The following is a 72089-nucleotide window of genomic DNA, read 5'->3' as shown; positions in this document are numbered from 1 at the left end:
TGATACTTACCTTTAACATCTCCTTTGACAGAAGGTTACTCACCAGGTACCACAGCATACAAATCTCAGTTCAGTTCAATACATTAATAATAGCTTGCTATGTATGTGTTGTGCCCAGGCAGGGGGAACAGAAAGACAAAGAAAGGAAAGGAAAGGAAAGGAAAGGAAAGGAAAGGAAAGGAAAGGAAAGGAAAGGAAAGGAAAGGAAAGGAAAGGAAAGGAAAGGAAAGGAAAGGAAAGGAAAGGAAAGGAAAGGAAAGGAAAGGAAAGGAAAGGAAAGGAAAGGAAAGGAAAGGAAAGGAAAGGAAAGGAAAGGAAAGGAAAGGAAAGGAAAGGAAAGGAAAGGAAAGGAAAGGAAGGAGAGGAGAAGAGAGGAGAGGAGAGGAGAAGATAGGAGAAAGAAACAGTCCCCATCTTCAAAGAATTTACATTTTATTGAGGGAAAACAACTTGGACACAGATAAACAAATTCAGAATGTTCAAACTAAATACAGGTACAACTTGGGACCTTTGGGCCTCACATTCTGTGTTTACTTGAACCTCCTTCAAACTTGGGGATGATCCTAAAATATTACTTTTTTCTTGACTCCTGCCCTAGAGAGGGGTTACTCTGAGAAATTCCTGATTACAACTTACATCTAGGATTCTACAAATATGGATAATGGGGATTACTAGCTCTAGTACAAGCACTGAACAATTGTACTTATTGCCTACTAAATAGCCTTTATTTAAGCCCACAGAAAACACAAAGGACTCACCAAAGTCCATAAGCAAATGTAGAAAATAAGGCACTCACATTAGCCTATAAATGATCATTGCAATCTTCCTCTCTTTTACGTGGGTCCCACTTTCCCATTGGTTCTAAAGTCCTCTATACATAGCACAACCTCATACTTTGTACTTCCCTCTAAAGAGAATTTAATTTCGGGGCCCACTGGATCCCACCATTCCATTTTTGTCCCTCTCCCACTCTACAGATACTCTGGAGGCTTTGGATTCCCCAAGAAGGGAAACATACTTGGAATAGGTTTACACCCTCCTTCTTTTCCAAGGTGAATAACTCAGTGGCAGAATGGAAAGTCCAGGATCCCTACTTCCCTACATGTTGGCTTTTGGTTCCTTACCACTACTCTGCTCAGCATTGGGAGCCACATGTACAATCAGATTCTCTCTTGAAGAATTACAAAATTAAGGAAATTTTCTTTTTCTGGATAGAAAATCAGATCCTTGAACTCTTGCATATGAGGTTTACTAATGAGACAATTCCCAAGACAAGGGCTGCCCAAGAAATCTTACTTCTCTGGCTAGAAGGCAAGATTTGGGGATCCTGCCATTAACAGTTTCTTGGGAAGAGGAGGTGGGGAAGGCATCAGCCTTCCTCCTCCCTTCCCTGATCATTCCAAGCACTACATAGAAGTGGGCTTGTAAAAAAAAAAAAGCCCAACTCAGAAGTACACTGGTTGCTCCAAGGTCCTTCATAACAATCATGGTCCAGTGGGAAAAGTATTGATTCCATAGCTAGAGGGATGGCACTCAAATCTCATGTTGGATGATTACCATGTGACCATGAGCAAATGCTGGTTCTCATTTTCCTCATCCATTAAATGTAAAAGGTGGACCAGACATCTCTAAGTTCCTTTATGGCTCTAAGTATTATATCATCTTACTAGGTAGCTGGTGCCCAACTTCCTGCCCCCACCCTGAGCCGTCTTATTTTCAGACCAAGTCAAGACATCTCTATAGGCTTCCCCATGCCTGTAATGCTTTCAGTCCTCACCCTTGCCTGCTGTATATATGTTATTGTATTGTGATATTAGGTGAAAATATGCAAAAGCAGCTAGGTGGCACAATGGATAGAGCACTGAACCTGATGTCAGGAAGACCTGAGTTCGAATCCTCAGACTCTTACCAGCTGTGTGACTCTGAGTAAGTCTTTTAACCTCTTTTTGCCTCAATTTCCTCCCAGTGAAATGGGGATAATAATGGCACCTATCTCCAAGGATCATTGTGAAGATAAAATAAGATGATGTTTTTTAAAGCTCTTTGCAAAGATTAGATCCCTCTATAAAGGCTGGCTATTTTTACTAAAGGTGAGAATTGTGCCTTCAGAGTTTACTGGTGACTATTGCTGTAGGTCATGGCATCACTGACTTGGGACCTTAGAGATCATTCTGATCCAACTTCCCCCTTCCCCCTATTTAACAGTTGAGGAAACTGAGGCCCAAAGTAGTTAAATGATTTGCCTAAGATCATAGAAGTTGTAGAAACCCCATTTAAACTCACATTCTCTAACTTCAGATGCAGCCTTCTCAGAACTTAAAAAAAATCAGCTCTGTGATTTCACAGAAATAGGGAATTCCTACTGAGGATCCTCCCTGTACCCAGTCCCGTTGACAATAGCCAGCCAACTTGTAGTCTTATTGCTTGGGGTCCTGAGAAGTTAAGTTACTTTGTCTAGGGCTAAACAGCTAGGATGTGATGTAGGTTGGACTGGAATTTAGGTTTTCCTAGGGTGAAGGCTGGGCCCCTATCATCTAAACCAGGGAGTTCTTAACATTTTTTGGTGTCATGGATCCCTCTGACAGTCTGGGTATGCTTACAGACCCCTTCTCAGAATCATATTTTTAAATGAGAAGAATAAAATACATAGGACTCCAGAAGAGACTGATTATATTGAAATTGTTATCAAAATATTAAAAAGAAAAAACCCCTGCAGTAAACCATGTTGGATTTTTTTTTTTTTGGTGAGGCAATTGGTGTTAAGTGGCTTGCTCAGGGTCCCACAGCTAGCAATTGTCAAGTGTTTGGTCTGAGGCTGGATTTGAACTCAGGTCCATCCTGACTTCAGGGCCAGTGCTCTGTCCACTGCACCACCCAGCTGCTCCAACCATGTTGGATCTTAAGAAGCTTAAGATCAAATAAGGAAGGAATAAGCATTTATTCATCATTAACTATGCCAAGCACTGTGCAAAGTACTTTTTACAAATATTGTCTCATTTGGTTCTCACAACAAGCTGAGAGGTAAATGCTATTATAAGTTTCATTTTACAGTTGAAGAAACTGAGGCAAGATGAGGTTAAGTGACTTGCCTAGGGTCACACAGTAAGTATCTGAGCTCAGATCTGAACTGAGGTCTTCCTGACTCCAGGCCCAGAACTCTGTCCATTATACTACCAGTTGCCTCTGGGAAATCATATAAGATGGTCTCAACCTATTTCTTACATTTATCTCATCCTCTTTCTTTCCTTCCCCTGTCACTGCCAACCTTTAAAAAAAACAAACTGTTTCCAGAAAGGATTAAAGTAATAGCTTTTTGGGCAGCTTTTTGGGGATAAGCCTATTTTACAGGTGAATAAACTGAGGCAAACAGGGTGAAGTGACTTGCCCAGGGTCACACAGCTAGTAAGTGTTTGAGACCAGACTGGAACTCACAAAGAGGAGTTTTCCTGACTCCAGGACTGGCTCTCTCTACCCACTGAGCTACCTAGTTGCATATTTCTTCTCATTGCATCATCAAAAGATGGAGATAGCAGGTGAAGGGTTAAAAAGAAGCAGTTTCATATACTGGATTTGGAGTCTGGAAGACTTTAGACACTTACTAGCTGTGTGACCCTGGGCAAGTCACTAGCCAGTCTCAGATTTCTCAATAAGGAAGTTGGACTCAGTGGCCTCTGAGGTCACTCCCAGCTCTAAATCTATGGAAATCCCAACCAGAGCAGAGACTGTAGAAATTATTGTAATAAAAACTGAAAATATAACCAATAATCTCTTTCTTAAATCTAATAATACTAGCCAACCATCAGATACTTGAGGACATGACACAGGCAAAGGTCGAAGAAGGGATCTTGGCCACATTAGTGGTGTATGGTTTATTTTTATGTTCAGGTTGGTCCAGGTAAATATTTGATGCCTCCCTCAGAGTAGTTTGAAAATGCTGAAAGAACTAGTCTGTAGGAGGCGCCTTTCCAGTGCTGTACTCGCCATCAGAGATCTACGTAAATGAAGCCGTGAGCAGGCATTCTTAAGATTTAGGGTAGGGCAAAGGGTAAGAGACAAGATTTGGGGTTAAGTGCGTGTGTTTGTTTACTCAGGTGAAATACCAGGTGAGGGGGCTGCCCCAGGCAACCTCAGGCAAAACCAGAGGGTGTGGACCGCAGCTTGGAGTTCCTTCCAAAGCAGGTGATAATTTCCCTTAGAGGGAAGAAAATTTACCTTGGATTCAAAAGACATTTAATTCCCTACATTACCGCTGCCACCAAGCCTGGAGAGAGGCAAGGGCAGAATTTCTTAACCTCGGATTCAGGGACTTGGTTTTTCTTTCTTAAAAAATATCAATGCAATCAGTTTCCTTTACAAATCTTTTATTTTCTGCATTTAACAAATTATTCTGAGTAGGAGTCCGTAGGCTTCACCAGACTGTCCCAAAGGTTAAGAATCCTTGCTCCAGGGGGTGAGGATTTGGGAGTTTGGACAGAAAACGAAGTGGGAGGTCCCGCCTCCCTTTCGGAGTTTGTGGTGGGCAGCCGAGTGAGGGTAAGGAACCGGCAAAAGGACTGGATCTGCGTGGGCTCCCCAGCGTGGATCCTTGGCCAAACGGGGTTGAAGTTCACGTGCACTCGGAGATCTGGAAGAATCCGAACTCCGGCTCCCAGAGCCCTAGGTGAAACCGCTGTCACCCTCCCGTTAGGATCCTAGCCAGCTAGGGACCGACCATTGACCAGAAAGAAAGAGGGCTTTGGGGAGTGTTCTGTTAGAATCAGCCTTCGCATAGTTATAGCGCATTTTATATCGATTGCAGGGCACTAGATGAAGTATCTTCGATTGTCTCGTAATGATATTAGAGTAGAATTAATTATGTCGCGTCGCATTCTATCTTATTTACTTTCCCAATCCACCTTACAAAGAATTTTTTTTATGTGTTAGTATATATAAGGTAAATAAAAGTATAAAATTCATGTGCTTATCAATACGGTCGTCTTTTCTTTACAATTTTTTGGCTATACATATTTATACGTAGATTCGTGCTATGCCCAGAGGCAGAAACACACATGAAAGAACACTCATTTTAAAACCCTTGTTCGATTTCTAGTTTACAAAGTAAGCACCTGCAATTCTCAGATGCAAAAGGAAAAAAAAAATGACATGTCCCCGTCCAGAGAAAGGAGGGGAAACTAAGCTGGGATGGGAGGGAGAGAAGAGAGAGTGGGCGGGGGCGGGGCAGCCCAAAGCGGGTCTGGTGGCCGGCTGGGAGGAAGGCTCACTGGCCCGGGCTGCTGGTAGGAGGCAGATAGCGACAGGCCTAAGATGACTTACCTCCTTTTAAATCGTGTGAGGGGTGTATAGGAGGAAAGGGTAGGAACATGAGCCTATCTACCTCGTCCCTCCCTGTCCCCAAGGACACACAGTCTCGAGCCGCGATTCTCCAGGACCCGGCCGCCACCAGCCAGCCCGGCAGCCCTCGGCGTAACTACAGCGTTCTGAGCCTAGCACCCTCCGCTGGGTCCCTGGGCCAGCCGCAGCCAGACCCCAGACAGGGAGGAAGAAACGGCGAGATGCGGTGAAGAGCTAGGTCTGGGGATGGGGAACCACTAGGAAACGAATGGATCGAGAGGAGGAGGAGGAAGAAGCAAAGGATGGACAGTGGGAAACCCCCTACAAGCAGGCTTCCGCGGGGAGAAGTGAGTCAAAAAAAGACCATCGTCGGGATACTGGGCCAAACTGTTCATTTTAAGGAAAGGGCAAATACAATACCATAGATTGGTCTACCTGGGCACAGAAACTGGGGGTCCCTTGCAACTCTTCCTTTCTGGCGTCCTTCACCCGCCACGATCAAAAAACTCCATCCCAATCCAATAAAATAAAAGCTATCTTCCATTTCTGAAGCACCTGATGCCGCAGCAAAGTGGGCTGGAATATTTATAGAACAAGGCTTGGGCCGTGGACCCAGGCCGGACCCAAGGGGGGCGGGGTTCCCAGGGAGCATTCCAGAGAAGCCCTCCGAGGCCCCACCTCTCCAAGCCCCAGAGGCCCCGCCCTAGCCCGAGCCCCAGCCTCGGCCTGGTTTACCTGGGTCCCTTCGGACTTTCCTTCTCGGCCTCAGGTTGCCCACATGATGTAAGGGGATTGGCTGAAGGGCGGAGCCTCCCTGCGGAAATCTACGTCACGACGGCTCCTGCAGTGTGAATGAATCAAAACTGCCTCTAGGGACCAGCAGCTGAGCTGGGAAAGGGTGGGGGGAGATGGAGGGAGTGGAGAAGAAGGAGGAGGGGGGAGGGAGAGTGGAAGGGGGAAGAAGGAGGAGGGAGGAAAGAAGAAGGAGGGGGAGGGAAAAAAAGAGCCAGAGCTGCAGCAACAGCGTCGCCTTAACCCGGGATACACACTAACCCAGGAGAGCAGGATCAAAGGGATTTGAAACAGTCTAAAGGGTGGAAGGGGGGGCAGGGGGGGAGTGCCAGCCTACAAGTCCTCCTAGAGGGGTGAAGAGACCGGCTTTCGATTGTGACTTTGCTTATTTCGTTTGGGGTTTATCTTTTTTTTTTTAATTTTGAAATTTCTGAATCTAGTCAGAGAGAAAGAGTGAGAGAGGGGAGAGAGATTTCCATAGACAGCTATTTCCCATCTCTGCCCAAGATGATGCAGAGCTCCACCGTCACCACGGAAGGGTCTGTCAAAGGGCTCCCGGACATCCTCGGTGTACCGATGCAACGTAAGACAACCCCCCCCCTTTTCTCCCCTCATTGATTTAATAATAAAGAAAGCTGGCAGCCTCGGAGGCTGCTTGGTGCAGGGAGGGTAACGAGCAGCTACGGCTAGGAGAGGAGCTTGGGATGGAGGGATCCGGGTGGGAGCTAAGGGTTGGGGAAGGTTGAGACAGAATAGAGAGAGGGAGGAGTCTGGGGCTGATATTATGGAGGGGAAGTGGCAGATGGGGAAACTGGGGTGAGGGGTCCTTTCCTCGGGCTTTGGGAGCCAGAGGCCAAACAAGAAAGCTCTGTCCTTGGTCTGAGCTGGGGACAGGCGGTGGAATCCCCAGCCAGCTCGCTGCTTTTCAGAGGCCGGTGAAGAGGGTGCTGTTTGGGGAGATATGGGGAGGGAGAGCCAAACAAGGCCAAGGGTTGGGGGAGAAGAATGCCTCCGCCTTGTATCTCCCCCAAAGAGGCGAGATGCGGAGCTCCCAGTACCCAGTTTGTGCAACTTCACCCCGACTGGCGAGAAGTTGGAAGACTTCCTTCCTCCCTCCTCCCAGCGCAACTCCCAAGAGGTTCCCGCGGTCCTCTGGGGAGGCTGGGGGCTGACCCCGGGAAGGGTCCCAGGCCAGGGGCTCGGGAGGAGAGGGCGATCTCTCTTGGGCTTTTTTGCTGCGATGCCTACAGCCTGAGCCGCTAGAGACTCCTCAGCGTCAGGGAATCTGTCAGTCACATTCCTATCCACCAAGGAATGCGGGGGAGGGAGAGTTGAAGCAAGAAGTTGCGAGCTAGGGCTTCTGCCTGTGAGCATAAAAATATTAGCTCTAGTTAGATCTCGTAGGATCTAGGTCTGCAAGGGACCTTAGAGACAATCTAGTCCAACCTACTCATTTCACAGAGGAAGAAACTGAGGCCCAGAGAGGCGGAGTTCTTTGCCCAAGGTCACACAAGTATTAAGTGGCCGAGCCAAAATTCCAGTCTAGGTCTCCTGATTCTGTCCAGCTCTTTTCCTACTGGACCAAGCTTTGAGATCGCGCAGGGATGTATAGATTTGTTTGTTTTGAGGATTAACCCGATGCAATCTATGTTTCTTATGCGCTTATACTTGTCTGTGGAGTTCTGTTTTTATCTATGTACTCAAAAGTGCACACATAATGAGGTTCGCTGGGGCTGACGCTCCGACATCGAAAGTACCTGGACGGATAATTGGGGGTCGGTAACTGTACTCCTGGGCGAAGCTGACTTCCCTCTCCCACGTTTTGTTGATGCAGTAAAAACGTTCTCTAGGTGAGGTTCACACACAGGTCGCTTACATGTCTGTGCAGAGAGACAAATGGCTTCTCTCGCTACAGAACTGTGCTTATGCCCGCGAGATATATATCAATGTCGTCTACTCTCTCGCGGTTTATTTTAGCTAAAGACCAGCCCAACCGACCTGTCTTCTTTACCTGCCACTCAGGACTTGCACCTGCCACGTGTAACCTCTTCGGGTCTATATTTGGGTCTGGTTTGGGTTTCTGCACAGAGGAAAGTTAGCTCGTGGGCACACTGCCAATGAGGGAGTCTCCTTTCCCCCCTTCCCCAGGAGTTTTTGAAGAGTTGGGGTAGAGGATCTTGGTGTTGAAGGAAGGAAGGAAGGAAGGAAGAAAGAAAAGAAGGAAAGGAGGAAGGAAGGAAGGAAGAAAAGAAGGAAGGAAGGAAGGAAGGAAGGAAGGAAGGAAGGAAGGAAGGAAGGAAGGAAGGAAGGAAGGAAGAAAAGAAATGACTATTCCTTTACCCTATCAGTTATTGGTCTTCCTTCTAGTAGGCAAACACCTCTTCTGTCTCACCTTTAGGAGTTTACTTTTGGCTAGAAGCGTGTATGCTGAAATTGCCAGCTTTCTTTTTTTCACTCCCTACTCCGATCCTTCTGGTTCCTCCTCAGCCTCCCCCGACCCCTCCGCATTTCCTATCCCCTTCACTCTCCCCGCAAGTGTCTGGAGTTCTGACCCTCATTATTTCTCGGGGTAGGGTTGTGTTTGCGGAGGGGATTGTTTGTCCGTGCTGACTGTGTTTTGGTGCGTGTTGTGCTCTGGGGTATGTGTGTGTGTGTGTGTGTGTGTGTGTGTGTGTGTGTGCCGATGGCGGGGGGGGAGGGGGAGGGGGGGAGGGGGATAGTTGTCTTGTTGCGTCCACAAGTTGTGTGTGCGTGGATGTGTCTGGATTTCGTGTATTTTCAGATACTAAGTAGATTTCCTCTCTCAGTCCACTGTCCCGGAATCCCAGTTGTGGTGGGATTCTGGTCACCTAAAGCTCCCGGAACTCACTGTGAGATACTAACTTCGACTCCCGTGTTATTTGAAAGGTGGGAATTCAGGGTGCGTGAGTGGAGGCAGTAAGAAGTGAGAGAGAAAGGGACTTCTGTCTTCACACCTTCGAGGCTCAATTGCCCCAGGGGCTACTGGGTCAAAGAAGTGTGATCTGATATCAGTTTGTCTGTACCGCTTTTACTGTTTGTCCTTGGTATCAGGGAGGGAATCCTGGCTGTTACTTTCCTGTACTTTCAGGCCTCCTATAGGTAAAGCTATCGGGTTTTCATCTTGTCTTTCATCCCAGCTTTGTAGCCCTCAGCAGAAGGGGAGGGGCAGGGAAGGGGCAAGGGAGGCAAGGTCTTGCCGAAATGGATCATTTAGGACCTTAAACGTCAGGCTTTTTTCTTTGTATGGGGAGGAGGGGAGGAGTTGAAGAGAGTTGGGAGGAGGGACCCGGAACACACATCCACTACACCCACCCTACTGGGGTTCAATGCGGACTGCTTGACATTTCAGCCCTGGTATCTTACCTTGGGTGGCTTTCTTGTTAATCCTTAACCCTCTTTAGCTGTTGGTCTGCAATGGGTTTAATGTACATAGGGTGAAGTTTGGGAAACCCTATTCTGCAAAGGAGAAAAATCGCTGTGGGACAGCGGGGATCTCAAACCCTAGGACGTAAGAAAGGGAAGAAATTAATGAATTAAAAAAAAAAAAGAACTAGGATCTCCCTTGGCGGTGGATAAGGGGTATCCACGTAGGTCAGCTGGTGAAGTTGTCCTGAACTCCCCCTTTCCGCTGCCCCCCTATCCACACATTTGCTTTCCCCTCGGTGACATTGCTAACTCATTGCGTGGTGGGTAATGGAGGGAGGGAGAGCGGGAGAATTCTGTTCTATCGTGTCCCATGTAGCTTCAAAACAACTGCCCAGTATTTGAGAGTTTCGGAGGATTAGTGAAGAGGGTGTGGAGAAAGATGAGGGACGTTCAATTCCGCGACCCAACGGAGACAGTTCCGTTCTCCAGGTGCAAGCGTGATGCTATTCAGGGAACTACAGCGGCTTGAAGGGTGGGAACCAAACTGGTCCTGAACCTCCGGGGAAATTTCTTGGTGGAGAGGGTTGGTCAAATCAGGTTCTTTCGGCGGGAGTCGAAAGTTCGCTTATTTCTCCTTTCGGAAAAGTTTTCTGAGTTCAAGGAATAACAACTATATCTTTCTCCGTCTTTATTCCCACCTTTCCTATATGTTCACATCTCCCCTTTTTCTCCTGCCTGGACTGAAGAGACCCGACCAATTCTTCAGCGAAGAAAGAGCCTTCACAAAAGGCCAGTTTCCTTCTTCTTGCAAAGCTCGTAGTCTTCACAGCCCCCTTGCAGGTTTTGCATAGTGAAGTGGTTGCAGCTTCCTCATTTCCCCACTGCCTCTCTTCCAGTCCCTCTCGTACTCTTTGCTACCCTTTAGATCCCCCGCTACCCTGAGCCACTTGCCTAGGCTACAGTCTGTGCTCCCGCGGCCCAGGGCAGAGCGCAATGACGGAGAGCTGCCCTTTTACGACCGTACTCGGGTGGCTGGATCCCTCCAGTTCCTGGTCTTAGCACTATTTCTGGGAGCCTCTTTTCTGAGGAATGGGCTGGATGGCTAGACCTCTGGGTCGAAATCGCCGGCTGGTAGCTGCCAGTCATTTGGGAAAAGGTGGCGCCAAGGGCTGTTTTCGCTCTGTTCTCACTACCCTCTTACCTCCCCAAAACTCCTTTTTGAGCAATCCCGTAGGCAAGAACGCTTGAATTCATCTCAGGGGAAAGGCAGACGCTGTGACTCCCTTGGTCTCTGACCTGTCCTACCGTCCCCCCGCCCCGTCACACCCAGCCAAAGCTCCAAGGCTCAGGGGTTTTATAGAAGATGTGAAAAGTTTAGCTCTGGGAAAGCGGTCGTTGGAGTGAGCAAGACTTTCGGCAGGACGGGGAAGAATTCCCCTTTCTCATATAAATTCCACCTGCCTTCATGCCCATTTAATTCCAGGGCTAGGCTCCCCCGAGGTCCCAGTTCAACTACTTTTAACCTTTTAAATGGTGTTTTTGTATGAACTAATGTAAGCAGCAAGACACCTTTGGAGTTAACGTCTAACGTCCCTTTCAGCTCTAAATCTATGACCCTATGGTTTGGAGAACTCAGGATGTCAGTCTCGAAAACGAAACCCTAGGTCGAAAGGCGAGAGACTTGTTATTCTCTGCTTTACTTAAGGTTATTTGACGTACCCCTTTTGTAGGACTTAAGGTCTGCTTTTTAGAGAAAGGGACTACTCCGACCTTCCCTAGCACTGTTAGACCCAGAGTTACTCCGACTTCGAGTAGCAAAGATTGAGTGAGGTTTGACCCTCTCTTATCAGTGTGTTGGGGCATTGCAGGTTACTTTTCTTTGTGTCTACTTGTTACTCCTGTCCATCCTCCCCCTCAACCCTTATTCCCAATGAATTCTTTGTTGCTTACTAAGAGGAATGTTTGGCCATCCATCTTGGCTCTAAAATAAGTTGTTTTAGCTCCCACACCTGGTTCCTCTGGGGCTCTGACGGTCCTTCTTTTGGGGACTGAGATGATAGGGATGTGGAACTGGCAAACCAGTCATCCTTTTCTTTCCTCACACTTGGGAAGCAGACAAGCGGAGCTTTTTCCGTATTCTTACCTCACTGACCTCCCAGTACCTCACTAAATTCCTAACCTCTCTGGTACCCACCAATACATCCATATATGCCACACAAGTGTATTTGATTCCTGCTTAATTACTCCTCCCACTTAGCCCGAAAGGTCTAGGGAGAATGGAAGACTAGCGGAAAAGGGAGGGGGCATGATTTAGCGACTTTCCTCCATGCAGTAACCCTCTGAAGGGGGGAATTTTGGATCCCTTCTCCCCTCTTCCAGTTACAACTGGAAATAAAGAGACATAAGAAAGTACATCTTCTCAAGGGGGCCTCTTCTTCCTAAGGTTTTTCATTTCTGCAATTTGGTGTTTCTGTGTGTATTGGGAAGGGAAGGGGGAGAGGTTGGGGTTCCGAGTAGGGGTGATAGACTAGGACGGAATGGATGCTCCTTCTACCATATCTCACTTCACCTTTTTCTTGTTTGGATCCCCTCCCCTCTGCCCAATCTCCTGGGAGAACCAAAGCTGTTCCAAAAATTAACATCACGGGGAAAGCATAAATTTGATTTTATTTTTAATCGGATCTGGGTCACAGGAGGAGGGGGGAAAGGGTTCGTGGCCTCCTGAACCGGGAAATGATTCTCTGCCCCAGGTCTTTGTGACTTGGCCCCATCTAAGGCAACCCCTCTTCTATCCCTCAAGGGCATTGTCGCTATAAATCTTTGTCTCTTCTCCACCCTTCCCCCCCCTTCCCTGAACTGTTGATGAATGGACATCATTTACTATCTTCCTTGAATCATTTCTTATGTATTTAAAGGAAAACAGTCTCTAGGGTCTGTCTCTTCGCTTTTCCTTCTTCTGGAGGTTCGGAAGGTGGAGGATGAAAATAGATATTTGAATTTCTACCAGATTTCCTTACAGCGAAAATCAAACCAAACCCTAAACCCAAATCAAAGAAACCCAAGGGCAGCAGCCCTACTTCCCAACAAGTCAACAGTCACGTATGAAGTTCTTATTAAAGCAACACTTCCCCCTCCCCCCCCACCGAGGCCAACATAAAAATAGCTTGAACTACTATTACCTGTCTGACCTGGAAAATCTAGCTGTGTTCGCGCCATCCGGGGTCAGGACTTGGATCCTAACTTTTCCGAAGCCCAGGCTTGTGGTCTCTGGTGCGGAAGCTTTTCTAGAAACTTGAGCAACGCCGACTGGTTCTGGACCTCGGTTCGCCGTGGCACAGACAGAAGGGAGCTCAGGGTTGAGGAGGGGAACTGGGAGGGACCCTGGGCGCATATTGGAGGACCTGAGGCTCTGGCGTCTGAAAATCCTAGTATGCCTATTTGCGCACTGGTGAACCTTTAAGATCAGCGCGAGGAATGGAAATCTTATCCTAGCAGGTTACTGGATAGGGTTAGTTGCTTTGTGGTGTTTGCTGAGGACTCAGGGTTTAGGGAGACTTTCCCCAATAGGGATCTAAAGACACAGGTGCAGAGTTGGTCCCTAGCTTGGCTGCACTCTGAGCCCCAACATCAGCCCTGGGGGCTTTGGGGGTCTGCTCGGGAGAAACCTGGCGCTTCCCTACAACTCCTGGTTGAGGAGTAGTGCCCTATGGCCTCGGAGGCCAAGCTCCCAGCGACCTTCCGGTGACCCCAGGGACTATTGCCGATGTCTAGGCGGAGACTGGGGGAGGGGAGAAGGAGGCGGAGCAAGGCAGCCTTCCCGGCTATCTGGGTGACCGGACAGTGCGGGGTGAACAGGAGAGGTGCCAGTTTAGAGCGCTTGGTGCTCTCCTCAGTGGAGCACTTGGTCTCATTCTGAGTGGATCTACCCTTTGTGTTTCTTTTGATGACGGGAGAGAGTAGTGGAACGCAGCAAACGACCGTCTCCCTCTTCAGAAATCCTATATTTTGGTACCTTGTTTCCAAATTCCGCCGCGGAGCTGGGAACGGCAGCGGGGTTAGTGAGGTGCGTCAACAAAATCTCGGATTTTGTAGTTCCACAAAAGGAACCACCCTATCCTCTCACAGCCTAACCCCTCGAAAGTGCCGAAAAACGACTGCGCTTTGCAGAGACTACTTTAGTGCTGTGAAGTGGAAACGACCGGCAGGGGCACAGGTTGCAGATGGTGGCGAAACTGGGAAAGTGTCTATCCCGCGCCCGTGACATCCCTGTCCTTCAGAGCGCACCCCCCACACACTCCCAGGCAGTGAGGATCTTTTCCCTCTGGTCATTAATTACGCTAGCCTCTCCCCGCCCCCCACCAACCTCCCCCGACGCTCCCCAGATTTTAGGTCAAGCCTTACGCAAGGACAAAACGAAACCAGGACGGGGACATTAGTGGCTCCGGCATTCCCAGACTTAAGCATTTACAAGTGGGTTCTCTCCCTCCACCCCCGCCCACCTCTGTATCCGCCTGTCTCTTCCCCAGCAGACCTGAGAGGCAAGTCAGTTTGTTTCTCTAGAGCCAACTGCACTCTATACTATCATCATTGTATTGACTAACCGCTCCATTAAACAGTGGTTATGCGATTATCGTAGTTATTATTCAGACCTTACCGAGAGTGCTAATAATGTGGCAGGTTTAGGACAGAATTAGACAAGGTCCCTACCCAAGGTGCTGATCATGTAAATTAGACAGGCAAGACATAAATGTGGGCAAGGGAAGGAAACGACACAATGCGGGTCGTTTTGTGCACGGAAGATGACTGTAGTAACGATATTAAGCCTAATATGCGAACTTTATTCTGACGCAATGATCTATTGACTCTCTCCAGGACGGGAGAATTTTAAAGAGGCTGGGATAGCTGTCTAAAAGAGTCTAAATGGTGACACTCTTCAGGAAGGAGAGGAATTATTTAGCAGAGCTCAGCAGGATAGACCTAGAAGCAATGAGAAGTCTATAAAGAAAAGTACATTGGAGAGATGAAGGCTACCCTTCGTAGACTCAAAAATCAAGGAAGATGGGATGGAAACATCAGGAAATATAGGGCTAGAGCAATACACCAGTCCTAAAGGCATTTGATTACTTAAAGTCTGTCTACACTGCTGCAAAAACATCTGATCAATTCAGTTTGTCCCCCAAAGAATCCAGTCAACCCTGGGGTTAAAAAAAATCAGTCCAAGCAGTTGTTTTGACATCACGAAGACAAAGCAAAGATGACTGAGCGCATTTTTTTCTATTTTGAACCAACCTTATTTGAATCCATTGTTGTCAACCTTATTTGACCCACAGGGTGTAAAATATTAAAATACCTTTGCTGTTTTACCTATTTGTCTTAGACTCTAACACAGAGCAGCGCTCCAGCTCTATGCTAACCATTGTCTGATTATCATTTAGCACCCATGACAGCTAGCAAATGGTGAAAGCAGACCTAACCTAGGAAAACCACCGTCAGGAGAGTTCTCGCCTTACCTACTTTCTTGCAAGGAACAGATATAGGAAAAATGAGAATTCAGAGTTAAATAGTTTTTTCAAAAAAACAATTTTAAGAAAATTTCTGGAACAGTGCTTCTAGTGCAGAACAGACAACTGAGCCATTAGAATCTATCACCTTGTGGAAATTGTAGCATGCTTTCTAGGGGGTGGGCTGGAGCGGAGCCGAGGACAGGCTCTTATCTATCTCCTTCCACTGCTGAGATATTTGTCAGCATCCAGGCTGGCCGGTGACTAGTATTCAGTCTAGCTGAGAAGGATGACCTCGTTTTTGGACATTTTCTATGTTCAAGATTTGAAAGCTCTCCATTTCCCCCTCCCCCGCCCAGGTTCAAGGTGCTTTGAGGATACCAGCACCTGAGAGTGTTTTATGCTGGCTGAAGTGGATTAGGAGACTGTGATTTAGAGAATTCTACAATTTAGAGTCATTGTTCTCATTACAATAGAAGTCCCACTCTCTTCCTGCTTTCTTTGGGGGATAAATGCAACCAGAAATGTGCATACAGACTATACCGTTCACTGGCTAAAACTTCTGGATTTAGCAAATGGAGATATGGGCAGATTTCAGTTTATGTAGCATAAATGTCTTCAAGAAGGTCTGGTTCAGTGTATTAGAATTTGCACTTTGTCATTCCCAGTCTAGTGAAATCTCTGCTGGGAAGGAAAATTGGTTTGTCCACAAAATTTTTTTCATTGTAATGGGATTTCATTACAGGTGACCATGTATGTTAAGATGCTTTATGGTATACTTAGACTATATAATACACTCTTTGGAATGTGCTTTTAGAAGCCTTGAGAATGAGGCACAGGTGGTTAGTACTATCAGTATCCTCCTTGGAGACAGAAACTCCTTGGCGTTCATTGTTTCTAATACTGGGGACTAGTTAAAAAGAGACTCAAATGTAAAGTTGTGCTTCCACCTCAGCACATTTATGGATGTCCTGATCCAGATCTGGAATGCAAAACGATATTTTATGAAATGCTCTTTGGGGAGGGGGAGGGGATGGAGATGTATTGAGTGGTCAATAGTGAAATTGATTGCAGATTGCCTATTGCAATTGAAAAATGTTCCTTGAGCTAACTACACTAGAGATTGGGTTGATGAAATGATTCCACCTCTCTAGTTATTTTGGTATATCTTTGTTCAAATCTCTTTCTCTTGTTGCCTAGTCAGTATGGGTCCATAAAGCCCAATTCACTCTAATCATGATGCAAGGGAATTTTAAGGGAATTGGTTCTGAAGATAACATAATGGAGACAAAACTTGCAGCTATCTTAACTAAAAGTTTTATCTATGTGAGGTATGGATTGACAAACGTGAAATAGTACTTTAGAAATGGAGGGGGAAGAAAAATAGATTGGCACCCAAGGTTGGCACTAAGGAAGAACAGAGAAAATTTAAAATCCTCCTTTCACTGAAGAGGTGGAAGATTCTGGGTGGAATATTTCATGTTCAAATATCAGTTAGCTTGGTTGAACTATTTTTTTTCCTCCTTATTTTTAAATCTTTATTATAAGGGATGGTTTGAAGAGTGAGAAAAAGAAGAAAACAAACATAATGTAAAAACAAAAAAAAATTTAAAATAAAATATCAAATCAATTGGAGTAATCCATTATTATATATTCTTAGTAGAATTATATATTCTTAGTAGAGTAGAAATTGAGAATTGTTCCAAAGCATTTGAAGAGCTACATTATGGGTTCATTTAATGTGATTTTTCAGTAGGTTTTTTTAAACAGAGAACATTTAATGTTCTACTGAAGAATATTGATACAATATTAAAAAAATTGGACCTTTGGAGAGATGCTTACACAGTGAATTTTTGTGGCCAGGGAAACCCTTCTAAACCACAACCCAACTATCATATTAAAGAAAGTCCTTTGAGGTATGCCTCTGAATTTGATATTTTCAAAAGTGTTCTATTTGTATGTGTATGCTTTCCAAAGCAATTCAAACTGCTGCATGGTCACACAGAGATCAGCATTAGAAGGAGTTATGGTAGTAAGGAGGATATGTAGCAGAAAGAGAGTTCAGGGGATTGTGTTAGATGGTGGTTGACTGTGGTATGAGAACGTTTTACACTTGTTTTTTTTTTCTTGTAAGGCAGTCATTTTTTTTTCAAGAAAAAAAGCATAAAAATTTTGCAATACATTGTGTATATAAGTATTTTAAATGTGTATGTATTTATGCATACAATATTCTGTTCTTAAAAACAAATGTATACCAGTTTGGGGCTGGAATAATTTTTTCTTCACTATTCTTTCAGGAAATGATGTCTTGCCCTTTCTGAAACCAGACAATCAGCTTATTATGATGAGCATCTTGAGAGGCTGTGTTACTGCTTCTTCAAGATAAACCAACTTAAAATAGGAGGGATGGAGAGAAGGAAGGAGTGAGAGATGGGGAGGAAAGAAAACCAAATCCTAGATGTTGGAGAATAAATAATGAAATGTCTATGATAGGGAAATGGATGTATCAACTCCTTTTAAACATGGCTTCTTATGTGTGAAATGAAATGTGCCTTAAGAGTACAGAAACTATAGGGACTCATAGCCATTACTTATCCCAGATATGCAAAAAATCTTAATTAGAAGCAAGGAAGGAAGTCTGGTAGTATTAAGAAGCATTACATGTGTCTTATTGATGATGAGGGCCTGCAATTCTGAATTTGAAAACTGAATTTTTGAAATTCCTGTTCCTTAATGGAAATGAAAATATATGATTTGGGACAATGGAAGGGCCAAGTTTTGTTTTGGTTTTTCCCCAATTTTAAGTCACCTTATGGCCAGATGCATCCTGGTCACTTTTCATCTAGGATTATAATTCTTCAGTGTGAATGTTGCAAAATATGTTCATTCACAGTATGATACCCTACCCAGAAATATCCTCTGGGAATTCATAGATACATCTGAGAATTCATTCCCTTCTCTATCCCCATCCTAGCATGAATCTATGTATTTACCACCAAGAGTATTTTCCTAACCTGCCTTCTTGAAATCACAAATTTTATTTTCTCTATTCCTCAGTGAGCCAAGACACCGATTTATTTCTTTCTCTGTATGAACTAGCCACTGAAATTTAAGAAAAAAATTAAAATTTAAGATTTTCCTTATGTGCATTAAAAAAGAGTTAGAGGGGGAAATGAGAATTTTATTCCAATGTGAACACTTCCATGTACACTTCAAAAAGGCCTGTGAGGTTTCTCCTTTCATTTAGTACCACGGTAAGAACATCAGTCTAAGCATTGTCTAGGCATATACTACCTAGATTTAACATAAAGTTGCTTGGACAGAGGAGCACTTAATAAGCATCTACAGAATTGAAGTGAAGTGAATTAACTGGACAAACCCCTAGCTACCTGGAAGTGGCCAATGTGTATCGCCAGCACAGGTGGAGAACAATGCCTCTGAGATACTTCTACAAGAAAAGTGCTTCTCAAGTATATGTTCAGAGCTTATAGCCCAGGGACTATTACGTGGTAAGAAAGAACATAGAACAATTGGGAGGTATTTTTAAAGTCCTGCTTGTGCCACTAACTACCCTGGTGAGCCTTAGGCAAACCATTTCACTCTAATGCCTCAGTTTTTTTTTCATTTGTCAAATAGGAATACTATCTGCCCCAGAGGGTTGTCAAAAGGATCAAATGAGATCGAGGAAGGGAAAATCATGTTGAAAGAGTTAAAAGCTCTAAACAGAGAGAAGGTATTATGGAACATAATGATTATTGTTTCTGTTTGTTTTTTTTTAGCAGAAAACAAAAGATTCAATAAAGCTCCTAGGATTTGATGGAGGAAGAATTTTGAGGTATTCAGCTGCATTATGATGAGGGTTGTTCTGAGTTTGGCAGATAGAGGGGAACAGTCTGTCCCCTTGTTCAAGGATTAGGCACTTATGGCAAATTGTTAGTGTGATGTTAAGAGTAATTAGACACTGCTAAGATGAATTTTTCTTAAATGAGAGATTCACATGACAAGAGACTACTTTGCTCTCCCTAAGATATAGAATATTCTCCTTCAATTTAATTTCATTTAATTCATCCAATATTTGCTGAATGCCTAATATGGGCAAAGCACTGTTCTAACTATCAGAGATAGACAAAATTTAGATAAAACAAGGTCCCTGCCCTCATGGAGTTTAGAGTCTAGCAGGATTTATCACACTCACAAATAATTATAGCTCATAATAATACTGTATAAAGGCACAAGAGAAGATCAAAGTTCTATCTGAGATCCAGGCAGGAAAGGTCTCTTTCAGTGAGAGTTTCATTGAAGAGATAGCATTTGCTTTGGGTTTTAATTTTGGATGTTGCTTTAGGGGTTCTGTAGATGCTGAGAATAGTATAAGCAAAGGTACAGAGATGAGAGCATGTAGGATGCTTCTGGGGATGGTGAAAGGTCCAGGTTGGTCGCAGGATAAAATGTGCATGGGATCTTAGTGTTCGGTAAGATTAGGAAAGGAGGGTGGTACCAGATTGTATATGGCTTTCAATGCCAGGTGAAAGAATTTGAGCTGTATTTCATAGGCAACAGGAAGCTATTAAAGAATTTTGAGCAGAAGAGTGACAATATCAAGTCTACATAAAAGGAAGCAGTCTGGCAGTGGTCTGCAGGAAGGGTTAGAGAGGAGAGAGTGGGGAGATGGGGCCACCTGGTAGGAGGCTATTACAATAATGCAGGCTGGTGATACTAAGAGTTTCTCCAGGGTGCTGGGAGCAGGGATTGAGAAGAAGGATGTATCTGAGAGGTGCTGGAAATGTAGGAGGTGAGGGAGAGTCAAAGAGAACCCCAAATTTGCAAAGTGGGATATCATGTGAGTTGGAATTCAATTGGAAACAAGCATTTACTGAGTATCTTTTATGTGCCAAGCCATAGCGCTATTTTGGGTTCCTTTTTACAATCTAAAGTCACTTTAGGTGCTCAAAGTAATGTATACAACCTGGTTTGCTCATAAAATCAGGTACGTTTAGAGATGTGAAAGTCTGGAATAAACTGGACAATTCAGGGGAGAAGTAATAAAATATAGATAGGTAGATACAGGCAGATCGATAGATAGGTGGCACAGTAGATAGAGCACCGGGCCTGGAATCAGGAAGACCTGAGTTTAAATCCAGCCTCATTATATTTACTAGCTGTGTGACCCTGAACAAGTCACTTAACCCTGTTTTCCTCAGCTTCCTCTTCTGTAAAATGAGCTGGAGAAGGAAATGGAAAACACTCCAGTATCTTTGCCAAGAAAACCCCTGATGGGGATGTGAAGAGTCAGAAACAACTCAATGATAACAATAGCATATATGCATGTGTGTTATTATGTGTATATTACCACCTATTACTAATATACAAAATATAATATTATATGTAGGTACACACACACACACACACACACACACACACACACACAAAATATTGCTAATAATAAACCCTGAAAAAGTCCTCTGGACTTTCTCATGTTCTTTCCCCAATTTTCCTATTTCCTCCCTTGCTCCATCCCTGATTTCATCTCTCCAGGATTCCATTATATTTCCCTCTTAAATTGACTTTAATGGGCTGATTGGGACCCTACTTCATGCTGAGCACTGTACTAGGCACTTTGGAGGATACATCATAATTAGAAGGAGGGATCTTCTTGAATAACTCACAATGCCAGTCCAGACTAGAGAAGGCTGCTGGCCAGGTCCCTTTTGACATTATGTTCTGTGTAACATGGAACCTTATATTCTGTGCCTGGAGAGTTCAGTTCATAGAATCTTCAGAGGGTTTTCCTCACTGCCCAGCTTTTCTTTTCTTTCTTTCTTTCTTTCTTTCTTTCTTTCTTTCTTTCTTTCTTTCTTTCTTTCTTTCTTTCTTTCTTTCTTTCTTTCTTTCTTTCTTTCTTTCTTTCTTTCTTTCTTTCTTTCTTTCTTTCTTTCTTGACAATTGGGGTTAAGTGACTTGCCCAGGGTCACACAGCTAGTAAGTGTGAAGTGTTTGGTCTGAGGCCGGATTTGAACTCAGGTTCTCCTGACTTCAGGGCCGGTGCTCTATCCACTGCGCCACCTAGCTGCCCCCTGCCCAGCTTTTCAAAGTCACTATTAATTTAAATAAAATGACCAGTGCCCCACATCCCAATAACCAGACAGGTCATTCAAGTTCTTCACAGAGAGTCCCTCAGGACTGCCTATGTTATCCAACCAACTCCAATCCAATCCAACAGGCAATAATGAAGAGCCTACTATGTGCAACGTAGCATGTAGAGAGCCAGTTAGGAAGACTAAGACCAAACTCACACTTATACTGGCTCTGTGACCCTGGGCAAGGCACTTAATTTCTCACTATCCCCTGGCATCTGTCTAAGGTCCTAAATTGCAGATACAAAATGTATTGGTAAGAGGGAGTTTTCTCTCTGGGGATTCCTACTACCAATGAAATTGTAACTTCAATAAAAAGTAATAGGCAAAGCACCAGAAAAAGCTAAGTGGCACCATAGACAGAACTGGGCACCATAAATAGGAAGACCTAATTTCAAATCTAGCCTGTGTGACCCTGTACAAGTCACTTAATCATTGTCTGCCTTAGTTCTTCAACTGTAAAATGATGATAATAATAGCACCCACTTCCTAGGCTGGTTGTAAGGATTAAACAAGATAATATCTATAAAAAAGTGCTCAGCACATAGTAGGTGCTCAATAAGTATGCATCCTTTTCTTCCCACCATGCTAATAGTTACAGATATAAAAAAAAATGGAAAACAGCCCCTGCCCTTACTAAGGATGAGATAATATTCATTTAAAAAAGTATTTAGCATAATGCCTGGCACATAGTAGGTGCTTAATAAATGTATTACCTTCCCTTCTCACCATGCTAGGAGCTTTGGATATAAAGACAAAATAGAAAACACCTCCTGCCCTCAAGGAACATACATATATATTTACCTGGGTGGGTGGGGGGAATACAACATGGAAAAGGTTAGGAAAGGATAGGCTTCCCATAAGAGGTGATTCCCAACCTGAGCCTTGAAGGAAAATAAGGATTCTAACAGGCAGGTGAGAGTGCAGAGGAGATCCCAGGCCCTGGGGAACGCAAAGATTCTACTGTCATTGTAAGACACCAAAGGCCAAGTGGGCCAAGAGACGCAGGAAGGGTAGTGGGAAGCCATCACCCCTCAGTGTGTCTCAGGCCACTCTCTAGGACTATGCAGAGAGGAGGATGTTTCTAATCGGGCATTCCCTACATCATTGAAATATTAGGTCCAGTAGAAAAATTAAACAAAAAAATAACACGTGAGTTATTAGTAGTGGTTTGGCAATATTCTTGTCACATAGAAATTGTATAATATTTATGGTGATGGGCCTTCACTTGAGCCCTATGCAGATCAAGGCTGCACCCATTAAAAAATAAAAAATTCATTATAGGTCTACAATTAAGGCCCATGTTATCTGCATTGAGAATGTAACAGATTATATAATACAGTAAATGACCACATATCCATGGCTTTACATCCTGAAGTATATAGTGGCTTGAAGACTCATGTCAGTTGCCTAAATAGACACACAGAGAAGGGGCATATGAAAGAGGCAGGCTTGGGTAGTGGTTAGTACACTGGTCTTGGAGTCATTCAGAGCTCAGCTCCAGGGCGAGATGTATGCCACCCAACCAGCCATGTGACCCTGGCAAGCCACAAACTCTCTTAGTTTCAGTTTCTTCATCTGGAAAGTGAGGAGGTTAGTCCAATCCCTCCTAAGGTGGCTTCTAGCTCCAAAGCTGATGTGAAATATTTCCACCTGACCTTTAACCATGGGATGGAGGAGAATGAGCAGATGAGGTTTGTTTGGCTGAGCTTTCCCAAGGCAAGTTGAGTCTTTGCTCCTGCACCTAGAGAATTCTTTGCTTCAAACTCTAGCCCTGGGAGTTTTTAGAAGTCTGTATATGGACAGGAACATAACATTATGGGAGAGACATAAAACCAGATAGAGCTTTAGGTCTATCCAGGTGGATAAGGGGAATGGTCCCTCTCAGGCTGAGCTGCTGGAATCAATGGCTAGCCCTGGGGTGTTGTCCCATGGGCACTGTGACATCACCTCATGTGCTTTGCCAAAGGGAGGAGATCTAGCAGTGGGTCCTCCATCTTTTTGGTCTGCAGATCACTTCAGGGAGGGTAAAAGGTCCTTTGGAATACTTAAACCAGTGATATCCAACATGGGGCCACACGTGGTCTGCAACACTCCTGAGTGGCATGGGAACCAGATCAGAATATAATTGGGAGAGGGGCAGCTAGGTGGCATAGTGAATAGAGCACCAGCCCTGGAGTCAAGAGGACCTGAGTTCAAATCCAGCCTCAGATACTTGACACTTACTAGTTGTGTGACCCTGGGTAAGTCACTTAACCCTGATTGCCTCACCCCCCCCAAAAAAATTAAAAAAATATAAGTGGGAAATATTTAACAAAAGAAATAAAAATACAATAAAACATAGATAATATTGCCTTTTAAAACTAAGTCAATGTGCATCCAGCAAGGATCCTCATGAATGGTTTCACTGCCCCTGCATTTATTTGAATTTGATACTACTGACTTAAACTATCTGCCTGCTTCTTGCTGTGATGGAGATATGCATCATACAGGGAGTCCCCAAAAACCTTAGTGCAGAAAGCTTAAGAGTTTGGGGACATCTGATATGTAGGCTTTGAAGTGTTTTACGTTTTTGATTTGTCATGTCATTGGTATTGAGCACTTCCAGTGAGAGGACTCCCTCCACTGATGCAGGTTGGCACATGCTCAGCAGCTTATTGTCTTGGGGAGCTGCTTGAGAAACAGAGGAGTTAAGTGAACTACTAAGGATCCCACAGCTAGTCCATGTGTATATGTGGCAGTGGTGATGGCTCAAACCCAGGTCTTCTCCAAGGCCATCCAAGGCCAGCTCTCTGAGACACCAGACTGCCTCTCAGCAGCTTTCAGCCCCCTTTCCACAACAGCATTGTGATGTCAATAATGTAACAATCAGTATTGCCCCTCATCCACTGTCATTCAACAAGCATTTAAGGTATGCTGTGTGCTGGGTGTGGTGCTGGGGCCTAAAGATAAGCAGTCAAATCCCTGTTCTCAAGGGTTTACATTCTACATGAGGTTAGGAGTAGGGAGGTGGGGCAGTGGATAGAATGCCAGTCTAATTGTCCTGAGTTCCAGTCTGGCCTCAGGCATTTACTAGCTGTATAACTCTGGGCAAGTCACTTAAACTTGTTTGCCTCAGTTTCCTCATCTGCAAAATGAGCTGGAGAAGGAAATGGCAAACCACTCCAGTAGCTTTGCCAAGAAAACCTCATGTGGGGCAATGAAGAGTCAGACACAACTGAAAAATGACTGAACAACAAGGGATGGTTACAACATCTACATAGATGGATAGATATATACAGATATAGAAATGTAATACACACATATCTATAAATATCTATATCTATCTATCTACACACAAATATAATCATTTAAGGAGACAGGAGAGAGCACCAACATCTGAGGAGATCAGGAAAAGCTTCCCATAGGAAATTCACGACTTCCCCTTAAATAATGCTTTTTAAAAATTTTGCTTCAAATCTTTAGTGGGAAATCTTAAGCTCCTTCCAACTAGGGATTGTTTTAGCTGTTATCTTTGTATGCTCATAACCTAGCACAGTACCTAATGCATAGTAGGTGTTTAATAAAAGCTTGTTGATGGATAGATTGATTGATTAAAATGTACTTCAAAAAAGCCCTGACTCAAACACACATTTGATTTTAACTCGCATGTTGGACCATTCCAAGGACCACTTGCAGGGCTGAGGATGAGGTCTGAAGGTCCCATTTTGAAAGCCCTTGATTCCAACAGCCCAGCCTGGGAGGAACCATCCCCCTCCTCCATCTGGACAGAGCTGCAGCTCGTCTGCTTTTGTGTCTCTTCCTTAATGTTATGTTGCTTTCCATGTACAGGCCTCTCCAAACTCCCTGACGGGGACATTCTCTGCATACATTAGCACTAATGTATTCTCTCTTGAATACTCATCATATTAAGACTCCTGGTAGATACCTTCCTTGAAATAAATTTTATGTGCATACATCCTAGGTACTTACCCCCATGCATTTGTATATGCGAAGAGGAATCTCACTAAATCTCTCCGTTGGAGAAGAAGCAAAACAGCAATAATTATGTATGTATATATGCTAGATTCTAGTATTCCCTTGTCAGAAAGTTATGTTGGGAAAGTGGCCCTGGTCCCCTGGTGAACCAGGGTGAGTAATTAACTCTTTTAGGGCACCAAGGGGCCATTTAGTAAATTACCCTTCCTAGGGCACTCAGGGATGCCCCAAAAGAGTTAATTCATCTGTCTGCAGGAGGGCTGTGCTCATAGGGAGAATTTTAGTTACCCTCTCTCATCCAGAGGCTCAAGCTTATTATGGATATCAAGTCAGCATTTGTACTTAGACTGCTCCAGCAGAGTCTAATGTCTCTAGTGTAAGCCCCTGTCTGTGGGGGTGGGTAGGGTGGTGTTGGGGGGAGGAAGCTTGAAGAGCCATGGGAGTGTATACTCCTTACTGCATTGAAGTGCTCCCAGTAGGGAAGTTGAGAAAATGTATTTCCTTCCTATCTTTGTAGAGATGGGGGACTATAGATTTGGTCTATTGCATATACTGTTGGACATAGGCAATGTGTTGATCGGTTTTGCTGAGTTACTTTATTTCTTTCTTTTTTATTCTTTGTTATAATAGATAGTTTGCAAGCCAAGGGGAAATGGAGGGGATGCTTGGAAATGAGGGTCATGTGAATGCATAAGACACTAAAAAAATGACTTCACAGGAAAAAAATACATGCACATTTAGGAATATATATGCTCACACATATATGTGAGCATATATATATACATATGTGTATATGTATATATGTACACATATACATATACAGGCTCTGTGTGTGTGTGTGTGTGTGTGTGTGTAATTTTGCTCATGGAGGGACTTCATGCTCTGCTTGAGATTTCAGTAACAGATACTGCTGGCGGATCCAGAAAGTAAAATCTCTAAGATGTCATCCAATAATAGAAGGTTAAAGCTGGAAGGGGTCAGAGATCATTTAGACCAGCCATGTCATTCTGGTTTTGCCTTTGGCCCCTATTGGACCCCTTCAACTTTTCCCCTTCAAACCTTGTTCTCCACCTCCCCTCAAAACAGGGTTCCACAATAGGCATTTTCTCGTCATGACCTTGTCCTACCATGAGCCTCTTGTACACACTGCCCATTTCTGCTGCTCTACCCACCCCAAACACCTCTGCCCCCCCCACTCTTCTTCCTTTAGTAGGCCCTAAAGCTCAACTCACTAGCTCCTGTTACTGGCATCTTGCTTTGACCACTCATGCTGAGCTGGGCTCCTGGCCACTCCTTAGCTGATCCCTGAAATCAGCACACTGCCTATATTTGGGTTTTAATCAACACAAGGATTTAAAAGAACAAAGAGAGGATTTACAAAATGACAGGTATCTTCAAAGCTAACCTTGTTCCTCCCAGGCAAATATATGGGCAACAGAGGCCTTCTTCTTTCTTAGCTGCCCCTCATTTGGCTGACCAAACACCTTTTTCTATATCTTATCTCCATAGTTAACTAATCTCAGTCTGTCTGAACGGGATCCTGGATTGCTGAGTGTTACTCAGTGTTCCAGCTGAGGTAGATTTTCTTTGGCAAAATTACTAAGTCAGAAGGTCAGAGGGTTTAGAGGTGTGTTCTTCTAGAATCTTTTTCTAGACCATCTTCTAGAATGTTCTTCCTGACCATCTGTGGGAGTCCCAGTCTTATAGGAAGCACATTTCTCTGATTCTTCCTCTGAGTTTTAAGATATAAGGACATTGAACTCATCTCCTTTATCCTCTATCTTAGGGCTCTGGGCTCATTGAAGTTCTCCTTTCCTTTATCCACATTCCAAAGTTTATATTTCCAGAGACTAGGGCAAGTACTATATTCTCATTAAGCCTTTGCTTATCACTCTAGTCCATAGTATATTCAGAGTTATAACTAGGGCTAGGTGAGCAGGGCTTTGTACCAGGACATCAACATTTAGACAGTGCTGATAGCACCTGTAGTGATTTGGAAGTTCAGAAACAACTGAGCTTAGAACTTAGTTAGCAAGAATAATGAAATTAAACTAGAAAGCATGAGTTTTCTCTCCCAGTAGCCACAACCTGTGTGAACTGCTCTCCAGCCAAATTTTGACCTGCTGTTTCACACTGTGACCTCTCCAACAGTGTCCTTGAGGTATCCCAGTATCTTATGGCACTACCTTCCTATTTTATCTGAATTGAGGATGCATTTTAGCCTGCTTATTGTTCCTCACACTTAATACTTCATTTCCCGTCCCTATACCTTAGCATTGACTGTCCCTCAAGCCTAGATAATCCTCCAATTCTTTTTTTTTTTTTGGCGAGGCAATGGGATTAAGTGACTTCCCCAGGGTCACACAGCTAGTAAGTGTCAAGTATCTGAGGCCAGATTTGAACTCAGGTCTTCCTGAATCCAGGGCCGATGCTCTATCCACAATGCCATCTAGCTGCCCCCTGAGCATCCTCCAATTGTTACTGGTTTCCCTGGCTGCCTTCAAGATTCAAGTCAAGTGTCATCTTCACTTTGCCTTTGGCCCCTATTGGACCCCTTCAACTTTTCCCCTTCAAACCTTGTTCTCCACCTCCCCTCAAAACAGGGTTCCACAATTGGGCATTTTCTCATCATGACCTTGTCCTGCCATGAGCCTCTCATGGTCTCCCCAGTGGCTAGTGCCTTCTTTTCTATTCCATCTGCATGTGTCATGTATATAGTTATTGTGTACATGTGATCTCTCTCATTAGAATGTAAGGAGGCAGGGGCTGTCTTTGTTTCATCTCTGTGTCCCCAGCCCAAAGTACAGTGCCTGGTAGATAGTAAAGCATTACTAGATGGTTGTGGAGTGATTGACCTAGCTACAAAAATGACCAGTTATGGCTCTGAGTAGAATGTAAAGGTATAGCAGATGGTGAGTCTTGGCTTGGCCCTATGACCTTAATTCAGCCTCTGCTTCACAGAATCCTAGAGCTAGAAGGAACTTCTAGGCCATGGAGTTAAACCTCCACCAGAACAAGAACCACTCTGCAGTAGTGGTCTTCAGTCCCTTGGCTTAAAAGGCGTCATACTGACGCCAGTTCTCAGATGACAGGCCATCATCAAGACTTATCAGAGTGACAGAACCTGAAAGAGTTTGAGCTCCACTGGAGCATAATGTCCTCTGAGACTCCAGAACCATCATTGAGACAGGATGAGACATTGGACTAATACTGCAGGACTGTTCTGTTGATTATTATAATGGAGGCAATGTGGATGTATTTCATATGAGGGTTAAGGTGAACTTTATGGCTTTCACTGGTATTGTAGAGTTATGTGACACAGGCAGTCAAAATAAGTAAGGTTTTAAAATGAATTCATAGAAGGGAAGTCAAAGGCCCACAGAAACAATTAGCTCTATCAAGACCTAGTACCCAGTAGGTGCTTAATACACACTTGGTGAATTGAATGAGGTCCTGGCTGTGTAAGGGGAATATTATCATCTGGCAAATCTTGTGCCTTTGTTAGGTTGACTTTCAGGTCTGATGACTTTGGGAGCACAGAAATAAGAGAGTGGAAGTGGCAGCGATTTCTCTTCTTTTTTCCTCATTGAAAGCTGATTCTTTTTGTATGACTCCAGCCAAACTCAGTGGCTGGTTATTTTTGAATCAGAAAGACATCTAGACAGGCTTGTAGAAAGACAGGCCTTGGATAAGGGGTAGGGGCAGAGAGAACCATACTGTTGCTGTCTCTACCCAAGAGCTCCACAGATGCTATAACCTTCTCCCAGATCTCTATCCCATAGGAAATATCCCTTGTTTTCATTGTTCATGTGACTTCTGAGGCCATGGCCTTAATCTGGCGTCTGTCATTTTAGGACATGCAGGGGATAATTCTGGCTAATGATGGAAATCATAGGCAAGTAAGGTGGGGAGACACACACACACACACACACACACACACACATATATGTTGTCTTGGGACTTCCTGAACCCACTGTTAAATACTAACTAGGAATTGTGGAATACAGGGCAAATTCAGTTGAAATTGTGGGTGGATGAAGACAGTCTATCTTACAAGGAACAGTCGTGCAGGCAGAGAGACAGTTCACACCCCAGAGAGTCCAGCCTGGGACCACATGACACAACACATGATCCTTGGTTCCCAATCATGGGGAGAAGTCAAGGGTTGGAGGGGAGAGGTGAGGAAAGCCCTGGGGAAGGTGTGCAATGCCAATAGAACCTTGGCAGGGTGGCCTGGACCTGGACAAGGGACCTAATATGATTATTTCCCATCATGCAGAACCAGTGGAGGACCCTGAGATTCAGAGATAGTGTACCAGAGGAAGATTGACAGAGAAAAACCATGTGCCTACCCCAACCCCTACCCCACCCCTGTCAGTCACCCTCAGCACCCTTCCCAACTTCCCTGTCATAGTTATGGCTCCACTGCACCAGAATGGAAATAGACAAACAGCATGTAAATGATTTCCCTGTAACCCAATATGGGTCATTTCCATTTTTTCTCTCTAGAAGAGCAGAGTAGAATGGAATCCAAAGTCAAAGTGTTTCTGTTTGCCTGCTGAGTGATCAATGCAAATGGTGCCACGCACAAGGCTGACACTGCTCTTTCTTCTCTCTCTCCTCTCCTTCCATTCTCTCTGCCACCTCCTGCCTCCTCAGAGATCCCTCAGTGTGCCGGCTGCAATCAGCACATCTTGGATAAGTTCATCCTCAAAGTCTTAGACAGGCATTGGCACGGCTCCTGTCTTAAGTGTGCAGACTGCCAGATGCAGCTGGCCGACAGGTGCTTCTCCAGAGCGGGGAGTGTCTACTGCAAAGAAGACTTCTTCAAGTAAGTTAAAAAAATACAAAAAATCAACGTCTCTCTTTGCCCAGTGCTGAGGACTGCTCACCCAGTGGCTCTAGGGCAATTTGCCCAATTGTGATGCATTTGTGAGAGAAGCCCCTGGTGGTTGTGATGGCAAAATAACTAAAACCAGGGCACAGTCACTGAGTCTTACCATTCACCATCACCGTCAGCGTCACCATCACCATTGCCATCACGGGAATTGTTTTTCAGACAAATCGGCTTTGGGGGAATTGTCTTACCCTGCTCGTCTACTCTCAGGCTTTGGCCAGAATATTTGTTTCTCATTAAAGATGGCAGGATAGAAAAAGGATTGGCCCTCACATATACAGTCTTAGTTCATTTTTAAGCTATCAAGACCTAGTACCCAGTAGGTGTTTAGTGTATATTTGTTGACTCAAATAAGGTCCTGGCTGTGTCAGTAAGATATTGTCAGTTGGAAAATCTTTTAGCTTGGTTGGTTTGGCTTTTAGGTCAACCTAAGATCTTTTTGAGACACTCTGTATATCACTTTAAAGATTACAAAGTGCTCTTTGACCTTCCCAACAATCCTCTGAGTTGGGGGACTACTGATATTATTCCCCTTTTACAGATGAGGAAAGTGAGGTGTAAGCATGGTAGACTATGTTTAATCAGGGAAAGCTTCCTGAAGGAGACAAGGAGTAGTCTAATACATTCAGACATGAGAATGTCCCTGGGCAGAGTGTAGACATCTGAATGACTGATTGCATTTCTCAGGTTTCATTCAGATGTTTAGCAATGTACAGAAACATCTTCTAATCAAAACAAGCTCAGCCCAAGATAGAATGACTTGGACATGAAATGGAGGTGGTGGTGGGGGTTAAGTGGAGGTGGAGATACAATTTCTTTTTTAGAACTTCTTTTCTTCCAGAACCTCTCTTTTTAAATCCATGTATTTAGAAAAGCAAATTCTGCAAGTAATGAAGACGCTGGGGATTTGATCCTTCTTAGAGTCTCAGATTTTTTTTAGGCCACTTTGAGTTTTGAGAGGTTATTGAAGATTTCTGTGGTTTTTTTGCCTGGGGCTGCATCTACAGCAGCATCTGTCCAGATGAAAACCAGAGGGCAGAGGACGATGCAGGGCTATGCCTGCTGTCCATTTGGTCACCTAATCAGATACCGACTGCCTCATGTCCATCTCTGTTTCCTGTGAGGCAGTCTTGCCTCCCCAGACAGATCAGAGTGTTGCTTACAACCCAAGACTTCATCTTCTGCCTTTTTTGGAATCCCTCCTGGGCCCAGGCTCTGGAAATGTTTGTGGAGTTGGATTAGAAGACAAACTTCCTGCTTCTTCCTCTTCTGCTTTTTGTAGTTTTGCTGCTCCCTCTTCTTCCCATTTTTCTTTTCCCTCTTCTCACCTATGTCCCCTTTCCCTGTTTTTTTTCCCCTTTTCCTGGTGTTCACTTGGATGTTGTTAATTGACCCTCCTCACTTCATACTTTTGCCCACATCCTTTGCCCTTACCCCAAGCCAGCAGACCCCTGCTCCATGCTAGCTCTCATGGGCTTCTTGAAGGAGGCAAATCCCATTGGTTCTCTTTGTGAACTTTAGGCCAAGTCAACAGAAGCTTAGGGAAGACAAAGTCATGTGTGTGTGTGTGTGTGTGTGTGTGTCTGTGTGTATGAGAGAAAGGGAGAGGTAGAAACAGAGAGACAGACACACACACAGAGATGGAGAGATATAGAGACAAAGAGTGGGAGGAAGAAAGAGGAGGGAGAAGGAGAGAGAGGAAGAAGAGTGAGTTCAGAATGGAGAGAGACAGAGGGATGGAGGGAGGAGGGGAGAAAGAGAGAGAAGGAGAGAGAAAGAGAAAGAGAGAGAAAGAAGAAGGAAAGAGATGGAGAGAGACATGAAGGAGGGAGAGGAGGGAGGAAAGGAGAAAGAAAGGGAGGGAAAGAGAGAAAACGGAGGAGGAGGAGAGAGAAGGCATTGAGGGCAGAAAGAGATGGAGACAGATAGCGTGGTGGCATACTGAAGTTGCTTTTAAAAAAGAGGTCAAGGGGACTTGTTCCTGAGGAGGGGGCACCCCACTCCTCAATTTGTAACTTCTCTGTTGAATGGCTTCTAGAAGCTGGCGTGAGAGAAGACACATTTCCTTATTAATGACCATTTGGGTAGAGAGAATAAGCACAAAAAGAAAGAGCAGCCAGAACCTTACTGAAACCAGTCCTTGTTTAGAATCCCAGATACCATTCACTGTATACTCCACACCCCAGCCCAACTGGACCTCTTCTTGCCCCCAGGACACACCCTTTGCCTGCTTGCCTGTGACTGTCTTGAGTTGTTTATTCCTGGATGGTCATCTCCTCTTCTTTTTCTGTCAATTGCCTGTCTAGTCTTTAAAGTCCACCCCAAATATTGCCTTCTCCAGTAATACTATGGATTCCTTCCCCTTGATAGTTAGATGATTCCCGTTGAGGTTAGATAATGAGACTGTGGTCTAGGTGGCATATTTCAGATTTAGATAAGGAATAAAAAGGTATTAGAGGGAGAAACAGGAGATATTCTGTAAGAATAGAGCTAGTGAAAGGAGATAGAAGGATTTAAAGTTTAAAGAGGAGTCTGTGAGTGCCATTAGAAAGTCTACCATAATAAAGGGCATGTTGGTAAATGTTTAACAACCTGGCTCTTGGATTTAAAAAATGTACACATGACACACTTTTGTTTAATCTTCATTATTGACATTTTTTACATCATTGTCTTAAGTTTAGATAATCAACAAAACAATACATCAAGCCCTAATTTGTAGCATTGGCCGACTTGTGAGGTGTAAATGCTCACATTGAACATTTAACAATCAGCTTTGGGAGCCAGTATAAGCTGGCTCCAGCACACTTGCTCCTTGTGGACAATAACAGCATTTCACATTTATATAACACTTTGCAATTTGTGAAAAAACTTGCAACTCTAATATCAACGTGCATTTTTGCAACTCCTTTCCCTGGATCATCATATCTAATCAGTAGGTATAACATAGGTTCTTCCTCTGAAATGTGGTAGCATCCCTTCCTTAGTTTCCGTTTGATCTGTTAGCACCCTTGTTCAGTCCCATGTGGTCTTTTAAAAATGGCTTTATTCACCTATTTTTATATCATAGTCATTTATGGAATTCCCCTTCCTCTTTCCCTCACCTCCAATTGAACCTTCTCTTGTAACAAAGAAAAATAGTTAAAAAAAAAACCACCCGGTGCTGTGACTTGTATCTGTCAACATATGGCTCATTCTGCTCCAGAAGTCCACGTTTTTTCTGCCAAGAAGAGGGAGGTGCACTTCATTATCTGGTTTCCCAGACTATCATTGGATTTCCATTACTCAGAGCTTGACTTTCTTCTAGTGATCTTTTCATTTATATGGTTGCAATTTTGTATTTTGTTTTTTGGTTCTGCTTTTTTCCACTCAGAATCCATTCAAATCAATCTTCTCATATTTCTCCGAATTCCTCACAATTCATCACAATAATCTTGCATTACATTCATACATAATAGTTTGCCCACAACAGTTGGCCCCAGTTGATGGGGCCCTCCCTCATCTCCCAGTTCTTTGTTACCACAAATACTGCTGCTTTAAAAATACATTGATATATATTGGATGTTGGTTTCTTTCTTTGACCTCTTTGATGAATATGCCCAGTAGTGGGCCTTTGTTAACTTTGCCTGGGCTTATTGCAATAACCTTGTACTGAACAAGATACATCTGCATGCTTGTATCTAGATAAGAAAGCTCAGGCTTTCTCAAGAAGTGGGCTCGGTTGCTCAAGGTCACATTGCTTGCTATTGGCCAAGGTGTCTTGAGACTTCACTGCTTGGAGGTGCCAGTCAGGGGCTTGGCCCACTGTCATGCGCGCTTTGAAGCTGGTGTCTGGTCTGGGCTCACCATCAGTGTGCTGCCTACTTTTGGTGTTGGTGGATAAGGGAAAGGTGTGGGTGTGGCAGCAGCAGTCAGTGGAAGTGGGGGATGGGGAGGAAAGGAGGCAGTCACTAGGAGAGCCTATGGTCTTCATCATAATGTCAGTCAAGGGCATGAAATCTACATTAGTGCTTTAGAAAGGAATACTGAGAACCTAGTATTTGAATTTATCTGTGGAACTTGAATTCTTGATTCTCCAAGTAAACTTGTTTAATCTTTTTCACCGTAAAAATGTAAAGTGTTATTATTATTATGAATAATAATTAATAAAATGCTCAGTTAGAACTGGACAGAATCCTTCCTGCTTCCACCAAAGAAAACTGTAAAATTCTTCTCCAGAGATATAGAATAATTGCCTATTTTAACAATTTAATTCAATAAAATATGTATATATTAAGAAAGGGCAGAATGGCATAGTGGACAGAAAGCCTTAGAATCAGGACAACCCAATCTGATGCGTACTGGCTGTATGACTGTGGGCCAGTCACTTACCTTTCAGTGACCTTGGGTAACTCTTTAAGACTAGAGACTGCAGAACACTTACTGATCTGCATTGCCAGAAGGAGTTCCCTACACCATTGCGGTCAAACTCAGCTAGATCAAGATGCATTTATATCCTTGAGGGCTACATATTAACTTAGAAAACCATATATTGACATTATCTGTGTTGTACTGTGTCTTTATTTTGTTAAACATTTTAATCTGGTTTGGGTTATACTTGGGAGTTGGACTTGCAGTGGCAGGCAGCAAGGTTGACACTTCTGCCTCATACCAATGAAACCAGAGGTCTGGACCCGAAACAGAAATGCTTACTTTGTACTGGGCTCCACAGATGGAACCCTAGTCTTCAAAGATCCAGTTGGAGGGAAGCAGTGGGAATGGGAGGATAAAATACATCCAAGTACAAGTTCAGATGTGATTGTGCACTGAAGTTGAACGGAAAAGGATGAGGGATCTGAGGAGGAAAAAATGGATCCCTTCCAGCTGGGGAAGGTTGGATGTAAGAGGGGATTCCTGGATGGGGTTTGAAGGAAGAGAAGGATTTCAACAGGGAGGGAGCCCATTTCAGACCACGAAGATGGTATGCAGAGAGCGAGGAGAAGGCAGTCATCCATTTATTTGGAACAGACTGTCTGAAATGGAGAAATCTGATCAGTCTGGATAATTGGGTTGGAGCCAGATGGGCCTTGAATGCCAAAGCTAAGGAGTTTGTGTTTTATCCTGAAGGTGACAGGGAGTCACTGAAGGTTGGGTACTAGCTGAGTATCGCAAACCTATATCACTGCTTTCCTTCCTATCGCTCACTGCCTATATCTACGCCACTGCCAAGGCCTGCCTGTCCCGCCTTTGCGCCATTTCTCTAGCACATGCCCTCCTCTCCTTTGATGCTGTCACTACTCTAATGCAGGCCCTCACCACCTCACACCTGGGCTATTGCAATAGCCTGCTGCTGTGTCTGCCTGCCTCAAGTCTCTCCCCACTCCAATCTATCTTGCAATCAGCTTCCAAAGATATTTTCCTAAAGCTTAGGTCCAATCATTCCCCCCTGCACCCCCCCCATTTAATAAGCCTCAATGATTTCCTGTTGCCTTCAGCATCAAATACAAAATTCTCTGGTGTTCAAAGCTCTTCATAACCAAGTCCCCTCTCGCCTTTCCAGTCTTCTTATACCTTAATCCCTCTTCAATACAGTGACAAGGGGGCAGCTAGGTGGCGCAGTGGATAGAGCACTGGCCCTGAAGTCAGGAAGACCTGAGTTCAAATCCAACTTCAGACCAAACACTTGACACTTACTAGACCACTCACAGCTAGTAAGTGGGCAAGTTACTTAATCCCAATTGCCAAAAAAAAAAAAATACAGTGACAATGGTCTTCTAGTTGTTCCATGAACAAGATACTGATCTCCCATGCCTGGAATACTCTCCCTCTTCATCTCTGCCTACTGATCTCCCTAGCTTCCTTTAAAACCCAACTAAAACCCCACCTTCTACAGGAAGTCTTCCCTAACCCTTCTTAATTCCAGTGCCTTCCCACTTTTAATTATTTCCCATTTATCCTGAATGTAGCTCACTTTGTATATTATTTGTCTGAATGTTGTCTCCCTCACTAGATTGTAAGCTTCTTGAGGGCAGGGATTGTCTTTTGCCCCCTTTTGTATCCCCTGCCCTTAGCACAGTACCTGTACCTAGTAGGCATTTAATAAATGTTTATTGATTTTAGTCACAGCATGGTGGGAAAGATGGAAAGTTTTCCAGGGCAGGATTTCCTCAACATTGGAGAGGCAAGGTGCAGTAATTCTAACAATAGGCAGCAGAGGGTGCTGTTGGTATGTTCATGGGGCAGAAAGAGTCTTGCCAAGAGGGAGGGCATGCCTTGCTGTTGTAACATTTTCCTTTTGGGGGGCTGCGGAAGTCTCCTATCTATGGCAGGAGGGTGGTTCTCTCTGTTTCTCTCTCTCTCTCTTCTCTGCTTCTGTCTGCTTCTGTCTCTCTCTAGCCCCTTTTTTCCTTCCTTCTTTTCTTTCCTCCTTCCTTCCTTCCTTCCTTCCTTCCTTCCTTCCTTCCTTCCTTCCTTCCTTCCTTCCTTCCTTCCTTCCTTTTCTTTCTTTTTTTCTTTCTTTTTCTTTCTTTCTTCTGTACTTCCTTGGCTTCCATTTCTCACCAGGAGGTAAATAAAAGTCAGAGGACCAAAGGAATAAGCAGCTTATGTGACTAATGCAGCATAATGGGGATGTGATTTGTTCTAGTAACAGCCAGTGTTTAAGCATTCTGGAGCACACTCAAAGCTTAGGGAACCTTCCAAGGCACATCCCAATTTGAATTGTAAGCAGAGAGAATAACAAGATCTTGCAGTGAGTGCATTTGCTGAAGATGGCTCCCTTTGTGGGCTAGGCACCCCCCCCACCACCTCTGCCATAGCCTAGGTCTCTCTGTGCAGGCCTGGTAATTCCAGCAGGGAGCTAAGATGGGTGGGAGGGTGGCGGAGAGCAACCTGTTCCTATCCCAGACACAGGGGAATCCTTGGGCAGTCTCTCAGTCTCAGTGTCAGCCTCTGACAAATGTCCCTCTTTCTATTTCCCTTGAGGCCAGTGGGCTCTTAAAGCAACAGCTATTTGTCCAGGCCTTAACCACCTGTGTTTTAAGTGTCATTGCTAACACAATGGATGGCACTTGCTTGAAACCAATCTCCAGCCGGATGCCTCTGGCAACCAGCCACCATCTGTGGCTCCCCTGCTTATCCCGTGCCTCCAGGGAGGACGGATTCAGAAGCATAGCCATCCACACTGCCCATCTCTCCCTGGAGAGCTAGCAAGGCTGTGCCTTGTTTAAGGGTTTCTATGGGGTAGGTCATTTAGGAGCAGGCCATTGTTGCCTGCTGAGTGGGCCTTTAACCCTGGGTAGCTTTTAACGGAGGCACCTAAGGTCAGGCCCCTGTCCATCTGCTGCTGCTGCTGACTAGCCATGACCTTGTGCTCCAAGCTGTTTGCATTCTCAGAGCAGATTCCTATCTAGCGGCCACTGTGGCTTCTCTCACCCTCCAGAGTCATATCGGATCTGCTTCTCCTCCCTTAGCAACCCAGGTTGGTGGCTGAGAGTCAGGGCTTCTGGGCCAATCAATCCACAAACATTTATTAAGCACCTGTGGGCCAGGCACTGTGCCAGGGCCTAGATTGCTCCTCTATCATTACTATTGGCTATTAGCATAGGATTTAGAGCTGAAAGGAGCTTTCCCTCATTTTACAGAGGAGGAAACTGAGCCTCTGAGAAGTTAAGGGGTCTGCCCAAGGTCACAGGGAGGCAGGAAGGAGCCGAGCAGAATGCAAACTGAGGCCCTCTGGCTCCCAAAGGCAGGGTTCTTTCTGCTGCATCACTGATTCTCTGGCTCTCCCTCTCGTCGTCCCTGCAATCCCAGAGAGCAGGGGAAGAGGTACGAATGGCAGCCAATGCTGAGGCTGCCTTGGAATCCTCTGTGAAAGGATCATTGGGCAACTCCAACCCAGGATGTTTAAGGAGCCGGCTTTGGAAGCTGTGTTGTGCCAGTTGGGAACTAAGCCAGGCTTTTACCACTTTCCATCTCTCCTCTGCCAGTCGACATTAAGGCAGCCAACACAGCCATCAGCAAAGGGCAGGTAACCGATGTCCTTGGGAGCCCAGAAGATCCTTACCAAGGCTTCCAGATCTGGGCTTACTTGTCCCTGCAGAACCCAGGACATTGTGTTACTATTGCTCCAGAGTGCTCTGTATTCAAGCTAGGCTAGGGAACGGCCTCTCTGGCTCTGACTGTGATCAGTGGCTTGGCCAGTGTCGTCCTCTGAGAGAAGGAACATTTCTTCACTGGAGGACTTTGGCCAAATCGATTGCTTTAACACTGGAGGCCTCAGTTTCCTCATCTGTGAAATGGGGCACAGATCATCATCTTTTTCGAGAACAAAGGCAGCTTTTGGAGGGAAGGGATCAATGGAAGGGTAGTTTATACCCTCACTTAATCCCTTAGAGCAGGGTCTTAAAGGGAGTCCAGGAGTCTGCGGATAGATTTTAGAGGGCCTGCAAAAAAATTATATCTTTATTTTTACTAATCTTTCATTGGAATCTAGCATTTTTTGAATTGTGAATCTAGGCAACAAATCACTATTCTGAGAAGGGGCCTAAGGCTTTACCAGACTGCCAGTGAGGTCTGTGATAAAAATAACATTAAAAACCCTTGCCTTAGGGGATCTTTTTCTTTTTTTATTTTAATAAAGGCATTAATTAATAACACAGGATTTTATTCCTCTAGGACACAGGCTCTATTCATTCCACTAACACCCTTAATATGTTCCTCTGTTCTCCTGCTATAGAATTTTGACCTTTTCTGCTCACCTACAGGTATCTATAGCTATAATAATAATAACAGCTAACATTTATATAGCATCTACTATGTGCCGGGCACTATGCTAAGCCCTTTACAAGCATTGTTGTATTTGATCCTCACAACAACCCTGGGAGGTAGGTGCTATTATTATCCACATTTTTACAGATGAGGAAACTGAGATAGACAGAGGTACAGTGACTTGTCCAGGGTTATCTAGCTAGTAAATATTTGAAGCCAGATTTGAACTCAGGAAGATGAATTGTCTTCTTGACTCTAGGCCTAGTGCTCTAGTCGCTTCACCACCTAGCTTATCAAGATTGATAGTTGGACAGAAACTAAGATTCTTTTTTTTTAAAGTTTAACTGATGTGTTGTGATTTTACATTATAAATCTTTACAGATGACTCCCACTTTGTATGACGCCTCTTATAATACAGCAAAACACTTGAATAAAACTATTAAGACAGCGCCCTCATCTGAAAGTGAACATATTTCACATCTATTGCACTTCCCACTTCTCTATTTTTTAAAAAAAATTAAAGGAAGCCTATTTTCTCTCTTTCTTACCCCATTGGGAAAAAAAGAAAAGAAAAATTTCTTGTTACAAATATGCATAGTCAACCAAAACAAATTTCCTCAGTGGCTGAATACAAATATACATATAAATATATATTCTGAACACACACACATACACCTCATTCGGCATTCTAAGTCTATCAGCTGTCCGTCGTGGGCAGCACGTTTGATCATTGGTCTTTTAGAGTCATGAACAGTCATCTTATTGATCATGTTTCTAACAGCCTCCAAAGTTGTTTGTACAGTGTTGTTGTCACTGTATAAATCGTTCTCTTGGTTCTGTTCATTTCATTCTTCGTCAGATTCATTTTTAAGGTAATGCTTCCTATTCGCTTTCCCAAAGTAACCTGAGCAACGTTTGCTTAGTTAATTCTGTGACGGTGCTGACTGCTTACATTGCCTTGGCCCCTGGGGTGCTTACAGTGCCGGCTGATGAGCCTTTGGCCGAGGGCGCCCATAGTTTCATCAAGCTGGACAGCACTTTGGCAGCCAGAGTGTAAGAGGAAAGGAAGCCATACCGCAAGTCTGGCAAGATGAGAAGAGCAGGGAGGGAATAGGTCTCTACGCTGAAGGATCTTTTCCTTAAGAATCTATGAGGATCCTGCAACAGGCTGACCCTTTGGGCTTGCAGTGGGCACTGGCTGCATCTGCCTACAAGGCTACATAGTGTCCATTCCAAGGAGAAGGAAACACTTGCCTTGGGCGACCCAGTACATTAGTGATACAGAATACAGGAATCCCTGGTGGCCAGGCTTTTTACATGCATGCCTTCTGTAACCAGTACTTTTTCTGGTATGAAGAGTCTGTCTTTTCTTTTCTTTCTTTCTTTCTTTCTTTCTTTCTTTCTTTCTTTCTTTCTTTCTGGTAAGTGTTATGTGTCTGAGGCTGGATTTGAACTCAGGTCTTCCTCAATCCAGGGCCAGTGCTCTATCCACTGCGCCACAGTAGCTGCCCCAAGTCTGTCTTTTCTGATAACCACTTGATCAATCTGTGAACAGGTACTTTAGGGCACTTAGAGTATGTGCCTAGTACAATGAGCCCTCTCTCCTTACTTTTACAGCCTCAGAGCTAGAAGGGGCCTCAGAGACTAGTCTAGTCTAACCTCATTTTATAGATGAAGAAATTGATGTCAGAGAGGTTAAGTGATTTGTCTAAGGTTATACCAGCGGTAAACAGAAAAGCCAGAATTTGAACTCAGGTCATTTGGCTCCAGAGCCGGCATTCTTTTCTGCTTTCCCCAGCTGCCTTTTAAGGGGGAATGAAAAAGGAGGAATAGATATGGAGGAAGAGAAGAAAAAGAGGGGGAGCCTGAGAAGATCATGACTGAGTTGGCATGAACGGGGAGGAGCTCCCGAGTGAGTTACAAGTGCCTCTTAGAAGTGGGAAATGACTTGGTGAAACCCAATTCAGTCTAGTTTTTCCAAGTCAGCATTATAAAACCATATTAGGTGATTAAGAGGAACACACATATACCTCTAGTAACAGCCCCAGCCCTGAATGTTAGAGTTGGTAAGAATACTGACATCTGCCTCAGGGCACAGAGCTAATTTTTTCAGGTTAGCAACCATTTATGAGGCTCTACTATGTGCCAGGCACTGTGGGATACAAAAGGTAGGAACAGTCCCTGCCCCCAAGGAGCTCATAAGGAGATACCATGAAAATAACTATGTACAAATAAGCCACTTAGTGGCAAAGTAAGGGAGCCTAGGTCTACTGGTTCTTAGTTTCATACAATTTCAAGAGCTTCTTGCAAAATTGCTCTAGGTTGGTCTAGTGCTTGTTACAAGTACAGCTGGCACCCTCAGCCTTCCATTTAACTCAATGGTCAGGACCTCAACTGCATGGTGATGTTTTGGGGAAGGATAATTGGCCACACTGTTCCCAGGCAGCTCCCAGGCCTGTCACTGAGAGACAGAAAGAGACAGACAGACAGACAGAGACAGGGAGAGACAGAGAGAGACAGATTATTTATTAAGCATTTACTATGTGCCACACTGTGCTGGTCACGGGAAGTACAAACATAAGCAATAAAGGTAGTTCCTACCCTTGAAGCGCTTACATTCTAATGGGGGAAGACAATACATAAAAGGGAGGGGCTGATACCTCGGCAGAGGTCATCTGGAAAAGTCCTGAGTTGGGACTGGAGCCTTGGGAGAAGTGATCAGGGATGACCTGGGCTTCTTCATGAAACTGAATTCCAGGCAAGAACTCACAGATCAGAGGAGAGACAATAGGGGAGGAGGCATCTGCAGGGTGAGACGGCTATTGGCTTCACGTAGGAAAGTCTAGAGAAATCTGCTGATTGGAGTCTTTGGGAAGGTACCAGAGCTATTTTGTTCTCTGTTCTCATTTCCGGGGAGAGAGAGAGGCTGGGGGAAGGAGGTGGTAGGCTCACCTGGTGGTGAGTTGTATAGTAAAGAACAGTTTTTAATTACCACAAACACTGGCAAATGATGGATAGGTACACTTTAGTCATTCATCGTAGGCTTATAGATCTAGAGGTGGAAGAAACCTGATAGGTCATCTACTGCAACCGTCTCATCTCACAAATGCAGGAACTGAGTCCCAAAGAAGTTAAGGGACTTGCCCAAGGTGGTACAGTGGATAGAGCTATGGGTCTAGAAGTCAAGAAAACCTCAGTTCAAATCCAGTCTCATACACTTCCTAATTGTGACTCTGGGCAAGTCATTTAACTCCTTTCTGCAAAGCTTCCTCATATTTACAATGGGGATAGTAATGGCACCTACCTCTCAAGATTGTTGTGAGGATCACATGAAATATTTGTAAAGTGCTTAGCACAGTGCCTGGCTTAGAGTTTTTGTGGTTGTTCGCTTGTTTCAATTGTAACCCTAACCCTAACTCTAGCCCCATTTGGGGTTTTCTTGGCAGAGATACTGGAGTAGTTTGCCATTTCCTTCTCCAGGTCACTTTACAGATGAGGAAACTGAGGCAAACAGGGTTCAGTGACTTGCTCAGGGTCACACAGCTTGTAAGTATCTGAGGCCAGATTTGAACCCGTGAAGATGAGTCTTTCTGATTCCTAGCCCAGTGTTCTATCCACTGTGCCACCTGGCTGCCCCCGTAACTTCTTGGTAGTTCATATTCTTATCTTCACATTAAGAAAAAAATTGAAAGGCAATTTCACCCCTCCAGCAGAGAGGGTCTAAATCAGTGGTCTGCAACCTTTCGAAGTATGGGGGCTTTCCCATTTTTTTTCAAAATAAATTTTATTGATATATTTTGGTTTTGGATTACAGCCACGTCTAGGTTTGGCATATTATCCCCTACTCTCCCTCCACGTCGCCATTGAATATCCCTTTATAACAGCAACAACACTAACAAAAACACTAGTCCAGACCTCATCCGGCAACGTACACGATGTCCTGCTTCTTCGGTCCCTCGCCTCTCACTATCTGTTCTCAGCAATCAGGAATACTTGTTATAGTGCCTCAAAGTCTGACTTCCTCTAGTGCTCTTTTTATTTCTGTCATTGTGTACATTTCCAGACCCATCTATTCAGTAACATCTTCAAATGAATTCATCTCTTACTCCTCACAATAGCATCTACACAATGGAATGAGTGTTGGCTCTGGAGTCAGAGGCCCTGGACTCAAATGGCATCTCATAAACTACCTAGTGACCTGGAGGCAGCTAGGTGATGCAGTGGATACGGTATTAGACTTGGAGTCAGGAAGACCTGAAGTTAGAAATCTTGCCTCAGACAGGTGCTGGTTGTACGAGCCTTAACCTCTCTGGCTTCCTTCACTTTCCTCAAAATGAGAGGGTCAGGTGTGATGGCTTCTAACATCCTTTCCAGTTCTAAATCTGTGATCCTACCACCTATGTGATTTAGCTTCCCTGTACCTCAGTTTCCCCATCTGTAAAACGAGAGAGTTTGACTACTGGTATCTTCTAAGTCACCTAGTAGTCAAACTCTCTCATCTTGAAAAGTGGTAACACATGTATTATGAGGGTTATTATCAATTCAGTCTAGAGATGCTATGTTTGTTTATGTTTACTTACCTATTTGCATATGGACTAGAAATCCTTTGGAAAAACTCCCACCGGTATTCCTAGACTCCCAGGATGGGAACTACTGATTTAAATAGTTGTAGAGTCTACAAGGCTGTGTGAGTGTATGTCTATGCCCCACACTGCTGCCCCGATTAGAAAATGAAGACAAGAATAAGAAACTCCGCTTATAATAATGCAGGACTTGTAATGTTCAACACGCATGTAGAATGCAAATACATTTTCATTTACTAAAGCCTATAAACAAGGCAGAAGCTACTACTTGTGTAACTACACATGGGAATAAAGTTAAATATAAGAAAGTTCAATACAATTAGTGCATTTGTAAATCATTCTCTCTTTAAGTACCAGCGAGTATTGATGTTACTGCTGATCTCCACATTGGCTGAAGTCTTTTGGGACCAGTGGTACTGGATGAAGATTTTACTGTTGTTTATGTAATGCTAATTGCATTGGCATTTCTCCCTTTGGTCATATGTGATTCAGAAGTGGTTAATGGGGCATCTGGGTGGTGCAGTGGTTAGAGCGCTGGGTCTGGAGTCAGGAAGACAAATTCAAATATGGTCTCAGACACACTACCTCTGTGACCCTGGACAAGTCACTTAACCTTGTTTGTCTCAGTTTCTTCATTTGTAAAATGACTTGGAGAAAGAAATGGCAAACCACTCCAGTATCTTTGCCAAGAAAACCCCAAATGGGGTCACAAAGAATTGTACACAACGGAAATGACTGAACAACTACAACAGAACCTGGGACAAAACAGGTTGGAACAAGGTGTGACTAGCAGGGAAGCCCTCCCATTTGAGAGCTGTCAACGAGCTAATGAAACAGACAAATGGGGTTTCACTGGTAAGAAGTACACAGTTTTCTTCGTGATTTAAAGAGAACAAAGCAATGAAGGCCCTCACTTGTTTCTGTTAATGGCAGGAAATTTAAGTATTATCTTTGACTCTTCTTCTTCCCCCACATCCCACATCCAGTGAAAAGTACATTCTACTCACCTAACATCTCTTGCATTCATCCTCTCTTCCATTCCATTCCATAGTGCTTCGAGAAGTTAGGTGACACTGTTCCCGGAGTCAGAAAGATCTATGTTCTAATTCAGCCTTACACACTTCTTAGCTGTGTGACCCTGGGCCAGTCACTTAACCTCTGTCTGCCTCAGTTTCCTTGACTGACAAATGGGAATAATAATAGCACCTACTCATGGTTGTTGTGAGGGTCAAGTGAGATCTTTGTAAAGCATTTAGCCCAATACCTGGCACACAGTAGGCACTTAATAAATATTTATTTTTTTCCTTCCATTCCAACGGTCACCATCTCCATTTGGGCCACTGGCTGCCCCTTCCATTTCTGTTTGTTTGCTCGTTTAATTGTAATTGTCTCCTAACTGGTTTTCCACCTCCAAGCTATTTCTTCTCTAATTTATTGCACATATGCCTACAAGATTAATCTTTACCCAGACCTAATTCTGACCATGTCATGCTATTGCTCAAAAATTTTCAGGGGCTCCTTATCCCCTCCTAAATAAAGCATAGCCTTCTTGATCTGGCATTCAAGGCCCTCCATGATTGAATCATAACCTGTATCTTCAGGCTTATCTCATATTCCGCCCCTTCAGGCACACCACGCTCTGGTCAAACTGAAATATTACTGGTTCTCTTACTCTGCTGCAATTTACTGCCTCTGCAACTTTGTTTATGCCCTTCCCCCACTCTTCCATTTCCACTTGTCAAAATCCTGCTTCTGGTTCAAGGACCAGGTCAGATGCCACCTCCTCCATGAAACATTTCCTGAGTCTTGCCCCACCCCCACCCTTTGAAGCCCAAAGTGTTCATTCTTCTACATTCACAGAGTACTTTGGGCCTCTCTTGGGCATTTGTTCCATTCTGACTGGTAGTCCAGTTCTCTGTGTGTGTGTGTGTGTGTGTGTGCACGTGCGTTGTCTCCCTTGCTAGATTAAGGGAAGGAATCATGCCATTTATTCTGGTATTTTCTATAGCACCTATTGCAGTGGTAGCTGCCTAATAAATCTTTGTTAAAGGAAATCAGGGAGGAAGAGAAGAAAAAGGAAGAGATAAAAGGAAAGGAAAAGAGGAAGGAAGAAAGGGAAAGAAGGAAGGATTGAATGAGAAAGGGGAAGGGAGGGGAAGGAAGGGAGGGAGGGTTGGTTTCCATCCACATGCAGGGGGAAAAAATCACCTAGCTACTGTTCCTCAGCCAGTTTTGGAATCAGCAGCTCATTATCAATAGAAAATCACGTACACAGTCAGATCACTGGGGGTCAAGTCATAGCAACTTGTGTTTATATCATGCTTTACTGCTGCAGCCCATTTTTACTCATTTGGTCCTCACAACACCATGTAGTGTGGTATTATTGTCCCCATTTTATAGATGAAGAAATTGAGGCTCAGAGAAGTTGTGACTTGCTCAAGATGATACTGCTAGTAAATTATCAGAGCTGGGACTTGAACCCAAGTTTCCTGCATCCAATTCCAGTGAGGGTAAAGATGGAAGAGAACAAGAGTGGGAAGAAGGGAAATGGAAGGGGAGGTCAGAGAGCACCAAAGACAAAATTGGGTTTTTTCATAGGGCTAGGAAAAATGGTGCTCATATGTAAGGTGAAGTTCCTGGACAGGATGGTCTCTAAAGTCCCTGCTTGTTCTGAATCCTATGACAGTGGTGGAATTGGCCTGCCACATAATTTTTTGACATGGTACAAACGTTTGCCTTCAGCCTGTGTCCTGCACCAGGAAATGCTTTCTCTTGATGGGAGAAGGCCGACTTTTGTCAGAGAATGGTTTACACTGCTCTGATGTTACTGTGCACAAACTTAACTCATTAAACCACTTTTGAGCCAGAGATGATATATGGAGGAAGTATTGGTACATACAGTAACAGTAAATATCAGCAACTTATCTGTCAAGTGTGGTGATAGATAAAAGAAATACATGGAGGGAAGTGTCAGCTGAGAAAAAATATATAGCTTGCAGTAAATCACCACCAAGCAATTAAAACATAAAATCAAGTTAAGCAGTATTTTGTTTCCAAAGGATGGGAGAGCAGTGGCAAGACAGAGGTGATGCTGGCATACAGGAAATCTTGAAGGCTTGAGCCCTAGTCAAAACTGTATTCCCATTGGCCCAGGAGGGTTCTAGGCCATTGATGGTCTTCCATCAATGGTGAGATTCCTCCCTCAAAATCTTGGGATTAGGCCCATAGTTCAAGAAGAGAGTGAGTTTCTTTCTCTCAGCTGATAAGGGACCCTTTCTACTAAATCCAGATTCCCTCCTGAAGATCTTCTCCGGCCAGTCTTCCCTTTCCAACTCCCAGTGATCCCAAACTATTTAACTCTGTTTATTAAAGCAAAGAAATAAAACCAGACATGAGAAAGGGTTGGAAAGAATGCACAGCCTTGCTCCTCTACAGACTATATTTACCCATTCAGGCAACATTTATTAAAAGCTTACTATGTACAAGGCACTGGGCTTTTCTACTCACGGTGGGTTTATAAAGAACTATATAGTCCCTGTCTTGATGAAGCCAATAGTCTTTTAGAGGACCTAAGATGTATTACACACACACACACACACACACATACACACACACACACACACACACACACACACACACACACACTATAACGTATGATCTGACAAAAGAAGTACAAAGTACCATGCCAATTCAGAGGTAGAAGAGATCATTTCTTGTTGGGGAAATCTGGATCAGGGGAGGTTAAAGGGAAGAGGTGGCATTTGAGCTGGATCTTGAACATGGGTAAGAATTGAATAAGTGAAGTCAGTGGGGTAAGGTAATTTCACACAAAAGGAAGAACATGAGCAAAAAACATGGACATGGGAAATTGTGGGGCACACCCAGGGAGCAAGGAATAGTCCAGTTTTCGTTAGTTCAGGAGTGGGAGAGACCTTTCAGGAGAGTATTGCAAGAGTTTGTGGCTAGAATGTAGTGTATATGAAAGAGAATTGTGGCAAATAAGACTGGAGGAGGGGGTCTGGAGGTAGATCTCAGAGGTCCTTCAGTGAGAGAAGATAGCCCCATGCAATCAAGTAAGAAGCAAGCTGCCAGCAAACATTTATTAAGTTCCTACTCTATGCTAGGCTGTGGGGATACAAAGGCAATAATTCAACAGTCCTTGCCCTCAAGGAGTTTACATTCTCTTCAGGGAGATGATATATACATGTGTACATAGGCAGAATAGAAACCAAATAAATGCCAGGTAGCTTTGTGTCCTAGTGCCTGGAGGAATAGGAAAGGCTTCATCCGTAGACAGTGGTGCTTGTAAGGGGAAGGGGTAAGGAGAGTGTGCATCCAGGAATGGGGGACAGGTAAAGCAAAGGCCTAAAGACAGGAGATGGTATGTCATGTGAGAGGAACAAGAAGGCCAGTTTGGCTAGACTAGAGAGTGCATGAAGAAGTGTATTTCATATGTAATGAAGCCAAAAAGGTAGTTTGGGGGCAGCTTGTGAAGAGCTTTAAACGCCAAAGAAGTTTATTATTTGACCTTGGAGACAATAGAGAGTCATTGGAGGTTACTGAGTAGGGGAGTGACATGCTCAGATCTGCTTTTAAGAAAAATCCCTTTGGCAGCTTGTGTAGAGGATAGAATAGAGAAGGGGAGAGACTTAAGACAGGGATCTCAGGAGACTATTGCAAGACTTGAGATGAGAGAAGATGAGGGACTGAACTAAGGTGGTAGCTGTATGAGTGGTAAGGAGGGGCTAGATATGAGAGGGATTGTGGAGGTCATAACAGTAAGATTTAGCAACCAACTGGATATATGGCATGAAGGAGAGTGAAGAGTCAACAAATAGGACAGAGGCTGTGAAGTTGGGAAACTGGAAAGGTTGTTTTGCTTGTGGGTGGGGGGAAATGAGTGAGTTATGTTTTGTACATGGCGACTTTCAGATGCCTCTGGTCAGTCAGCTAATAAACATTTAAATACCTAGGACCTGCCAGGCACTGTCCAAAGTGCTGGAGATACAAAGAAAGGCAAAAAAACACTGTCTGCTTTCAAGTAGCTTATGGTCTGATAGGGGAAACAACATGAAAACTACGCACAAAAAATACATGTGAAGGATAAATTGGAAATGATCAGTAAAGGGAAAGACTTCCTATAGAAAGAGAGGACCTGCCAGGCACTGTCCAAAGTGCTGGAGATACAAAGAAAGGCAAAAAACACTGTCTGCTTTCAAGTAGCTTATGGTCTGATAGGGGAAACAACATGTAAACCATGCACAGAAAATATATGTGAAGGATAAATTGGAAATGATCAGTAAAGGGAAAGACTTCCTATAGAAAGAGAGGACCTGCCAGGCACTGTCCAAAGTGCTGGAGATACAAAGAAAGGCAAAAAACACTGTCTGCTTTCAAGTAGCTTATGGTCTGATAGGGGAAACAACATGAAAACTACGCACAAAAAATATATGTGAAGGATAAATTGGAAATGATCAGTAAAGGGAAAGACTTCCTATAGAAAGAGAGAGTTTAGGTGGGAATTAAAGGAAGCTAAGGAAGCCAGGATACAGATGTGGGGAGAAAGAACATTCCATGTAAAGGGGACATTCAGTGAAAATGCCCAGAATTGGAAGATGATGCATTTTGTTGGAGAAGCAGCAAGAAGGCCAGTGTTACTGGATTTCTTATTAGTGGGCAGAGGGTATATGATACAAGAAGACTGGAAAGGTGGGGAACAACAGGTGATGAAGGGCTTTGAATACCAAACAGAGGATTTTACATTTGATCCTGAGGGTGATAGCAGCCACTGTAGTTTACCAAGTAGTAGGAGTGGGAATGGGGTGGTGACATGGTCAGATTTGTGCTGCTGAAGATGGATTTGCCTGTTGAGTGGAAGACAGACCAGAAGGGAGACTTCCAATTTGAGACGTCCAACAAGGAGTTGGTAATGTGGAACCTGAACTTAGGGGAAAGACTGGATATATAGATCTGGGAATTTTCTGCAGAGATGATAATTAAAGTGATGGGAGCTGGTGAGGTAATTGAGGGAATATATAGAGAGAAGAAAAGAGGGCCTGGGGGCCTTGGGGTACACACCTAACTAGGGACTGTGATTGATGAACCAGCAAAAGAGACTGAGAAGTGGTCAGACAGGTAGGAGGAGACCAGGAGAGAACACTGGAATCTATCCTATTTGCTGTCCTTTCCAGCAGTTGTCCAGGCCCTTCACACATTCCAGGAGCCATGGCTGCTTTGAAATGCCTTGTGAATGGAATGTGGTGAGATAGGGTGAGAATCCAGAGTTATTGTATAGTATTTTGTTTATAAATTTACAAAAATTTACAAATATTACATATTTGTGTGTGTACATGCACGTGTGCATGTATGTGTGTGTGTGTGTGTGTGTGCATGCTGTGTCCCATATCTTGATAGATTGTAAGTTCAATGAGGACACCAACTGTCTTAATTATTTTTGTATTTTCCATTTTTTAAAATAAATGGATGGATGAACAGATGAAAGAATGAATAAGATGTTATTTCAAGAAATTTGTGTGGGACTATCATGTAATCAGCTCTTGGAGTTCCACGGGGAGGCCACAGAACCCTATGATGGCCTCTTCATAGAACCCAAGATAAACTGCACAGACCTGGAGGGCCATATATACCCCAAAGATGAAAAACACCATATGGAGGGCATCAGTTCTCCAGGACCTAAACTTCCAATTCTGTGCTAATGAGTGTCAAGGAACACATAAGTCAGAGCTCATCCCAGGACCTTATTTCAGCCAGTCATTCTGACTTCCAAACAGAGCCCATTTTTTTTTGTAAAGCTGTCTTTCATTTATTTTTTATTGACCCCTTTTGTTTTTATATCATAGTTATTTCCCAATATACTCTACTACAGCCCCCAGGAAATCTTCCCTTGTGAAAAAAAAGGAAAAAAACAGTTAAGAAGAGAAAGAATAGTTATATAAGACCAACTGAAGCATTGCCCCACAGCATTTTTACTAAGATGGGGATCTTAATGTCTAACCTGTAGGTTATAGGGTTATTGGAAGGAACAAATGAGATAACACATGCAAAGTGCTTAGTAAGACTCTAAAGAGCTTCGTAAAATTGAGCTCTTTCCCCTCACTGGTGAAATGCACATGTGTGCATAAGGTACTGCAGATGTACCTTAATGGGGAGAAATGTTCCTGTAACCAAGGGCATTGGGGGATTTTTGGTTTTTTTCACTTTGATTGGTTCCTCTAAGTGCAGTACTTTGGGACTTGGTTAGGGAACAGCGCCAGTGCTGATAAAGCAATGGCTTCTGTCGAGTTTAGGTCAATCAATCAATTGATCAACACACATTTATTAAATGCCTGCTCTGTGCTAGGCAGTGTGCTAGGCACTGGGGATGCAAATGTAAAAATAAAAATAGTCCCTGCCCTTAATAAGTTTACATTCTGGGGGGGATGGAGAGGGGGTTTGGGGGAGACAACATGTACATATATGCTACAAAATAAATATAAAGTAGTCAGTGTTGTCCTAATCCATAGGCTCATAGTGCCTGTGACTATGGGCACTTCTTTAATAAAGCTTATCACTGAGCAAGTCATTTCATCCCCTCTGGGCCTCAGTTTACCTGATCAAGTTGTTGTGAGGACCCTGATCTTCAATGCCAACCTCTTACCATTACTGGAAAAAACAACTCTTCTGATGAGTGTGTCATTAGCTTTATCTTCTCAGTGTTCTATAATCCTTAAAGCACTATACACATGTCAGTTAGTATTATTAATTATTATTATTAATAGTATGATCACATAAAGGCCAGCACTGCATCAATCCCCTAGCTTCAACTCAAGGGAGGGATATACTCCAAAACTGGGCAGCTGAGTTCTGTGTGCAGATGCCCTCGGGATGAGCTTTTGACAGCAGCTGGGCCTCAGCTTAGGGCTGGGTGCCCTGTGTTACCCGGAAGAAAGGTAATATGGAAAGACTTTCACTTATCAACCAAAGGTCCACATCTCACAATCAGGAAAATTGCTTCAATTGCTAAAAAACACTGGTGGGGAAGTCCATTTATTTTTCATTTTTCTTGTGCACTTGCCACCCCTATGCATGAATCACTGTCGGGATGTGGATTAAATTTATGCCCCCCCCCCCCATTATCTTTCATGTCTCCTGTGCTTACGGGGCAGTTGGGCTTCCTGCGACTGGAATTCAGTGTCTCTCTTTTTTTTTTCATGAGTAAGGGAGATAATTCAACGGCTCCTGCCCTTTTGTGGCCATCAGCAAAGGCAGCAAAAGGGGGCAATTCCTCTGCTCAAGAGAATATCTTCCTTCTTCCTCTCTGTTCTTCCTTTCCTTTGTTTTCGCCTTTACTATGCAGTAGTGACTTGAAACAGATTATTTTCATGTAGACCCAAGCTAGTACCTGAGCTTCAACAGCTCAAATTTAAAAACACAGGATTAGTCTCTTGGATATTTGTGCGGGGTGTGTGTGGGTGTATGTGTGTGGGTGTACACTATGTGTGTATGTGTTTCTGTGTCGGGGTGGAGATGTGTTTGTGTGTGAATGGTGTGTATGCATGTGTTTCTGGGTGGGGGTGGGAATGTGTGTGTGTGTGTGTGTGTATGTATGTGTTTCTGTGTGGGGGTGGGTATGTGTTTGTGTGTGTGTGTGTGTGTGTGTGTGTGTGTGTACGTTAGGTGAAAGAATTGTTTGGTTTCTAGTGAATTTTTCACTTTGTATTTTTTAAAAAAAACCACTTAAATGTGCATGTGTAAAAACAGGCCCACCTTATACCTTTCTGTTCTGATCTTTCTTTCTCTCCTGCACACACAGTCAATCTTAGAGCCTTCTCCCAATAGGCCCCCCTATTTTCCCTTTTTCATCAGAGGTTAGACGTACTTGATCTAATACCTGTCTCCATAGGACAGCCACTTTCCAGAATTACCTACTTAGCAGAAACATAATGACTAGCAGCTAGCTTTCATCTGTACTAGAGTTCTAGTTTCTTCTTACAGATCCATGCACACTGCCCTTCTCCTAGAGATATACACAATTCCACAGCCATATTTTTAACATCTTTATTTTTATTGATCTACTTTGATTTGACATCACCTTAATTTCCCAATAGATCCCTTCCCTGTCTGGAAACAAAGAATAAAAAAGAAAGCAAACAAAGAAAGGTGAGTCTTCACGAAGCATCCCATGGACTGAGCTTGGCAGGCTGTTCAGTGTTCCACACTCATATTGCCCCACCTCCACTGTTGCAAGCCAGGGAGGTGCTTCATTGGAGTTTCATTTCTTTCGTTTTGTCCTTTCCATTGACATAGTTGAAGTCATTGCATAAATTGCTTTCTTAGTCCTCCTTCCTTCTCTTGGTATCCATTCTTATAAGACTTCCTAGGCTTGTCTGTCCGCTTTGAATTCATTGTTTCTTACTGTTCAGTAATATTTTATTACATTCAGGTATCACAATTTCTTTATCCATTCCCCACAATGGACATCTATCTGTTTCTAATTCTTCATTACTACAAAAAGTGCTGCTATCAATAAATTTGGTGTAATACCTGACCTTTCTTTCTACCCTTGACCTCCTTGGGGTAGGAGCCTAGCAGTGAGATTTCTGGGTCAAAGGATAGAGACCTTTCAGTCACTTTCTTAATGTAATTACAAATTGCTTTCCAGAATGGCTAGACCAATTCACAGCTCTACCAACAGCATATGTGTGCCCATCTTTTCACAATCCCTCCAAATTGCCACATGGAAGGTAAAAGCTCAGAGCTGTTTTGATCTGCATTTTCTCATGTAACACTGACTCTCTGGACCTCCCTTTGTCAAAGGCCAGGTATGTTAGATTCTATCTCTCCCTTGGGTTCTCTGCTGCCCTTAGGGGATGGGGAGCAGAGACTTGGCTTTCTGTAAATGGCTCCAGCCCCTAACAAAAGTGTCAGGACATGGTCTCTTGTGCCCTGGCTTCATTTAGTCACTAACAATTGGATGAGCTTCTGTAAAGACAATAACAAATATACGAACATATCCAACATGTGGGAGACACAATCTTCCTCCTCCCCTCTTTTATGCCCTCAATTTCTGGGAAAGGGAGGAGGGGAGACCAAGTTCCTAGTTTAGCTCAGTTTTTATAGAGCACATAGTCTCAGTTTCAAATTCAAAGCCACCATGCGCTTGGGTTTGAGCATCAGTCACTTTGGTTTCTCTCGGTAAAGCTTCTCTGCTGGACGAGTGTACTGAACCAGCCAGCCTGGAATCCTGCTTCCAAGGTAGCTATGGCTCAGATCCTGTTGGAGATTGCCACACCAGTGTTCAAATCTGAGAAACAGAACAGAACTGAAACCAACACCCCTTGCCTATTTCTCTGAGCCTGGAAAAAGACACGGGGAGGAGGGGAAGGAAGGCTTCATCCCATCGATTCAGTTCAGCGTGCCTGCTGTGAGTAGATGGTGACCTTCACTTTTTGGATGGAGCAGGAAGGCGGGTCAGACAGAGAGAGCCATCGTCTAGGCTTGGAGAGTTTTAAAGATATGGACTGTTCCACTTAGGCAGCCAATCAAAGGAGGTTAGCCTCACCCATGTGGTAGGGAACTCAGAGTGCCTCCAACTTAGGAGGCACCTCTTCTCTCCCACACCTTCCCTCAGAGTCTCCCAAACACTGATCGTGTGAGATGGGAGACTCTGGCATGGGACCCGCCCAGAGTGGCATGCCCTCATCAGAGAAGGTGCTGTGTTCTATGAACAAAGGAGAATTGAAGTAGCTTAAAAGAAACTCGAGATGCACAGATGTTCACATAGACTGTTTATACCCAACCTGTGGTAGAGACTCCCGAGCTCACATGGGTCTGATAAGCCAGAGTCGAATGCATTGCAACTTGACTCTAACATTGTGGTGTCATTTTGGTCTTCTTTGAGAACGAAGGATAACAACCAACAGACTTAGGCCATCTGGGGGCTCCCCCAGACGGCTCCTGAGGGGTTCCTCCACATTAGGTGATGTGGGCTCCAAAGGCAAGCCCTGTTATACCTATTATCAGGGTAGAGTGTGCCTTAAGGTTAACAGTTCTTGAGAACATTCCTATCTCCTGACCTCTTATCTACTGGGTCTTGGTCTTCTGTATTTCCAGACATCTTATAAAGAAAAGCACTGAGGTAGCACAGTGGACCTGGAGTCAGGGAGACCTCAGATGTTTACCATTCTCAGATACTGTGTGACCCTGGACACAGCCTCTTAACCTGTTTGTCTCAGTGTCCTCATCTGTTAAATGGTGATAACAATAGCATCTACTTCCCAGGTTTGTTGTGAGGATAAAGTGAGGTGATATTTGTAAAGAGCTATGTAAATGCTAGTTATTAGAAAGGCCCATTTAAATACACACCCTCTTAGGAGGAAAAAAACAACAACTCCAAAACCAGGAGAAATTCTAGTAGCCTGGAAGCTTGAGATCCCCAAATTAAAAGTGACCTCAGTAATGTCTATTTCCTAGATACTTCTACTGTACTTTGTCTGAACTTTCTTTTGCTGACGCAGAAGAGTAACAGACAGAAGAACGGATCATTCTATCTTCTCTTTCAGTACTAGCCATGCACTTCCCCCCACCTACCCCCTTCTTTGAGTGTCTGCTGGTAAGTAGGTTGTCTGACCCTGGATGCCAGATAAGTAACTTCCACATTCCACACCCCACACCCTGGCCATCATCTCTCCAGGTACTAACGTGATACAACATGCCACCAGCCCCCTTTCAGCCCCTTCAACAGGTATCATTATAGCATAAGAGTCCTATCATTCTGAGTTAATCTGGGATTCATCATGATAGCTGTGACCATAATTAATTTATTTGGTATTAATGTGGATGAAATATGTACTGTCCTTTCAGGGGAAATCATACTGCCTATAAGCATTAGTTAAAAGGACCATTAAAATCAAACCTTCCTCAGATCCATTAGGCGAAGTCTTTCATCTTGAAGAAGATAAAGTTCTGTCGTGTGAAATGTCATGAATAATTAGGTTGATTGCTGTTTTCAACTCTGCCCCTGCCTCCCCTACCCCTCCCATTTCCTCCTATCTCCTTCTGGAAGCTGGGAAGGCTCACCTGATGCTGTTCAGTAATGTCCCCTGGTGCTGACTAGGGCTATACTTGGCCAATTAGCCACTTCTGCATGGCCCAAGTCACTTGCCTGGCTCTGCTTTCTATCTAGTCAAAATGGGTTGATCCCTGCTTTCTCCCTGAGGCTCTGCAGTGAGTGGCCTTCTCTTCCTTTCATTCTGAGCCTGAATAGTTTGGAACAATGCCCCTGGTCTGACATTCCACCACCACCCAGGCAGGAGCAAGACCAGCTCTGGTGCCCACAGCTCTGCTTTGTAGATGACAAGGTCTTGAAAACATTTCTTGGGGGTGTGGAGTAGGGAGCCCAATTTTACACAGACCCACCTAAGTGACTTGAAAGTACCCTAGGACCAAAGACATAGATCAGGAGGGGACCTTAGATGTACTTTAGACTAGGGACTTCTCTCTTTTTGTGTGTGGTAGACCCCTTTGGCAGTCTGATGAAACCTATGGAAGTCCTCTTCAGAAGAATGCTTTTAAATACATAAAATAAAATACATAGATTACAAAGGAAACCAATTACATCGAAATAAAGTTATCAAGATTAAAAAAAAAACTAACAAGGCCATGGAATCTAGGTTAAGAACCCCTGAACTAATCTAAGTCTCATTTTGTAGATGAGGAAACGGAAGACAGAAAGATTGTGGCTTCCTAAGGTCACGTAGTAAATAGCAGAGTAGAGATTATTTTTTATTCAAGGGACTTGGAAGTCACTGAGAAATGTTCTCAAGTGCCTATGTCAACATGGCACAGTCTGGTGGTATTAAGTGGGCGCTTTCCTACTTTGCTTGTTTGGCTGTTCTGGCTTGGACCAGAGGACCAGATCTGTGAGTGCTTGGCTACAGGCTGGCTCTGGATCAGTGGCACTGCTTCCCCTTGAGGCCAAATGAGATAATATTTGTACAAAGGTTGTGAACAGTGCTGGCACATAGTAGACACTGTGTAAATGCTTATTCCTTTTCCTTCCCCTTCCCTCCTTAGTGAAGACCCTTCTGAGGGTGCTGGTATGGGAGGCACAGACTCATCCATCCCTTGTAATGCTATTCTCTCTCTGGTTCTCCCACAGGCGCTTTGGGACAAAATGCACGGCTTGCCAACAGGGCATCCCCCCCACCCAGGTGGTACGGAAGGCCCAAGACTTCGTTTACCACCTCCATTGCTTTGCCTGCATCATCTGCAACCGTCAGCTGGCCACAGGGGATGAGTTCTACCTCATGGAGGATGGGCGGCTGGTGTGTAAAGAGGACTATGAGACAGCCAAGCAGAATGGTATGGTTCTCTGATCTCCTGGCTAGATAGTAGGCCCATAGACAAGGACTGATGCTTACTCACTTGCTCAGGACTTGAGCACTCCATCTGACACTATGTTAACCATTTCTCCCTCTCCCCAAAAATAACGACGACAATGCAGCAATAATAGGACGTGAGAGTAAGAGGACTCTTGGCTTTCCTGTTAAAATCCTGGCCAGGCTGATCTAGTGCCAGATGGCTGGAAGCCCCGCCTCCGTCCCGTCCACAGCAGATCAACACCCCAGGACTCCTCCTATCTTAGCCCCTGCATCAGGCTGAATCCCATGAACACATCAGACTGAGGGCTCTGGCCACCATCGTGGTTTCTTGGCTTTCATCATTGCCCCAGGCTCTAAGCCATTGCCCTGTTTCCCTAGCCAGGAGCAACCCTAGTTTTGGGTCCTAGGCAACCTCATCTCCAGCCCTTCCTTTCACCTCGCATTATTAACCCAACTTTAAGAGACACCGGATTATAAGGATGAAAGGGACTGTAGCTCACCTTAGGTATGCAGCTACTTCTAGGGGAGGTGCTTGGCTGCCACAGTTAGTCCAGGAAAGGCAGGAGGATTCTGGAATCACTGCAGAAGGGGAGTTGGTAGCAGCGGGGGAACATTCTACCTAGCCCTATCCCCAACATGGATTTAGGATTTGGCTAAGCTTATGCCCTTAACTTGTATGAAAAGCTCTAGGGTGGGGTTTCTGAAGTGCCAAGGAAGGAATTGGATTTGGATTTGGCGTTTCATTTTTTAATTTAAATGTTCTTTTTTTTTTTTATTGTGAACTTACTAATAAAGAAGCATAGGCATTTCAATATACAAAGGAGAAGAAGAATGGATGAATGAATGTGCTAAGTAAGCACACTTCATAATATATTGAGGAAGAAGCTTATATAAGAAACTGAACTGTATAGTATGTACATAAATTTAAGTATATACACATATGCACAATTTATGTGAATGCACATAAATATTCACACATAAATTGAGTTCTATATGTAATAACAATAATAATGATAACAGGTAACATTTATATAGTGCCTACTCTGTGCCAGGCATTGTGCTAAGAGCTTTACAAATATTATCTCAGGGGCAGCTAGGTGGCGTAGTGGATAGAGCACCGGCCCTGGATTCAGGAGTTCCTGAGTTCAAATCCGGTCTCAGACACATAACACTTACTAGCTGTGTGACCCTGGGCAAGTCACTTAACCTCATTGCCTTGCCTTAAAAAAAAAAACCTTAAAACACACACACACACACACACACACACACACAAATATTATCTCATTTGGTCCTCACAACAGTCCTACAAGATAGGTGCTGTTATTATCCTTATTTTACAGATGAAGAAACTGAGGCAAACAGAGGTTAAGTGACTTGCCCAGGGTCACACAGCTAGTACATGTCTGAGGTGGAATTTGAACTCAGGTCTTCCAAGTCCAGTGTTCTATGCACTATGGCACCACCTAGTGCCACCTAGCTGCACACATACATAAATTGAACAAAGTATGAAAAAAAACCCCTGCTCTCTCTATTTCCTCTCCTATAGTTTTCTTTTTCTTCTGTGCATTTTAAGAAATGTCTTATTTATGCTATTTTCTTCCTTTTTTTCATAGCTTTCATATGCTATGTGGAGTACCATGTCATCTGAGGGCCCCTTTTCAGAATAGGTCCCTGAGACAGAATTCTCTCTTAATCCCAGAGTAGGATTTCCTCCCCCCAACCCCTTCTCCTTCATGATTTCTGCTCACACCTTCCCCAAAGCCACTACAGCTTCTGGGGAAGACTCTTCTAGTGACAAGAGCATTCCCAGGTCAACAAAGACCTTTTCTGTTTCAATCTGTTCTCCTGAGAACACCCTTCTATGTTGCTTTTCTGGAGGTGATTACAACATCACAGAAGATTAGACCCTTCTGTGGGGGATAAACTATTGAAGCAGATGGACTCCAAGGAGAAAAATCAACAACCCTTTGATACTTGGATCTCCTTCGCTGTAGTCAGTAGAGAAGAGGGGGAAAAAAGTAGAACGAAGAGGAATCATCATTTTTATCTCAATGTGTCAGAATGCACAGAAATATCTCCAAATAAGTTATCTGGGGAAATTTTGTATATGCACATATGTGTATATGCAGACGCAGAGCCTAAAGTATAGAAAAAAGGAAGAAGGAAAGCATTACTTAAATCTGGGAAATAAGGAGTAGGGTTTATTTATAGGCACATTTCTTTTTGGAAAATCTTCTAAAAGGTGGAATAGATGGTTTTCTTGGAAAGAAGCGGAATGGCATGTCAGTGGATGTTTCTTTTGAAAATCCATACGTCCACATTAATTCTATTTGGTTCATACATGATCACCGACCCTACCTACATTCAACAGGGTTACTTTTGTTCCTCCTAATCCTCCTGATCTCCTTTTTCTTCTTCCTGATTCTATATGTACTTAGCTAGGGGGAATATACATAGGTATAGATAGATCTATAGAGATAGATGTACACATTTGTGTGTGTACATATCTATATCTATCTACATTTGCGTGTACATCTATCCATCTCTCTGTCATTCTCTCTCTCTGTGTGTGTGTGTGTGTGTGTGTGTGTGTGTGTGTGTGTCTCCTTATAGCAGAACAAGAATGTTACAGGGGAGAGGGAGCATTGGCCCTAGAGTCAGAAGAGGGAGTTCAAATCTTTTCTCTGACACTCTCTGTGTGACCCTGGCCAAGTCACTTAACTCAGTTTCCTCATCTGTAAAGTGATGGCCTCTGCGGTTCCTTCCAGCTACAGAGCTATGACTAGAGCAAGTCTGAGGAGATAATGCTGAGTAAAGGAATGTTGGTCTAGACGTGAAGCCTGTCCATTCTCTCTGCAAATACTTACTGTGTCTGCTGTGTGGAAAGGCCCTGCACTAGGGGCTATCCGGAGAGCTAAGTCTTGGGCTCAATCTTAAAGGCCCTGATTAATGAGCAGGAATTGATGGTGAGGAGCAGTCTGGGCTGGCAGAACAGCAAGAGAAAAGCCTCAGAAGGGGAATCAAAGACCAAGCAAAACTTTCACCTTCCTCCTGAGTCTCCTTAGCAACACTTTCAGGCCCTGGGGACCTGGCCACAGTTTGTATTTCTGAAATATTTCTTTTGTTCTGGCTTTCAGAGGAGAAAGATATTAATTACATTATTAATGGTTCTAATCAGCATGTGCCTTAGTCAAAACTGTGAAGTAAGGATGTCGGTCTTCCTTGGCACCTCCGTCCCCCCTCCTGGAGCCCTCTGCCCTCCTTCCCAGGCCCCGACCTCTCCTCCGGCGCTTACAACCACCCTGGTTTTCCTACTTCTCTTTGTTTTTGACAAAGGTCCTGATGTCAGCCATTTATACCTTAGTTTGAATGAATTTGTAGATGTATTTTCATTTTAAATAATTTCCAATTAAGGAAGGAAAGACTTTGGCTTTTCTAAAAGGAATTTAGGTGACCAGTTGGCAGGTGGGGTGTATGTGTATGTGTGATTTGTTATGTAAAGGGAGCAACTTTTCAATGTTAGGTCAGATAATCAGTCTATGTGCAAGGTCACATGATGTGGTGCATTCCTCTCAAAAGTGTGTAAGGCCGACCTTGATCATTATAATTATTTTTGGTTTTCCTGCTGTTTTAGATGAAGAGCTCACAGGGAGTGGTCTGTAGTGAGAAGACAGGGGAGAATACAGAGATTCCAGATTTAGAGGTAGAAGGGACATTAGAAGATCACCTTGCACGATCCCTTCATTTTACAAATGAGAGAAGTAAGGCCCAAAGAACAGAGCTGGTCAAAGTCCACCAGGGCTGGTAAAGGGCAGACCTGGGATTCAAATCCAGCATACCACCAAAGAGAATAGAGGGGCAAGGGGGAGTCAGCATAGTATCTTGCACATTGTACACATGGAGTATTTGTTCAAATAAATTGCACTGAATAAGATTGCCTACAAATGGTGTTTTTGATGAAATGTTACTTATGATTGAGCCACTGAGGCACTATGTCTAGCTACCTAGTCAGCTGTCAGAAATTCATGGTAATTAATAGGCATGGATCATTTTAGTCCCAAATTATTTCCCCTCCCCCTCAAACAAAACCAAAGAAAAGCCCCAGCTCACTTTAGTCAGCTTCAGCTCCTTTCTCTGTCTGTCTGTCTCTGTATCTATCTCTCTGTCTCTATCTCTCCCTCCCTCCCTTTCTTAAATTGGGGCAGTTATTAAGTAGCTAGAAAGGAAAAGGCCTGATCTGATGGGAAGCAGAGAAAAGGCACATTTGGTCTAGGAGTCAGGAAGAGCTAGCACTGGTGAATTTCTTCCTAGGTGACTTTGAGCAAGTTCTCTTGTGCTCTCTGGAACTTGGTTTTCTCATCTGAAAAACGAGTGTTTTGGCCTCTGAGGCCCCTTTGAGTTTTCCTCCTCCTTCCCTTGTCTATCTCTCCAGTGAAGATGCAAATGAGCAGACAGCCAGTGGGACCAAAGAGCAGCCACAAGGAAACAGATTAATTAATGAAGTGGAAAATCAACCCCTAAATGATTGATCACCAACTGTACATGAGATGGTCCCTGCCCTCTGAAAAACTTACATGCTGAAGACACCAGACAGACGAAGCGCTCCTGTTCTTTTAATACACCATTGGCTTATAAGAACAGGAGGGGTTTGTCTGAATCAGGGACAGATTCATGACTCCCAAGGCTTATTTCTTCTTCTTTCTTCTTCTTCTTCTTCTTCTTCTTCTTCTTCTTCTTCTTCTTCTTCTTCTTCTTCTTCTTCTCTCTCTCTTTCTGGGTGAGGGAAGATAATCTGTGATAAGCCTTCAGGAAGCTGAGTATAGGGGAGAGCTGACTTGGTGGTTAAAAGACAGAAAGGACAATGGTAGAAATGGTAAGAGAGAACATGGATGAAGGAATGGAGAACTTTTTCTTTACTAGAAAGAAGGCAGAAGAGAGAGGTGACGCAGGTGGGGCAGACGGGCAGAGAGGTTTGAGATACCTGGTCCATCTGAGGTACAAGACAGAAAAGGTATGGCCAGAAACACCAGACACAGAGAAAGACACACAAGAATCACAGAAAGAGAGATGGAAGGGATATTAGAAGCCTTCGAACCCAAGTCCCCTCAATTTTCAGATTTTTATATTTTTATTCTGAACTTAACAAACACCAAATAGAAGAGGCATTTACACAGAACAGAAATGAGGCTCACACACGAAACTGCTGGTCTCCATCACATGCAGCTTGCTTTTCTTTGTAAGTAAATAATAATATCAACTTGGAGCTTTCAAAGCCATCCCACTTGCCTGACCTTTCTGTTCTTTTTTGTTTTTTTAAAAGATGTCTCAATGACTCTCTCCCCTCATTTTTACAGTTAAAGAAATTGAGGCATAGGGAGGTTGCCTAAGGTTAGACACATAGTAACTAACACATGTAATAATTGGCAGAAAGTGGGATTTGAATGTTGGTCCACTGATTCCACTATACCAGGCTGCTTGCTAATATCAAGAACCATGTTTCAATTTTGTATCCCAGTAATAGTTGGCATTTATTTAGTACTTTAAAGCTTGCAAAGTACTTTATGTATATTATGATCTCATTTGATCCTTAAAGGAGGCAGCAAGGTGGCTCAGCTGATACAGCACTGGACCTGGAGTCAGAAAGACCTGAGTTCAAATCTGACCTGACACCTACTAGCTGTGTGACCCTAGGCAAGTCACTTCACTTGTTTGCCTTGGTTTGCTCATCTGTAAAATAAAGATAAAAATAACACCGATCTCCAATGGTTGTTGTGGGGAGCAAATGAATTAATAATTTTAAAGCATTTGGCACAGTGCCTGACACATAGTAGGAACTATATAAATATTAGCTGTTATATAGATAATACTATATAGCTATTACATAGACAATACTAGGTAAAAGATTAGCTCCTAGGCAAGCTACATTGTTGTTCAATCATGTCTGACTCTTTGTAACTCCTTTTGGGGTTTTCTTGGTAAAGATACTAGAGTGGTTTGCCATTTCCTTCTCTAGTTCATTTGACAGATGAGGAACCTGAGGCAAACAGGGTTAAGTGACTTGCCCAGGGTCACACAGATAATAAGTGAGGCCAGATTTGAACTCAGGAAGAGGAGTCTGAAAGACTCCTGGTCCAGTACTCTATGCACCGCACCATCTAGCTGCCCAAATGTTATGTATAGAGCCTTCTATTCAGATCAATGATTTTTCCCCCCCAATTGCAGATGACTCAGAAGCAGGAGCTAAGCGGCCTCGGACCACCATCACAGCCAAACAGCTGGAAACACTAAAGAACGCCTACAAGAATTCCCCCAAACCAGCCCGGCACGTGAGGGAGCAGCTGTCTTCCGAGACAGGGCTGGACATGAGGGTTGTGCAGGTGAGCCAGCCGCTCCTCTAATCACTTACCTCTAACAGCTGCTCAGCTATGGTCAGGCTTCACTTTCCAATGGCCGGAGGCCCTGGGGATGGCAAGAAGGTCGTAGGGAATCTGTCACACAGCAGGCAAAGCGAAAGTCTTCCTTTATATGAAAGACACTAGGGTACTCAGGAAAAACTTCTGCTCTTTTCTCACTTTAGCTAACAGCCTGATCTTTAGGGAGACCCAGGGAATATGAAATGAAAGGGTCTTGAGCATAGGCCTGACAAACTCCAGTGGATAGCCAGACATGGCATTTGCCTGGAGGATGCTTCTGCAGTCAGTAGAGAATGTCTTAGGAAGTCAAAGGGAGGCTAAGGGTCTCTAGGGCCACCTGCCTACGTGATGACTCCCCTCTACAGTGCCCCTGACTACCGCTCATTCATTTTTGGCTTGAAGACTTCCAGTGATGGAAATACAGAGCCTCCCAGAGCAGCTGCTCATTGTTTTGGGACAGCTGTAATTGTTAGCAAGCTTTTCTTTATATCAAGCTAAAACTGGCCTTTCTTCAACTCTAGGGTCAACAAACAAACAAGTCTAATCCTGTTTCACAGGACAGCCTTTCAGATGTCTGAAGATGCCAATCATGTTTTTGTAAATCATTTATTCTCTAGAGCTAGAGTTCACCAAGTATAGTCTGGACACTCTTGGGGGTTCCTGAGGCCTTTTCAAGGGGTCCATGAGATCAAAACCATTTTCACAACCATACTAAGATGCTTAATTTCTAATATGGTAAACATCAGTAGATTTAACCTACATTAAAAAAAAAAGTTCTATGAGGTCCTCAATAATTTTTTGTGGAATCAAATGAACTTTGTCATTGTTTTTGAGAAGGGTGTGTCAAGCTGGTCTCCTAAAGGTCCACTCATTATCCCTACAACTTTCTAACTTTCCAAACTTTCTAAACCAAAATATCCCTCCCTACTTTCCTATATGCATTGTCTTCCCCTTTTAGAATGTAAGCTTCTTGAAGGCAGGAACTATTTTTGGTTTTTTATACTTGTATTTCTAGCACTTATTACAGTGCTTGGAGTACAGTTAATGTTTAACACTTTTTTTCCATCCGTTCATTCATTCACTAATTCTTTTGTACCTTCATCCAAATCATTGATAAGAATGCTGGGAAAAAATAGGCCAAGAAAAAAACCTGATGGCTTTCTACTTGAGAGATTACATGACTGCTATGTTAATCACCGCTCATTAGGTTGGGACATTTATCCAACTCCAAATTCATCTTAGTGTGCTACCTGTTAGCCTATACTTCCTCATCTTGTCCAAAGGGATATTGCTAGAGTCCAATTCTTTGCTGAAATACTGGTAGATGATATCTGTGGCACTGTCCTCATCTGTCCGTCTAGTAGGGATAGGGACTAGACCTGTGATTTCATCACTATAGGGAACTCTCAGGTGAGAAAACTCTCTCTACCCATTTAGGTTGGCACCTTCTCTGTAAGTGGTAGTTTTAGAGAGTTGCTTAGAGCACGGAGTAATTAAATGACTTTCCCAGAGTCACAAAACCAACATTTGTCAGAGACAGGATTTGAACACAAGTCTTCCTGGTTCCAAGATTGGCCCTCTACCTTCTACTACCCCATGCTGCCTCTCCATCATTTGAGGAACTGTCAAATATTGAGTCAATATGGCACATGAATGTCACTTCTCTTTCTAAATGTTTACAGACCACCCACTGATGATGCATTCTAGAATTTTGCTAGGGATTGATTTCAAGCTTACTGGTTTCTGGTTTGAAGACTCTATTTTCTTCTACTTTAAAAAAAAAAAAGGACGTTGCTTTATCTCCAGACTTGTACCTCTCTTGTCCTCCATGATCTCTCAAAGATCCCCAACAGTGGTTCAGCAGTCACATACTTTCAGTATCCTGGTATGAAATTGGTCTATGCCAGATAAATGGACTTCAGTGAGGACAGCTGGATGAAATGTTACTAGCTATTCACTTATCTTGGGTCTTCTCCCACCTTTCTATTTTTCCCAATTTGAAGATCATTCTTCTTGATGGAGAAAATATAACCAAAAAGTTGAGCTTCCCCCAGCTTCATTTCTTGGCACTCATCTTTCCATTTACTTTACCATAATCTTCTCTGATTCCTTCTCTTGCAGACAACATAACTCATCAATGTGGGTATCCCATCCAGTGGTGAAGATCATAGATAATTAGCATCCATATCTTCATTTCCTGTAATTCCTGTCCATGTCCTCCCATAAATCTTCCAAAAAGAATTTGCTCAATAAGCTGAATGCTTTTTCATAGGTCTTTTCACATTCCTTGGGTACCATTGCAGTGTTTGTCCATCCTTGTTCTCACCAGCCCACCTTTATTTTGCAGGATAACTGAATTAGGAAAACTTGAATTCAAATCCTGCCTCAGGCACCTAATAGCTGTGTGACCCTGGGCAAGTCTCTTAGCCTCTGTTTATCTCAGTTTCCTCACTGATAAACAGGGATAGCACCTACCTTCCAGAGTTATTGGGAAGATCAAATGAGATAATATTTGCAAACCGAAAGTGATAAATGCTAGTTTTTGTTTTTACACAACTTCTTGCACACCAGTCATATTTAGTGTTATGCTGCAGCATTACCACCTCCACTGTTGTCCCGCTGGCCAACCTGCAATTTTGATTTATCTGAGGTTGTGGTGTCTTGCATGTAATAGGGACTTAATGTTTGTTGAATTCAACTGGTTTTCTTTCATTGACAATATTGTAGCATCTCTTCTGAATTCATCCTCAGACACCTCACTTCTTCCTTCTGAGAACATCTTTTTAAAATCCGAGTTTGTTGATGACTTTCCCCTTTTCCTCCCCAGGATTATTTTTACCTGTACTGCCAGAATTTCATTCTTGAGAGCCCCCCATCCCTATTGAGCTGACTTCCCTGGTAGAACCTCAGGACAGGATGGACACGGGTTTTACTAATCTTTTCTCTGAAACCTTTGAAATCCATTCTCTCAAAGTTCAGGATGCTTCGATCAGCCTCTGCCCACTTAGACATCATGACCTCTATCTAACATGGCATGATCTCTCCCTCTCAAGTTTTCTGCTGTTTTCACTTTGTTAAATTTTTCATTATGGCTCAGAATCAGGTCAGCCTGATTAATAGTCCCCTCGATGAAAGTCAGTGCATGTGAAGACTTTGTCCACTGTGCTGAGCTCCTCCCCTTTGGGATCTGGAAAAGGGCATCGAGGTAATGCCTTTATTAAGCACTCACTGTGTGCTAGGCAGTGTGCAGGAATCCATTAGCCCCTTTTCCCTCGTGGTTTCTTAGTCTGTTGTGTTTTCCCATTATAACATTGCTTCTGTTTTTCCAACTGTTCTCAATCATACTTCACCCCTCAGTTCACACTCTTCCTGAAGGGGAAGCAATGAAATCAATATGAGCCCTAAAGTGAAAACTGTTTCACTCCCCGCCCCCCCCCCCCCCACCCTTTAGCCTCTACCTTCCATCAAATACAGGATCACCGATCCTCAGGCAGTCATGGCCTGTATGAAGTACTTCCTGAAGTCATCTGCCATGGGACTTCATTGGGCTTGTTCAAAGGGAGAGAGGTGACTCTGGTCAAGAAACTGTGCATCATAGCAGGCTCTTAGGTACTTTCAAATCCTCCTCTCCTTTATTCTTTTAAAAATTTATTTTTATTGTCATCTTGTTTTTATATTACCTGGCTTTCTCTATGTATCCTGCCCCTTCCCTCACCCAGAAAGCCACCTCTTATAACAAGGAATTAAAAGAAAAAAGAAGAGAAAAAAAATCAGTAAAAAGAATCAGTACAGTGAAGCTTTATATGCAATGTTCCATACCTGTGGAGCCTGACCTCTACTAAGGACAGAGGGGAAGTGTCTTCTTAGGGACAACGTGTGTTCTTTATAATCGTCTCTGCTTTTCAGTATCCTTGCCTTGCGATTCCCTCTGAGTTCCTTGGTGACAGCGGAGTCAACAAGTAATCTTTGTTGTCCTCTGACCTTGAATTCTAGGTCTGGTTCCAGAACCGTAGGGCCAAAGAGAAACGTCTGAAAAAGGATGCTGGACGTCACCGCTGGGGCCAATTCTACAAGAGCGTCAAGAGGAACCGGGGAGGCAGTAAGCATGAGAAAGAGAGCTCTGCAGAGGACTGTGGGGTTAGTGACAGTGAGCTGAGTTTCCGAGGTGAGCAGGGCCACAATGGCAAGGCCCATGGGGTTAGGGAGGCTTCCTGGTGTAACAGGAGAAACCATACTGGCCTGGGAGTCAGGAGACCCGAGTTCTAGGGTTAGTTCTATCCACATCTAGCTGTGAAGTTAAGAAAGTTATTCAGTCACTCAGCTTGAGGGGCGGAGCAATTAGTTATTTAGTAAAGAAGAGACATAAGTCCAGCCCTACCTATCTGCCAGGGTTGTGGTCAGGATCCAATAAAACAGTAGAGACGAATTTGCTTTGAAACTGTTTGAAGCATCATGCACATAGAAGATATGTCTTCTGTGGTGGCTAAGTCTTTGCTTCTAGGGTGGGTACAGGCCAAATTGAGGGTCACACAGAACAAAACAATATCTGATTCTTTCTCAGCAGAGATGAGGCTGCAGATTCTTGCTTCCTTTCAAGAAGCATGCATTCACTATTTAGCTAGGCAGGGTAGCAGGTGTGGTCAGAAGATGAATCATGAGGGAGGAAAGGTGGGGCAGTCTATGGATGGTGTCTTGCATGCTCAGGAATGATGGAAAAAGGGATGAAACAGGGTGGAGGGTGGACATGACCACACGGTCTTGCAGTTGAAAGGGAAATGTAGCTTAGGTGTGGTGCTAGCGGTGGTAGGAGTGCTGGGAGTCCATGTTCATCCCTCCCCCCCCCCCAGGTCCCTCAGCGACTTAGGGAAAGTCCCTTGTTCACCAGTATGAACCTAGACTTGCTAGTGTATTTGAAAACAAACTCTGAGAACAAGAGACTTGATGACTGCTTTGTGACTCATCTCTGTACAACGAAAGAGGGTCCTCTAGACAGAAGCATCAATGGACCTTCTAGGGGAATTACTGAACTCTCATAAGGAACCTTAGCTTAGTTTCTCATTGGCCTGATCCCAAGGTGAGGTAGCCTACTCTCTGGGATTAAAACTGTTAGCTCCATAGAGACAAATGAGGGTGCCCCTTGGCTTCCCTAGATGGGGTCACTTAAGGAACAAGAGGATAACTTTCCTTACTCAAGCTTATGCTTTACTCCCGGAAAGTAGCTTATTTACCCTGCGGACAAAACCCATGTCTACAGAAGGAGGCTCCTCTCTCAGCTCTTGATAATGCTATTGTTTTCTCTCTCTGAAATGTCTTGGTGACCTTATTTATTATCTTACTATTTATCTATCCAGCCCAGTCTCCCTCCCTAGCTCCCATTCTGTTTCACCAAGTGCCTGTAGGACATTTTGAACTAGATGTCCCAGAGGCACCTGAAACTCAACATGTCCAAAGCAGAACTCATTATCTTTCTGCTAAAACTCATTCCTCTTCCCAACTTCCTTATCATTATTGTTGTCGTTGTTGTTGATGATGATACCACCATCTTTCCAGTCAGGCTGGTTCACAATTACAGAGTTATCCTCAACTCCTCATTTTCCCTCCACTCTCTCCTCCCTCATTTCTAGTCAGCTGCTAAATCTTGTTGACTCTATCTCCACATCTCTCACATCCACCTCCTTTTTGTTCATATGGCCATCATCCTATTTCATGTCCTTACCACTTCTCACCTCGACTACTGTAATAGCATCCTATTTGGTCTCCCCTTATCCATTTTTTAAGGTCTCAAATCATTTTTCCATGCTGCTTCCAAAGTGATATTCCTAAAATATACTTCACTTCCCTGCAATAAACTAGAGTGGTTCCCTGTTAACTCTAGGATCAAATACAAACCACTCTGCTTGGCATTTAAAATCCTTCGCAGCCTGGCTTCCACTGATCTTTGAAGTCTTATTCCACACTGCTTTGCATCACTCACCCTTTGGTTCAGCCGAATCAGCCTTCTTGCTTTTTTTGTATGTATAACTTTCCATCTCCTGTCTCTGTGCCTTTGCACTGGCCATCTCCCATGCCAGGAATGCCCTCCCTCCTCACCTCTGCCTCTTAGAATCCCTAGTTTCCTTCAAAAATCAGCAGAGAGGCCACCACATGAGGCCTTTTCTAAACACCCCCCTCACTAATTACCTTGTATTTATCATGTATATATTTTGTATTTACTTATATGTACCCTGTTGTCTCTCTACGTAGAATGTACGCTCCTGAGAGCAGAGACTGCTTCATTTATGTCTTTTCATCCCTAGTGCCTGGAACTGTGCCTGGCACACAGCAGGCACTTAATAAATGCTTGTTGATTGAGATCTAACAATGGTCCTGGACTGCTTTTACTATCTACACCTGAATGGTGTTTTCTCCCCTTTGCCTAATCAACCAAAGCCAGGAAATCAAAACACTTCCTTACCCTGGAAGAAATGTAATAAAATGTCAGTAGAGTCAGCACTAAGGGCAGGCAGGGTAGGCTCCAGCCCGGGGTCTACTATGTGGAGGGGGCAGACGACACCAGGGATACTTTTGAATGTTAGGTTTTACAAAAGCGCCAGGAAATGCCACTCTCAATGACCCCTAGGTATTTATTTTGTGATAACACGCTTAATTAAAACGAAGAGTCCATTTGCATGTGTGACAAACAAAGGCTCCAAACCAAGTGTGGAGGGTAAGACTGAACTGAGGAGACTGCCTCCTGGTATGAGCACTTGGGGTATTCTCCTGGTAAATTATGTCAGCTTCCAACTCAATTCAACAAACATTTATTAAGTGCTTGTTATATGTAAGACTCTGCATCAGGCCTGGGCAAACAGAAAAAATATGAACAGTTCCTGTCCTCAAGAAACTTACATTCTATTGGGAGATCTGTCATAGAACATAGTTTTCAGCTATTATTTGACTAGGACACCCTCCCTCACCCCCAACCCTTGGCTAACTCTTCAGTGGCCTTTGAACTCCTCAGGCCTCTTGGGGACATGCTTCACAGAGGACAAACAAGGCCACTGAGGCACAGTCTTTTTGTTGTCTGGAGCTTCCAGTGCCTTGCACATAGGCACATAGAAGTACTTAACAAACACTTGAATTGGTGAGAATCAGATGGGTTTGTTCTGGCCTCTGGGATGAGTCTCATGTAGGTATTTCAATTTTCTTCCCCTGAATTAAGTCTGCTGTAGGATGGTGGACCATTGCCAACGACTGCCGGCTGGTGGTGGGCAGCGTGGCAGCTGGAGTCCTTGTGCTTCTCTTTCTGTAGTGCGCTCTCCTATCTTGTGAGGAGCCGGGAGCTACAGGGTGACTGGCGTCCATCATTAAATCTCCATTCTTTTGTCCACAGAAGATCAGATTCTCTCAGATCTCGGCCACACCAATAGAATTTATGGCAATGTGGGGGACGTTGCAGGCGGACAGTTCATGAATGGGAGCTTCTCCATGGATGGGACAGGACAATCCTATCAGGACTTGAGGGATGGGAGTCCTTACGGAATTCCCCAGTCTCCGTCTTCCGTATCATCCCTGCCATCCCACACTCCATTACTCAATGGGCTGGATTACGCGACGGACAATCATTTGGGGATCATTGCCCGCGGAGGGCAGGGAGTGACCCAGACACTGAGAGTGATGGCTGGGGGGCCTACCTCCGATATCTCTACAGGAAGCAGTGTTGGCTACCCAGACTTCCCAACCAGTCCAGCTTCCTGGCTGGATGAAATGGATCACCCCCCTTTTTAAATGACTCTGCTCTCCACCCTGCTTATTCTTCTGGCCCTAGAGTCCATTCAAGTACCAAGAGACAGACATACTTTTCACGGATAACAGATGCACCAATATAAATTTCCATTATTTTCAATGGAAGTCCTCCACTGATTCCTAGAAGATTGTAATGCCATAATTGTAGGGTGTTGTTCTGTGGGGGGAATTTGTGGGAGGAGAGGATTCCTTCTGGAAGAGCATGGGGAATGTATGACATATGACATATGGCTGTGATTAGGGCCATAAGGAATGCTGACTTGTCGGTTATGCTTACAGGCTTTGGCTGTTCATCACTCTGGAAGCACGTGTGACTGTGACTGCTTTGGGAACTCCAGTTCAGCTGGTGTATTTTCACTGACTGCTCCCCAAATCATTGCCTTTACCAGGAAATGAGCTTCTTGCAGTAGAAGCAGCAGACCCAGTGCTCCCTTGAAAAAAAATGCTCTCTGGGCCAACATCACCAAAACCTAAGTTTGGAAGTACAGTCATATGTTCCCAAAGTCACCGGAAACAATGACTGCTGTTTAATAGCAAAAACACTTCTCATACTTTTGGTGTGAAAAGAGGACTTCTCCCCTCTACTTGATTATGTCAGCGTGTCCTTGATTTTGTTTAAACAAACAAACCCATGAACACGACCTTAGACTTGTCCTTTGGAGATGGGAAATGACTATACTACTGATTTACATCTGGAAATGTCTTAGTCCCTGATTGTGATAATTTTATTCGCTAATGCCATTCCCTCTACAATCAGGCTGCGAGTTAGAAAGATGATGAAATGCTAAACTATGGAGTCAACAATGCAGAAAGACAGTCAGAGAAAATAAATGTTGGTGAAGATGCAGATTCTGAATGTATAGTCAGTTCAGCCCTATTGACTAGCATAAGGTTTGCTTGGAAGGACAGTCATGCAGAGAGGCAGAGAGGCAGTGCTATATTTAGGGTACGTTTTGAGTTGAGCTTTTAGGGTACCCTTGTAGGTAATCTCCATTTAAAACAAGAGCCTTTTGCCACACTGAAGAGCCATCCTGGGCCTTTCACATAGATGTACATTTGTTCAATGTTTTACAATTATATTGACATCCTAAAAGTGACAGAATGTGAACTATCTGTTAAATCTCACTTTTCTTGGGGGCAGCAGTTGGGGTAGGAATCATA

At 43.8% G+C, this 72089-nt stretch overlaps 1 protein-coding gene across 1 annotated transcript; it reads left to right on the top strand.

The window, feature by feature from the left end:
* Positions 1 to 29685: 29685 nt before the first annotated feature.
* LHX4 (LIM homeobox 4) lies at positions 29686 to 71112 on the top strand (the record flags this gene model as incomplete). The annotated part of the gene is made up of 5 exons (XM_020984277.2): positions 29686 to 29954; positions 56508 to 56710; positions 62953 to 63107; positions 67137 to 67308; positions 70516 to 71112. Coding segments are annotated over 5 exons (1194 nt in total), but the record flags the coding sequence as incomplete, so codon positions are not given.
* Between the last annotated feature and the right edge of the window lie 977 nt (positions 71113 to 72089).

The sequence above is a fragment of the Phascolarctos cinereus genome, unplaced genomic scaffold (assembly GCF_003287225.1).
Source record: "Phascolarctos cinereus isolate Bilbo 61053 unplaced genomic scaffold, phaCin_HiC Scaffold_5;HRSCAF=322, whole genome shotgun sequence".
NCBI lineage: Eukaryota > Metazoa > Chordata > Mammalia > Diprotodontia > Phascolarctidae > Phascolarctos > Phascolarctos cinereus.
The sequence above is the reverse complement of the archived record's forward strand: the minus strand, read 5'-3'. Positions and strand labels throughout refer to the sequence as shown.